Source organism: Zea mays, chromosome 5, assembly GCF_902167145.1.
Source record: "Zea mays cultivar B73 chromosome 5, Zm-B73-REFERENCE-NAM-5.0, whole genome shotgun sequence".
In the NCBI taxonomy this organism is placed as follows: Eukaryota; Viridiplantae; Streptophyta; class Magnoliopsida; order Poales; family Poaceae; genus Zea; species Zea mays.
In genome coordinates, this window is record NC_050100.1 from 127121515 (window position 1) to 127193603 (window position 72089).

The 72089-nt window shown below is 46.2% G+C and overlaps 1 protein-coding gene and 1 pseudogene across 2 annotated transcripts in view; both read right to left on the bottom strand.

The window, feature by feature from the left end:
* LOC118472054 (OVARIAN TUMOR DOMAIN-containing deubiquitinating enzyme 12-like) overlaps positions 1-1326 on the bottom strand; it is a 21328-nt gene extending 20002 nt beyond the window's left edge. Inside the window, exon 1 of one of the 2 annotated variants that reach the window (XR_004849553.1) lies at positions 984-1326. The gene's annotated coding sequence lies outside the window, so the exon portion shown is untranslated. The remainder of the gene's footprint in view (positions 1-983) is intronic. The other variant, XR_004849554.1, reaches the window with a different exon arrangement.
* Positions 1327-33266: 31940 nt separating this feature from the next.
* LOC109939761 (uncharacterized) lies at positions 33267-43232 on the bottom strand (annotated as a pseudogene).
* Positions 43233-72089: the final 28857 nt, after the last annotated feature.

Below are 72089 nucleotides of genomic sequence, written 5' to 3' on the forward strand. Positions count from 1 at the left end.
TTTCTTATTCGAATTTTGGGCTTTACAAGGTTCGAGAACCACTAAATTCGGAGTTACGGTTAAAGAGTTATGATTTGTGAAGTCTTAAGTGCTGAATAATAAATAAAATGAGTGCATAAATTTCAACTTAGGTTTCATAACAAAATAAGGTTCCTAGATGGTAGACAATATCACTATGAATTTAATGCAACTGGAATGAATTAATTTGGAGCTAACACAAAGAAGATATGGAATTTACAAGTTTAGTAGATTTATTCTCATTTTCTGTATTTATTTTGAATATTTCCAATCGCACTGGACTGAGGGCACAAATACCAGAAATTCTGGGGACCCAGGTGCAATTAATATGGGCTCAGTTTTAATGTGTTCCGACTGGAGAAGGATGGTGGGTTCATTTTTCTATTTCATCAAGGACTCTTTTGCAAACTAACCACAGCGAAAGGGTATGGATGCGTCTTGTTCGTCGTATTGGCCCATGACGGTCGTAGATCGGGTCTGAATTGGTACGCAGCCCTGGACACCGGATTACCGTTCAACGGCCCGGATTTTAAATCGCTCGGCCGATCCAAGACCTCCCAATCCTAGATCAACGCACCGGATTGATCTCACTGAATCTGTACGAAGACTCTAATCCTAGCCGCAGATCACAAGATGGAGTATGGACACCTCACATCCGTCTTCAACCTCTGGCCGAGCTAGGCGGTGGTCCTCCCGCCACGACCCGGCAGTCCCGCGGCCAATCCATGCCCCGACGCGCTACACACCAATCGATATACTATTCGTGATGCAAGGAACAACACGATCATGGTGGTGGCCAAAGTACCCCTGGGGGTGGCACAACCAGCACATCCCTCGGCAAAACATAGAGCTGCGGCGACATTCAACAACGACGAGAAATTCTCGACCCTATATGACCTAATCCTTCCTACCCGTCGATTCAATACTTAGCTTGCATGAAAACGAGGTACTAGAAGGGCTCTCACCGGTGGAGGGGGATGCAAGGATCTGGTTGGCGTAAGGGGCAGCTTGGCGCTGAGACAACTCCGTCGAGGAATTCCACCCGACCCGGTCCCGCTTTCCACCACAATCGGTGACGTCCACGCTCAGGGCACTCCGGGGATTACCCAATGCACACACCGCGCAGAGAGGGTGGTCCTTCTCACTTGTAGACGACAGTGTCTCGCTGTTCCTCTCGCGGCGCTCGTCGTATGGCCCTCTGCGGTCGCCCGGTATCTCGGTGGTTGCAGCGAGGCGGTGGCACGAGGTATGGCGAAGATAGTGGTGCGTGGAGACTCATATAGGCCTGCTGGGCAACAACTTGCCCGAGATCCCGTCGTATTGAGCTGGCAGCGATCAGGTCCCGCCCGAGCGCTCGAATTGGAAGGGGACGGACCCGACACGGCGGTCCCACACGACAGCGAACACGACAAGGCGATGCGTGGGTCCCAGTGTCTAGCCGCACAGAGTGATAGTTGCGTCGGGCGCGCGCGAGATGCAGAGCACGGCTAGCTGACTGATGAGATGGTCCCACCTGGCGGCGCCTGACTTCGGTTAACTGGGCCGCGCGGTAGAGAGGTCAAATGGGCCGTTTGCGCAGTCCTAGGCCCAACTAGACGTTCTTTCTTTTTTCTTTTTATTTTTATATTCTATTCTCCTTTATCTTAATTCCAGATTTCAAACCAAATCTAAGTCATCGTTTTAAACCTCAGATTTCCAAGCATCAAACATAATCATATTGTGAATATTAATCCTGCTAGTGGCAATAATATTATTTATCTTTCTTCCTATTATTATTGAAAGGGATATTTAACTTACTTTGAATTTTGTTTCTAATTTTTTTATTTTAATTTTCCCATTTCCTCCTCTTTTGAATTTTGAATTTAAGTAGGGTTTTAATCCTTAGCTTCTTATTAAGATGCACCTCATACAAAACACCAGCATGTTATGCAAGATTTATTTCCATTTATTTTACATGTGATCATCAATGCAAGCATATTCATATTGGAATATTCTCTCCACCTCTTTATAAAAGTTGGGTATTACATGGAGCCACACCGGCTTCGCACAGACATCAAATACAGACATGCCACGCGTCTTCGTTTCACACTTGAATAAGACAAATGCACGAACAATATAGCAGAATACGAAGCCATCATCCTCAGATTCCACAAGCTACGAGACCTAGGGGTGACAACATGCATAGTCAAAACTGATTCCAAGATAGTCGCCGGCCAAATCGAAAAGGACTGCTCTGCCAAAGAACCAGTGCTGTTGCAATATCTCTCGGTCGTGCGAAGCCTTGAAAAACAATTCAAACGATTAACATTGCAGCACATAGATCGGAACAAGAATGAAGAGGTCGACATGTTGGCAAAAGCAGTAGCGAAAGGCGACCCACGACCATCTGACGTGTTCTTCCACACAATCGGCACACCAGCTGTAAGAAACCCTGAAGGCCTGCAGATAACACCAGACCCCGACGACCGCAGAATCATACATATGATAATGACCGAAGACCAAAGCGAAGCCAAAAGGTTTAAACACAGAAGTCGTGGCTTCGCTGTGATAGATGGACAACTATACAAGAAGGGAATAAGCCAACCCATGCTCAAATGTATCACAATAGTCGAAGGCATAGAACTCCTTCGCAAAATCCATAGAGGAACATGAGGATCACACTCGGGACCAAGGTCCCTCACCGCTAGTGTCAGGCGACAAGGTTTCTACTGGCCAGCCATTGTGTGTGCAGCCAACAGAGTGGTCCGCTCGTGTGAGGCGTGCCAAAAATTCTCACCTCGAATGAGTGCCCCCTTGCAATTTACGAAACCCATCACCCACACCTGGCCACTGCAGTATTGGGGCCTCGATATCGTCAGACCATTGCCCACCACGTTGTGGCAGAACATCCCAAGTTATTGGACCTACATGCACCTGTCCTCGTCTCAAAGACCTCAGACGGCTATGCATGTGCACCAAACAACTTAACAGGATTTGTTCGAGTGTCCCAGGGACCCCGGATAAACCACTTACAACCAGGATCGCAAGATTAAGTAAACACAAATCACACACCATAATTTGCAGCAGAATTTTTATTACAAAATTTTACTAGTTTACAACAAAGTTTACATTGTACATGATCGGAGTGGTTACAAAAGTGAATTAGAAGGATTACATTTGGAATGATGTAAACTTTTCATAAGTTTGAAATACATGCTAGCTTAAGTGACAATCCTCATACAGAAGATAAAGACGGGATATACTTATATAGAAGGCCGAGCCCACCAGCACTTAGCACCATCCATAAAAGAACAAATCTATAACCTGAAAAACAATAGGGAATAAAACCCTGATTATGCAATTACTCAGCAAGACTTACCCGACTAAAGAAAAGACTCTCAAGGATATGCTGGCTTAAAGGGATTCAAGGTAAAGCTCATCAAGTTTCAAAGACTCTTTTTGCAGAAAAGCTTACTAGAAGTGGGTCCTTAAGCCAAGTTTTATTTCACAAGTTAGTTTATTACCTGAATCTTCTAGCTTGAATCTAGCATTTGTCTAGTCTAGATCATTCACTTGACCTACACTAGGTTTCTTTTAATCAAAACTTTGTTATACTTGTTAACTACACTGCAGGTCGAAGATCTAGTCTTCATAACCGAGAAGTAACGGCAATGCGAATCGATTAATACCCAGCTGAGGATCTCCAACCACACGACATATGCTTCCCTTAACTTTTTTGCACATGTCTACCATTCCCACGGATCCTCCATCACATGAATAGGTCTGCGCCACCCGAGAGCACACCACACCTTTTAGGCGGTCCTTTTGCCAGGAGGGTATGTGCCACTCTCGCCATCTCTCCACTCCCAGTGTGCGATTGTCTTTTCACGTATGGAATAACCGGGTTCAGGCTTACCAATGACGAGGTATGTGGCTAGATAAAAGGTCCTAGATCAGCAGACCAACAATCGGTACGGTCTTAATCGACACAGACGGGCAACTTTTCCTGCTCAGCGTCTGGTCCCATTTTAAACTATTTCAAAATTTTTGCGCCTCGCAGAGGGGCCATGCCTGGATAATAAATTTATCAACGTCTTGATGCCTTCATTATCCCAAGCCCATTTTTTGTTTGTAAAAAAATGAGTCATAGATCCAAAAACATTTTTCTTAGTCTATCAACATGACTAAGCATCTATAGCTTTTATAAAACAGGTGACAATGTATGGTAATCAATCTTTCAAGGATGGTAATGCATCAAGTGTTTAATCAATCAACTCCTATCACCTAATGCAACATATAAGTGATAAAATTTTGTAAACACAAGGGAGGTGGCAAATGCACCGGGGCTTGCCTGGGATAAACACTATGTTAGTGTTGTTAAATGACGACCACTTGGTGAGCATCTTCCATCCTGGTACTTGATCTGATCATTCCTCTAGGGAATGGTCTATCGATATCATCTTGTGGTCCAGTCTGACCCATGCCCTTCATATCACATAATCATCTAGCGTACCTATTTGATATGCAAGATGCACATGAATGATTATAAAGATGAATAATATAAGGCTAAACAAGGACGCACAGTAATAAATTAAACTCCTAATGTAATGACATTAAAACATTCACAACTAAACACTAGATATCGATATATCAATAACACAACAACCACACTTCAACTTATTCGGGCTAACTCAAACATTATAAAACAATAAGCTTATACACACGTTCTATCATCTTCCTAACCAAAGCATAACATCAAATACTAGAACTCACCATTACCAAACATAAGTTATTACCAATAATCATAGAATTCTACCATACCATGATTTAAAATCCAAGTACCCAAACTTAGAACAATGAATAGAAGCATTTCAACATGCTTCAACATTTGCACGGCAGGTTATTATGCATAGCATGCCATCAAATGGAACATCACACTATTCTTAATCATAAGACATTTACATTACCTTTATAAACACAATATTACTGAATCAAAATTTTAATGCTAGGTAAACATGTCTACTAAAACTCCTTCGTATTACTAAGGTCACCATACTCACAGAAAAGAAACTCCAAGCAATCATCTTAATCCTTGCTGATTTTGGACAGCAGTACAACAGTCAGTTGTTTTATTCACAACTCACACGATATTCATCCAAAAATAGTAAACTAAGACTTTTTGGAAAGCTTATAAAGTCCTCTACAACTTTGGTATCATCATCACAATGAGATTCGACATTTAGAAATGTCAAACAGTACTAAACATAAATTCTGTCCAGATTTGGACATAATTCGACTACTTACTTCAAAAATCCATAACTAGAGTTTCATATATCCAAATCAGGTGATCCTAGACTTTTTAGAAAGATAATAAAATTTTCTACAATTTATTTATAAATATCTCAGGTTAATTCAGTATATATCAAAGTCAGTTAATATAAACAGACATCTCTATCCAGATTTGGACAGATTCAGACTCTATAGTTCAAACAGCTGTAACTTGGTCTCTAGACCACCAAAAAGGGTGCTCCAAAATTTGTTGAAAAGCTTAAGAAAAGCACTACAATTCTCCTATAATTACTAAGGGTTTATTCTCAGTTTAGCTTAGCCAAACAATCCAATTTTCGAAACCTGTACAGAATTTGGACAGATTCTAAAACTGGACTTGGAAAAATCATAACTCCTAAACTATCAGACTAATGGCTGTGAAATTTTTACAGAAACAAGATAAAGAAGTTGGCTACAACTTTTATATATAACATTTCTATAGAACATATGATTTACTCCACTCAGTTAATTGCACAATCAAAACAGTACGTGCAGATTCGAACAGCAATACCGTCATCACTTATTTTAACCACAAGCATGAATACAATTATGTCACTATCCACAGAGAGATATTACCACTAACTCATGATGCATATATATTCACCAAACATATCTATTCCATTCATCTAATAATTCAATCAATAGTAATAATAAACTAGTTTATCGACACTAAATAGACTTGGATTTCGCAAGAGCAACAAGAATCTTCGATTCATCCATTCCATCAAACACCTAGCATGCGCCACACGACTTTCCTATCTACTAAAAAACCTGGGGTTCCTCTTCCTCACACAAACACACACATATACACATAACATCGCATTAACATAGCACCAACAAAATTCTGCTCGCATTAGAAATTCAATGAAACAAAAATAGGGAAGTTGAGAATCACCGTGACTAAACTCGGTGATGCTGGGGCTGCGAACAGTTGGTGTAACACCCTAAATTTGGGGGTATAATTTTTGTTTTCTATAATCCACCAAATTCAGGTGTTACCCTCTCTTTTCCTTGCTTTTCTTTTCTTTATTCTGAATGATGGAGAGTTAATTTATTATATAATAGGTATATATATATATGTATATATATATATATATAAGTTTTTAGCGTAGTAAAATAAAATTCTGGAGAAACTTTGATTGTTGTATTCATGCCGTTGCATAGTGTTTATAAGTGCAAAGGTTTTCAAACTTTATCGGATTATCTTATTTATGTTTCCGGAAAATTTTTGGGAACCTTCGAAATGTTTCTTCGAGTATTAAATATGAATTTTAGTTTTTCTAAATATTAATTAACTACCTAAAATGTGGTAGTTGTGAAAACTATAAAATTTTTGGAAACTCGATAATATATATATTTTTCTTCCTCTCGTCGAACATGTTCTAGATCTCGTGCCCGTTTTCGCGAGATCATCGAGCCGTGTATTCTCGCGAACGACATGTTGCTCGCGTCGGTGATCCTTGTCTATCCACGTCTACCCCTTCAGACGTCTACTTCGTCATCATGGGCCGGCGGGCCAGCTCTACTATCTTCGTCTAATTTTATCTAACCCTGTCTACTACCCACCTAACTCTGTTTCTGTCTTATACTGTCTCGCGCAATTCGTCGCACAACAATCTCTCTCGCTCGGCTAGAACACGATTCACGTCGAATTTAGCAACCACCCCTCGCGTTTTTTTCTATATATCCACCCCGCCGTCGCATAATGTAACACCCTGAATTTGGGGGTATAAAATTTCTTTTCTAATATCCACCAAATTCAGGTGTTACTCTCTCAGTTCTTCGCATTCCTTTCTCTTTTTCCTAAAAATGGAGAATTATTTTTGTCGGTGTTTTGGACCCACGAGGACCCTCAACCAACTAGTGAATTTGTTGCTGCATGCCCCTGCCCAGATGAGTTGATGCAAGATGGAACACAAGAGAGGGAATGAGGCTTATATTATCTTGCACCGGGGTGCTCGTAGTAGGGGTTACAAGCGTCGCGAGAGAGAGAGGGAGAGAGGGAGAGAGAGAGTTCGGTCTTGTGGTGAGGTGCCTGAGCTGGCCTCCGCCGCGTCTCTCCTACTCTGCCTGCCTCCGCTCGTCCCCTTCTCCCTACGTGCCTCCTTCCGTCCCCCCCAGGAAGGCCCCAGACATCCCCTTTTATAGATACAAGGAGGTGGCCCAGCTGTACAATAGGGGTGTAGCTATGTGCTAACGTGGCTGGCGGAGAAGTGCCTTGAGCCCTGTACATGTGCTAACGTGGCCATCGGAGAAGTATCTTGAGCCCTGTAGAAGCATAGCTGGGCATAGATCCTGCTGACGTTTCCTTGCTTCCGTAGGGGGTTGAGAGCAACCGACGTCATGGGCGCACGCGGGGAACCATCATTACTTGTTATCGGAGTAATTTAGATGGGACACCGATCTTGTTCCTTCATAGCCTGAGGCAGCTAGCTAAGGGTAGGGTAATGATGTATCCCCTATAGCGTAGTCGGTCCGAGGCCGAGGTCGGGCGAGGCGGAGACTTCCCCTGAGGCCGAGGCTGAGGTCGGGCGAGATTGCGACTCCTCCTGAGACCGAGGCTGAGGCCGAGGCCCAGGGTCGGGCGAGGCGGAGACCTTCTTCCGAGGCCAAGGCGGAGGCCAAAGCCTGGGGTCGGGCGAGGCGGAGCTCCCTGTTGCGCTCGAGGCTGAACTCGGGGGAGGTCGTGACTCAGCTTTTCCCTGGTGGTTGGCACAGTAGTCGGAACGAGGTGAGTAGTGTTGTTTTCCTGTCAGAACGGTCAGTAAAGGGGCAAAGTGTCTGCGGTCACTTCGACCTTGCCGACTGAGGCGCGCGTGTCAGGATAAGGTGTCAGGCAATCCCCGCATTAAATGCGCATGTGATACAGTCGGTTGGTGAGGCGATTTGGCCGAGGTCGCTGCACGACAAAGTTTGCCCAAGCTGGGCTTCGGGCGAGCCGAGGGTGTGCCCACTGCCTGAGGAGGCCCTCGGGCGAGGTGTGAATTCGTCCGGGACTACTGTTCCCGCCCGAGGCCGGGCTCGGGCGAGGCGAGGTTGCGTCCCGTGGTAGACGAGGCCTTGACTTGAACCGCGCTCTATCAGTCGTGTATGGTTTGTTCTGAAGATGTTTTCCAGCTGGATTAAGGAGCATTGGGGGTAGCCCTAATTACAGTCCCCGACAGTAGCCCCCGAGCCTCGAAGGGAGTGTTGGTACTCGCTTGGAGGTTTTGCCTGATTTTTTGCAAGGGGACCAGCCCTTCTCGGTTATATTTTGTTCCGATGGGTGCATGCGAGCGCACCCGTCGGGTGTAGCCCCTGAGGCCTCGGAGGAGTGGTTTGACTCCTCTGAGGTCTTAATTCTTTTTGTGATGCCTTGGTCAGCCTTGTTGTTCCCTCGTGCGGCCTGGTCGCAGCCTGGGTGCACGGTCAGGCTCCGAGTTTTTAAGCTGGTTTGTTGACGTGGTCAACAGTTTGGCCGTAGCCTAGTGCGAGAGCAGCCCATGAGCCTCTGCACGGAGCGAGAGGACGGTCAAGGACTATCTTGACTTTTATTGTACGCCTCTTCGTCGCCTTTCCGCGAGGAGGAAGGGGGGGGAAGCGCCATGTTACCCTCGGGGGGCACCGAACATGGTGTTTCTAGTGAGTTGCTATCGGGTGATCCGAGTGGACGCCCGAGCCCCGTTCGATAAGGGTCGGCTAGTGACCCAGAGGCGCGCTCCAAAAGTACCTGAGGGTGATTTGCTGGACCCGGATGAAAGGGAAATGTGCCTTTGGGCCATTTCTAAGTATTTTGGTGATTGAGTGCAAACACAAGTGCTTAAATGTGAAAATATGCCCAAGGATGATCAAAGTGCAAATCACAAGTTAAGGTATGTTTCTAAGCCTTAGTACATTGGTTTTGTGTACTAATATATTTGTCTAAGTGTTAGAAACAGATAGAAGAAGAGAAGAGAAGACTTGGCTGTGTACAGCTAAGGGGCTGCTTCGGTCTGGGGCACCGGACTGTCCGGTGGTGCACCGGACAGTGTCCGGTGGTGCACCGGACAGTGTCCGGTGCGCCAGGCTGCCTCGGCCGAAGAGGCTGCTCTCGGGTTTTTCTCCGGCGACTTCGGCTAAAATTCACCGGACTGTCCGGTGTGCACCGGACTGTCCGGTGAGCCAACGGTCGGCCGGGCCAACGGTCGGCCGCGCGATCGGCGCGCGACACGTGGCCGAGCCAACGGTCGGAAGGAAGCACCGGACTGTCCGGTGTGCACCGGACTGTCCGGTGCGCCAGATCTGCAACGGTCGGCAACGGTTGGCTTCGCTTTTTATGGAAACAAATCGGGCACCGGACAGTGTCCGGTGTGCACCGGACTGTCCGGTGCGCCACGAGACAGAAGGCAAAGATGGCCTTCCAGATTTGTTCCCAACGGCTCCTAGCTGCCTTGGGGCTATAAAAGGGACCCCTTGGCGCATGGAGGAGTACACCAAGCATTCCTTGAGCACTCTTGATCACTCACACATCAATCTCGCGCACTTGTTCGACATTCTAGTGATTTGAGCTCCGTTCTAGTGTGCTAGTCTTTTGAGCTCAAGTCTGGGTCTTGTGTGTGCGTATTCGCTGTGATCTTTGTGTCGTGTGTGAGTTGCTAATCCCTCCCTTGCTCTGTGATTCTCTGTGAACATCTTTTGTAAGGGCGAGAGGCTCCAAGTTGTGGAGATTCCTCGCAAACGGGATTGAGAAAAGAAAAGCAAGAACACCGTGGTATTCAAGTTGATCATTGGATCACTTGAGAGGAGTTGAGTGCAACTCTCGTCCGTTGGGACGCCACAACGTGGAGTAGGCAAGTTTTGTACTTGGCCGAACCACGGGATAACCACTGTGTCATCTCTGTGATTGGATTCTTGTGGTTATTGTGTTTTGACTCCTCTCTAGCCACTTGGCATAAACTGTGCTAACACCTAATCAAGTTTTGTGGCTATAAGTTTAAGTTTTTACAGGATCACCTATTCACCCCCCCCTCTAGGTGCTCTCAATTGGTATCGGAGCCGTTCTCTTCAAGAAAGGGACTAACCGCCCGAAGAGATGGATCCTAAGGGGAAGGGAATTGTGATCAACGACAAGGAGAAGGAGTCCTTCGTCAACGAGCCAAGGGATGACAAGTCCAATGACTCGGGCTCGGACCACAAGCGAAGAGATGGGAAGAAGAAGAAGACAAGACGCATCAAGGAGATCGTCTACTACGACAGCAATGAGTCCTCTTCTTCCCAAAAGGACGACGACTACGACAAACAAAGGAAACCGGTTAATTCTAACTTTTCTTTTGACTACTCTCGTATTCCGCATAGTTCAAATTCACATTTGCTTTCCATTCCACTCGGCAAGCCCCCACACTTTGATGGGGAGGACTACGGATTTTGGAGCCACAAAATGCGTAGTCACCTATTCTCTCTCCATCCTAGCATATGGGAGATTGTAGATAGTGGAATGCACTTTAATAGTTCGGATAGTCCTATATTCATTAATGAGCAAATCCATAAGAATGCACAAGCTACTACTGTTCTTCTAGCCTCATTGTGCAGGGATGAATATAATAAAGTGAGTGGCTTGGATAACGCCAAGCAAATCTGGGATACCCTCAAGATCTCTCATGAGGGAAATGACGCTACCTTGCTCACCAAAATGGAGTTGGTGGAGGGCGAGCTTGGACGGTTCGCGATGATAAGGGGCGAGGAGCCAACTCAAACATACAACCGGCTCAAGACCCTTGTCAACAAAATAAGGAGCTACGGAAGCACGCGATGGACGGACCACGACGTCGTCCGACTAATGCTCAGGTCCTTTACCGTTCTTGATCCTCATATGGTGAATAATATTCGTGAGAATCCCAGGTACACCAAAATGTCGCCCGAAGAAGTACTAGGAAAATTCGTCAGCGGGCGAATGATGATCAAGGAGGCAAGGTATGTGGACGACGCCTTGAATGGACCGATCAACGAGCCGCAACCTTTTGCTCTCAAAGCCACAGGGAACAAGGAGGCGCTACCCAGCAAGGTGGCGCAAATTGAGGCGGTCGGTCTTAATGAAGAAGAAATGGCCCTCATTATCAAGAGATTCAAGACGGTGCTAAAGGGTCGCAATGGACAGCCGAGCAAGACTAAGACCAAGGGGAAGCGATCATGCTTCAAATGCGGTAAGCTTGGTCATTTTATTGCTGACTGTCCTGATAATGATAGTGACCAGGAAAAGGGGAACAAGAGGGAAAAGAAGAAGCATTACAAGAAGGCAAAGGGCGAGGCGCATCTAGGCAAGGAGTGGGACTCGGATTGCTCCTCGTCCGACTCCGACAATGAAGGACTCGCCGCCACCGCCTTCAACAAATCAACCCTCTTCCCCAACGAGCGTCACACATGCCTTATGGCAAGAGAGAAGAAGGTATGTACTCGCAACTCTACCTATGCTTCTTCAAGTGAGGACGAATCTAGTGATGAGGATGAAGTAGATTATTCATGTTTGTTCAAGGGCTTAGATAGATCTAAGATAGACAAAATTAATGAATTAATTGATGCCTTGAATGAAAAGAATATACTTTTAGAAAAGCAAGAGGATTTGTTGTATGAAGAGCATGATAAATTTGTTGAGGCACAAAAATCCTATGCTTTAGAAGTTAAGAGAAATGAAATGCTTTCTTTTGAACTATCTACTTGTCATGAAACCATTTCTACTTTGAAAGGTGTCAACAATGATTTAAATGCTAAATTAGAAGTAGCAAACAAATCCCATTCTTGTGTAGAACATGTTGAAATTTGTACTAGGTGTAAAGACTTTGACATTAATGCTTGTAGTGAACACCTAGTTTCAATTTCCAAGCTTAATGATGAACTGGCTAGTCTTAATGCTCAACTTAAGACTAGCAAGAATGATTTCGATAAGCTAAAATTTGCAAGGGATGCCTACACAATTGGTAGACACCCCTCAATTAAGGATGGACTTGGCTTCAAGAGAGAAGCTAAGAACTTAACAAGCCATAAGGCTCCCATTCCCGCCAAGGAGAAAGGGAAGGCCCCTATGGCTACTAGTGCTAAAAGGAACCATGCATTTTTGTATCATGATAGAAGACAAACTAGAAATGTAAGTCATGATGCTTATGATTCATATGTTTATGATTCTCATGCCATGTTTGCTCCTAGTTCCTCTTATGTGTATGATAGAAATGTTACTAGGAGAAATGTTGTTCCTAAAAGAAATGCTATTCATCATGTGCCTAGAAGGAATGTTATTCATGCTCCTAGGAAAATAGCAAATGAACCTTCCACAATTTATTATGCTTTAAATGCTTCCTTTGCTATTTGTAGAAAGGATAAGAAAATTGTTGCTAGGAAGTTAGGGGCAAAATGCAAGGGAGACAAAACTTGCATTTGGGTCCCTAAGGATATTTGCACTAACCTTGTAGGACCCAACATGAGTTGGGTACCTAAGACCCAAGCCTAAATTTGCCTTGCAGGTTTATGCATCCGGGGGTTCAAGCTGGATTATTGATAGCGGATGCACAAACCATATGACGGGGGAGAAGAAGATGTTCACCTCCTACGTCAAGAATAAGGATTCCCAAGATTCAATCATATTCGGTGATGGGAATCAAGGCAAGGTAAAAGGGTTAGGTAAAATTGCAATTTCTAATGAGCACTCTATCTCTAATGTGTTTTTAGTAGAGTCACTAGGATATAATTTACTATCTGTTAGTCAATTGTGCAATATGGGATATAACTGTCTGTTCACAAATATAGATGTGTCTGTCTTTAGAAGAAGTGATGGTTCACTAGCTTTTAAGGGTGTATTAGACGGCAAACTTTATTTAGTTGATTTTGCAAAAGAAGAGGCCGGTCTAGATGCATGCTTAATAGCTAAGACTAGCATGGGCTGGCTGTGGCATCGCCGCTTAGCACATGTGGGGATGAAGAACCTTCACAAGCTTCTAAAGGGAGAACACGTGATAGGTTTGACTAACGTTCAATTCGAAAAAGATAGACCTTGTGCAGCTTGTCAAGCAGGGAAACAGGTGGGAGGAGCACATCACAGCAAGAATGTGATGACCACTTCAAGACCCCTGGAGCTGCTGCATATGGACCTCTTCGGACCCGTCGCCTATCTAAGCATAGGGGGAAGTAAGTATGGTTTAGTTATTGTTGATGATTTTTCCCGCTTCACTTGGGTGTTCTTTTTGCAGGATAAGTCTGAAACCCAAGGGACCCTCAAGCGCTTCCTCAGGAGAGCTCAAAATGAGTTTGAGCTCAAAGTGAAAAAGATAAGGAGCGACAACGGGTCCGAGTTCAAGAACCTTCAAGTGGAGGAGTTCCTTGAAGAGGAAGGGATCAAGCACGAGTTCTCCGCTCCCTACACACCACAGCAAAATGGTGTGGTAGAGAGGAAGAACAGGACGCTCATTGACATGGCGAGGACGATGCTAGGAGAGTTCAAGACCCCCGAGTGCTTTTGGACGGAAGCCGTGAACACTGCTTGCCACACCATCAACAGGGTCTACCTTCATCGCCTCCTCAAGAAGACGTCGTATGAGCTTCTAACCGGTAACAAACCCAATGTATCTTACTTTCGTGTATTTGGGAGCAAGTGCTACATTCTAGTGAAGAAAGGTAGAAATTCTAAGTTTGCTCCCAAAGCTGTAGAAGGGTTTTTGTTAGGTTATCACTCAAATACAAAGGCGTATAGAGTCTTCAACAAATCATCGGGTTTGGTTGAAGTCTCTAGCGACGTTGTATTTGATGAGACTAATGGCTCTCCAAGAGAGCAAGTTGTTGATTGTGATGATGTAGATGAAGAAGATGTTCCGACGGCCGCTATACGGACTATGGCGATTGGAGAAGTACGGCCACAGGAACAAGATGAACGAAATCAACCTTCTTCCTCAACTATGGTGCATCCCCCAACCGAAGATGACGAACAGGTACCTCAAGTGGAGGCGCTCGATCAAGGGGGAGCACAAGATAATCATGTGATGGAGGAAGAAGTGCAACCGGCACCTCCAACCCAAGTTCGAGCGATGATTCAAAGGGATCATCCCGTCGACCAAATTCTGGGTGACATTAGCAAGGGAGTAACTACTCGATCTCGATTAGTTAATTTTTGTGAGCATTACTCTTTTGTCTCTTCTATTGAGCCTTTCAGGGTAGAGGAGGCCTTGCTAGATCCGGACTGGGTGTTGGCCATGCAAGAGGAGCTAAACAACTTCAAGCGCAATGAAGTTTGGACACTGGTGCCTCGTCCGAAGCAAAATGTTGTGGGAACCAAGTGGGTGTTCCGCAACAAACAGGACGAGCACGGGGTGGTGACGAGGAACAAGGCTCGACTTGTGGCAAAAGGTTATGCCCAAGTCGCAGGTTTGGACTTTGAGGAGACCTTTGCTCCTGTGGCTAGGCTAGAGTCCATTCGTATTTTGCTAGCATATGCCGCTCACCATTCTTTCAGGTTGTACCAAATGGATGTGAAGAGCGCTTTCCTCAACGGGCCAATCAAGGAGGAGGTGTACGTGGAGCAACCCCCTGGCTTCGAGGATGAACGGTACCCCGACCACGTGTGTAAGCTCTCTAAGGCGCTCTATGGACTTAAGCAAGCCCCAAGAGCATGGTATGAATGCCTTAGAGACTTTTTACTTGCTAATGCTTTCAAGGTTGGGAAGGCCGATCCAACTCTTTTTACAAAGACATGTGATGGTGATTTGTTTGTGTGCCAAATTTATGTCGATGACATAATATTTGGTTCTACTAACCAAAAGTCTTGTGAAGAGTTTAGCAGGGTGATGACGCAGAAATTCGAGATGTCGATGATGGGCGAGTTGAACTACTTCCTTGGGTTCCAAGTGAAGCAACTCAAGGAAGGCACCTTCATCTCCCAAACGAAGTACACGCAAGATCTGCTAAAGCGGTTTGGGATGAAGGACGCCAAGCCCGCAAAGACGCCAATGGGGACCGACGGACACACCGACCTCAACAAAGGAGGTAAGTCCGTTGATCAAAAAGCATACCGGTCAATGATAGGTTCTTTGCTTTACTTATGTGCTAGTAGACCGGATATTATGCTTAGCGTGTGCATGTGTGCTAGATTTCAATCCGATCCTAAGGAGTGTCACTTAGTGGCGGTGAAGCGAATTCTTAGATATTTGGTTGCTACGCCTTGCTTCGGGCTCTGGTATCCAAAAGGGTCTACCTTTGACTTAGTTGGATACTCAGACTCCGACTATGCTGGATGTAAGGTCGATAGGAAGAGTACATCGGGGACGTGCCAATTCTTAGGAAGGTCCCTGGTGTCATGGAACTCTAAGAAACAAACATCCGTTGCCCTATCCACCGCTGAGGCCGAGTATGTTGCCGCAGGACAGTGTTGCGCGCAACTACTTTGGATGAGGCAAACCCTCCGGGACTTTGGCTACAATCTGAGCAAAGTCCCACTCCTATGTGACAATGAGAGTGCTATCCGCATGGCGGAGAATCCTGTTGAGCACAGCCGCACAAAGCACATAGACATCCGGCATCACTTTTTGAGAGACCACCAGCAAAAGGGAGATATCGAAGTGTTTCATGTTAGCACCGAGAACCAGCTAGCCGATATCTTCACTAAGCCTCTAGATGAGAAGACCTTTTGCAGGTTGCGTAGTGAGCTAAATGTCATAGATTCGCGGAACCTGGATTGAATTGTAGCATACATGTAGTTATGCTTTTGATCATGTTCCTTTTTTGCATTATGTTGCTTATTATGGTGCTCAAGTTGTACAAACACTCCCTGGACCTCACAAGTCCGTTGCAAAGTGATGCACATGTTTAGGGGGAGATGTGTTACAACTTGACCCTTTGAGACTAACCTTGTGCTTGAGTTTGATAATTTAGTCTCGAAGGAGGATTGAAAGGGAAAAGGTGGACTTGGACCATGAAAGACTTCCACTGCACTCCGATGAGAGGGTAACTAATTCCAAGTTCATCTCATGAAATCTTATTTGAAGACTTTGGTGAGGCAATGAGATTAAAGGGGCCAAGATTGATCCCGTTTTGGTGCTTGATGCCAAAGGGGGAGAAAATAAAGGCCAAAGTAATAAATGGATCAGCTACCACTTGAGAGATTTTGAAAATAGTAGAATAGAGTTTTTGTTTTGTCAAAAGCTTTTATTGTCTCTTATTGTCTCTATTGTCAAAAGTTGGCCTTGTGGGGAGAAGTGTTGATTATGGGAAATAGGGGGAGTTTTTGAACTCTTTGATCAATCTCTTTTGGAATGACTCTCCTTATGTCTCAACATGTGTGTTTGACTTAGAAATAGAGATTTGAGTTTGATTTGCAAAAACAAACCAAGTGGTAGCAAAGGATGATCCATATATGCCAAAATTGAATAAAACCAATTTGAGTTTTTATTTAAAGTGATTTTGCACTTGTTCTAGTTGCTTTATATTGTGTTGGCATAAATCACCAAAAAGGGGGAGATTGAAAGGGAAATGTGCCTTTGGGCCATTTCTAAGTATTTTGGTGATTGAGTGCAAACACAAGTGCTTAAATGTGAAAATATGCCCAAGGATGATCAAAGTGCAAATCACAAGTTAAGGTATGTTTCTAAGCCTTAGTACATTGGTTTTGTGTACTAATATATTTGTCTAAGTGTTAGAAACAGATAGAAGAAGAGAAGAGAAGACTTGGCTGTGTACAGCCAAGGGGCTGCTTCGGTCTGGGGCACCGGACTGTCCGGTGGTGCACCGGACAGTGTCCGGTGGTGCACCGGACAGTGTCCGGTGCGCCAGGCTGCCTCGGCCGAAGAGGCTGCTCTCGGGTTTTTCTCCGGCGACTTCGGCTAAAATTCACCGGACTGTCCGGTGTGCACCGGACTGTCCGGTGAGCCAACGGTCGGCCGGGCCAACGGTCGGCCGCGCGATCGGCGCGCGACACGTGGCCGAGCCAACGGTCGGAAGGAAGCACCGGACTGTCCGGTGTGCACCGGACTGTCCGGTGCGCCAGATCTGCAACGGTCGGCAACGGTTGGCTTCGCTTTTTATGGAAACAAATCGGGCACCGGACAGTGTCCGGTGTGCACCGGACTGTCCGGTGCGCCACGAGACAGAAGGCAAAGATGGCCTTCCAGATTTGTTCCCAACGGCTCCTAGCTGCCTTGGGGCTATAAAAGGGACCCCTTGGCGCATGGAGGAGTACACCAAGCATTCCTTGAGCACTCTTGATCACTCACACATCAATCTCGCGCACTTGTTCGACATTCTAGTGATTTGAGCTCCGTTCTAGTGTGCTAGTCTTTTGAGCTCAAGTCTGGGTCTTGTGTGTGCGTATTCGCTGTGATCTTTGTGTCGTGTGTGAGTTGCTAATCCCTCCCTTGCTCTGTGATTCTCTGTGAACATCTTTTGTAAGGGCGAGAGGCTCCAAGTTGTGGAGATTCCTCGCAAACGGGATTGAGAAAAGAAAAGCAAGAACACCGTGGTATTCAAGTTGATCATTGGATCACTTGAGAGGAGTTGAGTGCAACTCTCGTCCGTTGGGACGCCACAACGTGGAGTAGGCAAGTTTTGTACTTGGCCGAACCACGGGATAACCACTGTGTCATCTCTGTGATTGGATTCTTGTGGTTATTGTGTTTTGACTCCTCTCTAGCCACTTGGCATAAACTGTGCTAACACCTAATCAAGTTTTGTGGCTATAAGTTTAAGTTTTTACAGGATCACCTATTCACCCCCCCCTCTAGGTGCTCTCACCGGACCCATTCGATAAGGTCCGAGGGCTCGGTGCCTCCCTCCGGTGGGATTCCATTACAAGTCGTTCCCGCTGGTCTTGGAAATGTCCTAGGGTACCTCGGGAGCGTAGCCCAAGCCTCGGCCACGTAACGGACGTACACAGGGTTATCCCTGACTCTGCATGCTCTGGGGCGGCTGTCAAACCCTTCCGAGGGGCCAGCCTTCGAACCCCTGATCAGTAATGGGCTCGGAGCCCGAGTGCTCTAGGTCGGTTGCTGAACCCCGGAGGGCGCAACCTTCGAACCCTTAATCACTAGGAGGGCTCGGGGCCCGTTTCCTTCGCTGAGAAGGATCCTTTTCGAAATATCCCCTTTCCCGGTCCCTGTTGCAAGAGAGAGAGAGAGAGAGAGAGAGAGAGAGAGAGAGAGAGAGAGAGAGGAAAAGGAAAAGGATATGGATTTTAAATAATGTGGCGCACCTTTTTTGACGCGGTCAATCATGACGAAGGTGAAACGGCGCCCGCTTTGCCTGCCGGAGGTGTCGCTTGCCCTGCCAAGGAGTTAATGCGACGGGACGGGCGATTCGTGGGGCGTCTGTTGAGCGTGCGCGAGTCGTTCGAGGAACGGAACATGGGTGCGTCGTCTTTTATGCTGTGGGAGAAGGCTCCCCTGCCGTTTCAGGAGAGGATGCGAGCCTGTAGGTGATTGGACCGCTGCTTCCGCACGTCTGTTGCTGCAATTACTGCTGGCCCGCCTCTGGTCATATCAACCGTCGTGCCTATCCCCGCGGCTGACTGACCCGTGATCGTCACACTAAGTTGGCACTGTTGGGTCACGGGCGGGGCTGCCTCGAATCGCTGCACTGGTTCTGCAGTCGAGAAGACGCGACATTGGCGCAAGCGGCGGTGCGGTTTCCTTGCACGTAGTAACCGGCACGCCGGTTACATGACATGTGGGCCTGGGCCTCCATGCTGGACCGCCAGATGCGATGAAGCCGAAAGGGTGCACAACCGTGGTGCGGTTGCATGCTTCTTGCATGGCGGTCCGCCCTTTCGACCGCTGGTTTTGGCGAGGATGAGGGAATGCTTATAACCGCGGTGCGGTTACATGCTTCGCGTGCGGCGGCTTGCCTTCTTCGTGTTTCGGGTCAGCTCGTATGACATGTGGGACCCAGCCCCCGTGTCGTAAGGTGAGAACCCTGGAGCACGTCGGTGGAGACTTTGCCCGTGACGCTTGGGGGTGCAAGTGAGGAGATCTGCCTTTAAAAAGGGATCGATCCCTCGGGCGGTAGCCATGCCTTCGCACTCCTCTCATTCATCGCGCCCTTCCACCTTCCGAGCCCCCAGATGGGTGCACCTGTGTTGCCTTCTTCTTGCTGCTGTTGGAGGAGCGCGACCTCGTGGGGGTTGGCGCTCTTCAATCATTGCTCGGCTTCAAGGATTTTCATCATGCAGCCCGACTGCAGTCCCCCGCCGGCGGTCACCCAGGATGATGACCGTAGGCTTCGTGGTGGGGAAGAGCGAGCCGGGCCGTGGCCTCCCCCTACCCTCAGCTTCAAGGATGTTCATCATCCGTGCTAGGGAGGAGGGTGCACCGAGTTGGGTCCCGCCTTCGTGTGGGCAGCGACCCGCTCCTTCCCTCAGTGATCGGGGGAGAAGGGCGTTCACCGTCCGTGGCGCTGGCAGCTGTCGTGTGTCCGGCTCCCCGGCCTGAGCGGCCCTGGTTCTTCTTCCGGTGCCGCCTCCTACAGCTGGGGCGGAGCGTGGCTGCCCATCCGCCGCACGGGTGTCGGTCGCGCCGTGCGCGGGCCGGCCACGTCCAGGTCCTCCCTGCGCCGTTGGCTGCACCGGGGGGTCGCACAACACGTCGTACGCCGCGAGGGCGGTGCTCGTGTTCTGGGACAACCTCGGCGAGGACGGGAGTGAGGACCTACCGGTGCGCATTGTGGCGGCCGCCGTTCACCGGTGTGGCGTTGGCGCGTAGGTGGCTGCTGTCGTCGGTGCTGACGCCATAGGTGAGGCTTCCTCTGCCGAAGCGGTTGCCTCCGCCGACGAGACCGTCAGTGCCACCTGCGCTCCGGACCTTCGGCTCTTTGGCTTTAATAGCTGGTTCTCGTCCCTCGTGAGGGGACGTGAGCGAGGGCCTTTTCATAGTAGCGTTTGCCCTGAGGCAATCGCTGCTGCTGTCTAGCCGCCCGAGGCGGAGGTCGTTGTCGCGCTGCTGGTGCAGTGGTCGCCGGCGAGCCACCTAGAGTTTGTTATCCCGCAGGCCTTCTGGTGTGGAGGTTGTTCATTCCTGCGGGAATGGAGTCGGAGTCCCGTTTGTAATGGTACCTTCTTGAGAGCAAGATGCAACTGCTTCAAGTACTAGACATCTGCCGCATGTCGGTAAAACCGCCGACGGCGCTGTCGACGTCTAAGTCTAGATACCATAGTTATCCCAAGTATGTGTGTTTGTTCTTTGTGGCTGCTGAGGCCTGAACATTTGGGTATAAAGCCGTGCTTCTTTCCTCTTGTTTCGAGCATTAGGACTTGTTCGTCAGTAGCAGAATCACTTATCCGAGCGTGAGCTACCTTTCGCGGAAGGTGATGAGTGAGGTATTCGTATCCCGGAGGCGTATGAGTCCCTCGGCTCGGTTGGCCGTGCCGTTCAAGGTCTCGCTCGCTCGTCATTAGGATTCCGTTATCGACGCAGTCGAAAGGCACGAAAGTCGTTTTGGCGGAAAACTTTTCCGAGGAAAATTTTGACGCAGAGGGGGTTCCCCCCTTTCTAGACCCGAGGCGACCGCTCGGGCCAGGACCCTTGCGAAGGGCTTGGCCGTGGCCGTCGGGTCTGGCCGGTCCGCCCAAGCCATGGCCTCACAGCAGCGTGCCCGGGCCGAAGGTATGTTTTGCCCGCTCTGTGACTTTGTTTTTGTCTCCATTCTTCACCTTGTGTCTGAAGAACTTTGTTCGGCTGTCTGCAAGGTTCGAGACGGCTCTTAACGAGTCCGTCAAGAACTGCAAGGCGCTTGCCCAGGTGGCTGAGCGAAAGGAGGCCAACCATGTGGCCATGTCCGAGGCCATCTCAGCCTTCTGCCGGGCCTTTGGTCTCGACGACGTCCCCTCGGGTAGCTCCCCCAGAGTCACCTGTGGGCCTTGAGCGGCCATGTGCGCAGTAGACTCCGTGGGGCGCTGCACCACGGCGTTAGGCGGACCTTCGCCGTTCTCGCTTCCCACTACGACGTGGATTTGGAGCGGGTCAGCGAGGGGTACTGCTTACCCGACGAAGAGGAGGCTGCCTTAGCCGAGGTCCAGAGGCTTGACGCGACTGTCGAGGGCCCAAGCGCGGCACTGGATTCCTCCTTTGAGGTGGAGATCCTTCCACCCGTGTCGCCGTATGAGGCCAGGCCGGATTCTGCCGAGGGTGGAAACGACGCCGAGGGTGCCGCTCCTCCCCCTGCCGATGTCTGAGCCTGCAAGAATAGTTTGTTCTAAGTATGCACATGTTTTTTGCGGCCGCTGAGGCCTAAACATTTTAATTGTCGGATTATAAAGTTGTGTTTTCTTTCCTCTTGTTTCGTGCGTTAGGACTTGTTCGGTAGCAGAATCACTTATGCGAGCATGAGTTACTTTTCGCGGAAGGTGATGAATGAGGTATCCGTATCCAGGAGGCGTAGGAGTCCCTCGGCTCGGTCGGCCTTGCCGCTTACGTGTTCTCTCGTCGTTTTTAGGATTTCGTTATCGATATAGTCGAAAAGCACGAAAGTCATTTTGGTAGAAAAGTTTTCGAGCGTTAGGACTTGTTCGGTAGTAGAATCGCTTATCCGAGCGTGAGCTACCTTTCGCGGAAGGTGATGAGTGAGGTATCCGTATCCTGTAGGCGTAGGAGTCCCTTGGCTCGGTCGGCCTTGCCGTTCAAGGTCTCTCTCGCTCATCATTAGGATTCCGTTATCGACGCAGTCGAAAAGCATGAAAGTCGTTTTGGTAGAAAACTTTTCCGAGGAAAATTTTGACGCAGAGGGGGTTCCCCCCTTCTAGCCCCCGAGGGAGGGTCGGGCTTTGCCGAAGCAAGGCCGATCCTTCCTTGATGGTTATACTTTATTTATGCATGTAAAGGAAACGAGATACATGAACGACTTGAAACATTTTAAGGATAAAAGCGACGTAGCTGTTCGATGTTCCAAGCGTTGTTGTAGACCTCGCCTTGATCGTTGGCCAGCTTGTATGTCCCAGGCTTCAAAATCTTGGCGATGATGAACGGCCCTTCCCAGGGAGGAGTAAGCTTGTGGCGCCCTCAGGTGTCTTGTCGTAGCCGAAGTACCAAGTCTCCCACTTGGAAGCCTCGGGGCCGAACCCTTCGGGCGTGGTAGCGTCGTAGAGACTGCTGATACCACGCCAAGTGTAGTAAGGCCATGTCCCGAAACTCTTCCAGCTAGTCCAATGAATCCTCTCGGCTAGTCTGGTTGCTTTGGTCGTCGTAAGCCTTTGTCCTTGGGGAACCGTATTCCAAGTCCATGGGTAAGATGGCCTCGGCCCCATAGACTAGGAAAAACGGCGAGAAGCCCGTGGCCCGGCTCGGCGTCGTCCTCAGATTCCAAACCACCGAGGGTAGTTCTTTTATCCAACGCTTGCCAAACTTGTTGAGGTCGTTGTAGATCCTCGATTTTAGTCCCTGCAAAATCATACCGTTGGCGCACTCCACCTGCCCATTTGTCATTGGGTGAGCTACGACGGCCTAGTCCACACGGATGTGGTGGTCTTCGCAGAAGTCCAGGAACTTCTTCCCAGTGAACTGCGTGCCATTGTCGGTGATGATGGAGTTTGGGACCCCATAGCGATGGATGATATTTGTGAAGAACGCCACCGCCTGCTCGGACCTGATGCTGGTTAAGGGTCGGACCTCGATCCACTTGGAGAATTTGTCGATGGCGACCAACAGGTGCGTGAAGACCCCAGGTGCCTTCTGCAAGGGACCAACGAGGTCCAGACCCCATACGGCGAACGACCAAGTGATAGGTATTGTCTGCAGGGCTTGAGCGAGCAGGTGCGTGTGTCTCGCGTAGAATTGACACCCTCGGCAGGAGCGTACAATCCTAGTGGCGTCGGCCACCGCAGTCGGCCAGTAGAAACCTTGTCGGAAAGCGTTTCCCACGAGGGCCCGAGGTGCTGCATGGTGACCGCAAGCCCCCGAGTGTATTTCCTATAACATCCCTTGTCCTTGGGCGACGGATATGCATCGTTGGAGGATGCCCGAGGGGCTGTGGTGGTATAACTCTTTTTCGTCACCCAGTAAAACGAATGACTTGGCGCGCCGAGCCAGTCGCCGAGCTTCGGCCTTGTCGAGGGGCAGCTCTCCTCAGAGGAGATATTCTAGGTACGGGTTCTGCTAGTTCAGGTTTGGCGCAACCCCATTCTGCTCTCCCTCGACGCGCAGGGCCTCTCCCTCAGCGCCCGAGGGTACCTCGGGCTGGGCCGAGGTCCCCTCGGGTTCGGGCGTGTCGTTGATTTTGACGGATGGTTGATATATGTCCCTGGAGAAGACGTTCGGGGGAACCGTCGTTCGCCCCAGGCTATTTTAGCCAGCTCATCCGCGGTCTCGTTGTACCATCGAGCAACATGGTTGAGTTCTAGCCCGTAGAACTTATCTTCCAAGCGCCGAACTTCGTCGCAATAGGCCTCCATTTTTTGATCGCGGCAGTGGGAGTTCTTCATGACTTGGTCAATGAAAAGCTGCGAGTCGCCCCGAGCGTCGAGGCGCCGAACCCCTAGCTCGACGGTGATGCGAAACCCATTAACCAAAGCCTCGTACTCGACCACGTTGTTTGACGCCGGAAAATGGAGGCGCAGCACGTAGCGCACATGTTTCCCGAGGGGTGAGATGAAGAGCAAGCTAGCACCTGCTCCTGTTTTCATCAGTGACCCATCGAAGTACATGGTCCAAAGTTCGGCCTGGATTGGAGCTGTCGGCAATTGAGTGTCGACCCATTTAGCCAGGAAGTCCGCCAAGACTTGGGATTTTATGGCCTTCCGAGGGGCAAATGAAATTGTTTCTCCCATGAGTTCCACTGCCCATTTTGCTATCCTACCCGAGGCCTCTCGGCACTAGATGATCTCTCCCAGGGGGAAGGATGACACCACAGTCACCGGATGAGACTCGAAGTAGTGTCGCAATTTTCACCGTGTCAGAATTACTGCGTACTGTAGCTTCTGGATTTGTGGGTAGCGGATCTTGGTCTCGGATAGCACCTCGCTGATGAAGTGGACCAGCCTCTGGATGAGCAGTGCATGCCCTTCTTCCCGTCTCTCGATTACGATCGCAGCGCTGACCACCTGAGTGGTTGCGGCTATGTAAATAAAGAGGGCTTCTCCCGCAGCGGGGGGCACCAAGATGGGCGCATTAGTAAGGAGTGCCTTTAAGTTTCCGAGGGCTTCCTCGGCCTCGGGGGTCCAAGTGAAGCGCTCGGCCTTCCTCAAGAGGCGGTACAAGGGCAATCCTTTCTCGCCAAGGCGCGAGATGAAGCGGCTTAGAGCCGCAAGGCATCCCATGACCCTTTATACTCCTTTTAAATCTTTGATGGGTCCCATGTTGGTGATGGCTGCAATTTTCTCCGGGTTGGCCTCGATGCCTCGTTCGGAGACGATGAACCCCAGGAGCATGCCTCGGGGGACTCCGAAGACACACTTCTCGGGATTGAGTTTTACGCCCTTTGCACGCAGGCACCCGAAAGTTACTTCGAGGTCGAAGAGGAGGTCGGAGGCTTTCCTTGTTTTGACGACGATGTCATCGACGTAAGCCTCGACCGTTCTGCCGATATGTTCTCCGAACATGTGGTTCATGCACCTTTGGTAGTTTGCACCTTCATTCCTCAAGCCAAATGGCATGGTAGTATAACAATACATGCTAAAAGGTGTGATAAAAGAAGTCGCGAGCTGGTCGGATTCTTTCATCTTGATTTGGTGATAGCCTGAATAGGCATCGAGGAAAGACAGGGTTTCGCACCCAGCAGTGGAGTCCACAATTTGATCGATACGAGGCAGAGGGTAGGGAACCTTTGGACATGCTTTATTTAACCCAGTGTAGTCTACGCACATCCTCCATTTCCCACCTTTTTTCTTTACAAGCACAGGGTTAGCTAGCCATTCTAGATGGAATACCTCTTTGATGAACCCTGCAGCCATCAGCTTGTGGACCTCCTCGCCTATGGCCCTGCGCTTTTCTTCATCAAAATGGCGCAGGTGCTGCTTCACGGGTCGTGCATCGGCTCGGATGTCCAGCGAGTGCTCGGCGACATCCCTCGGTATGCCTGGCATGTTCGAGGGTCTCCACGCAAAAATTTCGGCGTTTGCGTGGAGAAAGTCGACGAGCACTGCTTCCTATTTAGGGTCGAGCTCGAAGCCGATCCTGACTTTCTTGCCAGCGTCGTTGCTGGGGTCGAGAGAGACGGATTTAACCACCTCGACTGGTTCGAAGTTGCCAGTGTGGCGCTTTGCATCAGGCGCCTCTTTGGAGAGGCAATCCAGGTCGACGATGAGGGCCTCGGACTCGGCGATGGCCTCAGCGTACTCCACGCATTCCACGTCGCACTCGTAAGCGTGGCGATACGTGGATCCGACGGTGATGGTTCCGTTGGGGCCTGGCATCTTGAGCTTGAGGTACGTGTAGTTGGGGACGGCCATGAACTTGGCGTAGCACGGTCTTCCCAACACCGCGTGATAGGTCCCTCAGAACCCGACCACCTCGAACATGAGGGTTTCCTTTCGAAAGTTGGAGGGAGTTCCGAAGCAGACAGGCAAATCAAGTTGCCCAAGGGGTAGGACGCGCTTACCGGGGACGATCCCATGGAAAGGTGCTGCACCGGCCCGGATCGTGGACAGATCAATCCCCAAGAGCCCTAGGGTCTCGGCGTAGATGATGTTGAGGCTGCTGCCTCCGTCCATGAGGACCTTGGTGAGCCTAGCGTTGCCGATGACAGGGTTGACGACGAGAGGGTACCTTCCTGGGCTCGGTACGCAGTCGGGGTGGTCGCCTTGGTCGAAGGTGATGGTCTTGTTAGACCAGTCTAGGTAGACCGGCGCCACTACCTTCACCGAGCAGACCTCCCGGCGCTCCTGCTTGCGGTGTCGAGCCGAAGCATTCGCCACTTGCCCACCGTAGATCATGAAGCAGTTGTGGACCTCCGGGAACTCCTCTTCCTTGTCGCCCCCCTTCTTGTTGTTGCCTTGGTCCTTGCCACCTTCTGCCGAGGGTCCGACCTTGTTGAAGTAACACCGAAGCATGTCGCATTCTTCAAGGGTGTGCTTGACGGGACCCCTATGGTAGGGGCACGACTCCTTGAGCATCTTGTCGAACATGTTGGCCCCTCTAGGAGGCTTCCGAGGGTTCCTGTGCTCGGCAGCAGCGACGAGATCCGCGTCAAGGGCGTCGTGTTTCGCTTGCGTCTTCTTATTGGCCTTCTTCTTCGTGCCACGCTGGACGGACGCCTCGGGGGTGTCTTCCTTCTGTCTTCCCTTAGGCTGCTTGTCCTTCCGGAAGACGGCTTCAACCGCCTCCTGACCAGAGGCGAACTTGGTGGTTATGTCCATCAATTCACTTGCCTTGGTGGGAGTCTTGCACCCCAATTTGCTCACCAGGTCCTGGCAAGTGGTGCCGGCGAGGAATGCCACGATGACGTCCGAGTTGGTGATGTTGGGCAACTCGGTGCGCTGCTTTGAAAACCGCCAGATGTACTCTCACAGGGATTCCCCTGGCTGCTGGCGGCAACTTCAGAGATCCCATGAGTTCCCAGGGCGCACGTACGTACCTTGGAAATTTCCCGCGAAGGCCTTGACTAGGTCGTCCCAGTCAGAGATCTACGCAGGAGGCAGATGCTCCAGCCAGGCCCGGGCAGCGTCGGAGAGGAAAAGGGGGAGGTTGCGGATGATGAGGTTGTCGTCATTCGTCCCTCCCAACTGGCATGCCAGCCGGTAATCCGCAAGCCACAACTCCGGCTTTGTCTCCCCTGAGTACTTGGTGATGGTGGTCGAGGCTCGGAACCGGGCCGGGAATGGCGCCTGTTGTATGGCCCGATTGAATACTCGCGGACCTGGCAGTTCGGGTGAGGGGCTCCGATCCTCACTGTCGTAGCGTCCTCCGCGCCTGGGGTGGTAGCCTCGGCGCACCCTTTCCTCGAGGCGGGCTCGACGGTCGCGGCTGTGCTGCTCACTGCCGAGGCGGTCCGGGGCTGCAGGCGTCCCGTCCCGTGTGCGCTCGGTGTGGGTCGAGGCCTCCCGCATGCGTCGGGAGGACGTTGCGCGATGCTCCGAGGGGCACCCTCGCCTTCGGGAGGCAGAGCTCTCGGCTCGTCGGACTGCGACATCTTCCAGGAGGTCCTTGAGTTCGACCTAGATACGCCGCCCCTCGGTGGTGGATGGCTCCGACATTGTTCGAAGTAGCATCGCCGCTGCAGCTAGGTTCTGGCCGACCCCGCTGAAGGCCGGGGACAGCCCCGCCCTGGCATCGTCAACGATACGACGCTGGACGTCCCGGGCCCGATGACACGCTCCTCCGGTGAGTGCCCGGCCTGCCCATTCCTGCTTGATGTTTTGCCGGAGCTGCACATGCCGCCCTGCTTCTTCGTCGAGCTTGTCCTGCATCTCGCGGAGTTGCTCAAGCTGTGTGTCCTAACCCCCCGTAGGGACTGGGACCACAACTAGCTCCCGCGGGATCTCAACGCGAGACGCAGGCACAGGGGCATCATCATCTTCTGGCATGCCGAGGTGGTTGTCTTCGCCATGATCCCACTGATCGATGTGAAAACACTCGCGACTTGGGCCATAACCCTCATCGTCGAGGCTATGGTCATCGTCGGAGCAGCCGGAGAGGCAGTAGTCACATGCGGACATGAAGTCTCGCATGGCACTGGGATCACGGAGTCCGGAGAAATCCCAACCAAAGTCAGGGTCGTCGTCTTCCTTGAAACTCGTGGGTCGGGAGGTTGAGATGGCCGTCAATTGGTCCCATGATGACCACATATGATACTCTGGAAGGCCAGGATACGCCCTTGCGAAAGCGCTCACCGAAGCGGGGTCGCTTGGTGGATCGAAGCTGAATCTAAAAGGGACATGGTGGAAAACGGACGGTACCTCTTGGTCGATGGATGGTGGTGAAGTCGCGTCTGGGACGGAATGCACCGTTATCTCAGGTACGAGGCTAACGCCCAGCAAGTCCTTCGCGAGGGTGCTGGCGTCATCAGTCCGCTTGGGGTTGGCACGTTGCGGGGAAGCGACACCCGTTGCTGTCTCAGGTGCGAGGACAACACCCGACATGTCCCCCGCATGGGTGCCAGCGTCGTCAACTCACTCTGGTCCGACAGCCGACGAGGTGCCGCCTCCTGCCTGGCTACAGTTGCCCCGTCTCCTCCTCCTCCAGCGAGGAGGGTGGCGGGGCAAACCCGGGTGTTCCTCTTCTGCCACCGGGGGAAGTCGTCGTCGAGTTCGCCGCCGCCGGGCAAGCCGACGACCGTCGCTGCTATCGTGTTGCGAGGGGAGGAGTACCATGTCGTAGCTGCCGTCGTGGGACATGAACTCGAGACTCCCGAAGCGAAGCACTGTCCCCGGCTGAAGAGGCTGCTGAAGGCTACCCATCTGGAACTCAACGGGAAAGTGTTCGTTGACACGCAGCAAGCCCCTACCTGGCGCACCAACTGTCGGTGTTTTGGACCCGCGAGGACCCTCAACCAACTAGTGAATTTGTTGCTGCGTGCCCCTGCCCAGATGGGTTGATGCAAGATGGAACACAAGAGAGGGAACGAGGCTTATATTATCTTGCACCGGGGTGCTCGTAGTAGGGGTTACAAGCGTCACGAGAGAGAGAGAGAGTTCGGTCTTGTGGTGAGGTGCCTGAGCTGGCCTCCGCCGCGTCTCTTCTACTCTGCCTGCCTCTGCTCGTCCCCTTCTCCCTGCGTGCCTCCTTCCGTCCCCTTCTCCCTGCGTGCCTCCTTCCGTCCCCCCCAGGAAGGCCCTGGACATCCCCTTTTATAGATACAAGGGGGTGGCCCAGCTGTACAATGGGGGTGTAGCTATGTGCTAACGTGGCTGGCAAAGAAGTGTCTTGAGCCCTGTACATGTGCTAACGTGGCCATCGGAGAAGTGCCTTGAGCCTTGTAGAAGCATAGCTGGCGGTGCGGCATGGATCCTGCTGACGTTTCCTTGCTTTCGTAGGGGGTTGAGAGCAACCGACGTCATGGGCGCACGCGGGGAACCATCATTACCTGTTACCGAAGTAATTTAGATGGGACACCAGTCTTGTTCCTTCATAGCCTGAGGCAGTTAGCTAGGGGTAGGGTAATGATGTATCCCCTGTAGCGTAGTCGGTCCGAGGCCGAGGTCGGGCGAGGCGGAGACTTCCCCTGAGGCCGGGGCTGAGGTCGGGCGAGATTGCGACTCCTCCCGAGGCCGAGGCTGAGGCCGAGGCCTGGGGTCGGGCGAGGCGGAGCTCCCTGTTGCGCTCGAGGCTGAACTCGGGGGAGGTCGTGACTCAGCTTTTCCCTGGTGGTTGGCACAGTAGTCGGAACGGGGTGAGTAGTGCTGTTTTCCTGTCAGAACGGTCAGTAAAGGGGCGAAGTGACTGCGGTCAATTCGACCTTGCCGACTGAGGCGCGCGTGTCAGGATAAGGTGTCAGGCAATCCCCGCATTAAATGCGCATGCGATACGGTTGGTTAGTGAGGCGATTTGGCCGAGGTCGCTGCACGACAAAGTTTGCCCAAGCTGGGCTTCGGGCGAGCCGAGGGTGTGCCCATTGCCTAAGGAGGCCCTCGGGCGAGGCGTGAATTCGTCCGGGACTACTGTTCCCGCTCGAGGCCGGGCTCAGGCGAGGCGAGGTTGCGTCCCGTGGTAGACGAGGCCTTGACTTGAACCGCTCTCTATCAGTCGTGTATGGTTTGTTCTGAAGATGTTTTCCAGCCGAATTAAGGAGCATTGGGGGTACCCCTAATTATGGTCCCCGACAATTTTGTTTTATAATAGCGTAAACCTAGTGGAATGAGCCCTAGAGGCACTTTGGTTGTTGCATTCATGTCGTTGCATGGTGTTTTTAAGTGCAAAATGTGTTTGAAACATGTTATCATATCTTATAGAAGCGCTCGGTAAATTTTCATATTTTTCGGAATATTTTTCTATTTTCCGAAAACCAAAATCTATTTATTTGAGAAACTTAAAAATGTTTTTAGAAATTCTAATTATGTTTTTTGAGTTAATTAGGTGCCAAACATTTATAGGAATTTTTCTTGAATTTTTGAAAGCATATATAATATTTTGAGCACAAAATATGGATTTCTATGTTTTTCCGAATTTTAAAAATGGCAAAATCCGAATTTTAACCGAATTTTCATCTCGTTCGAACCCTAGATATATATACATGCCCGACTTCATCTCGTCGAGCCCGTTCCAGAACACAAAACGGTTTCTTCAAATCCAATCGCTAGCTCCCGGTATTACTCACCGAAGTTCGGGGCGGTTCCAACTCTAGCGAGCAATTAATCCCAATCCGTGCATCGTCTGCCGAATCCGAGGGTACCGCTGCGTTCGTCTCGTCGAGGGCTTCGTCGCAGCGCGTTTGGTCCGTTGATTGGATCATCGAATCTCTGGCAATCGACGGATTTCCTTTCGGCTCCGACGAGGGTCTTCTTCCCGGTGAGAACCTCCATTGTTGTACCTAGGGTTTCTTCGTGTTCTTCGTTTTCCCATCCGTGCAAGGCCTCCCTCACTCTCCCCACACCTTCCCTGGTGGCGGCGCCTCTCCCCCCTCCGTTTCCCCTCCCCAGCGGCGCCCCTTTCTCCCTTCCCGGCGGCGGCGGCGGCCGTGCCCCGTGTGCCATGTGCAGCTGCGCCCGCGCCTGACTCGACCTTTCCATGCGCAGCCCCTCCCCTTCCCCTCCCCTCTCTCTTCCATGGATGAGAGAGAAGATGAAGAGAGGAAGAAGAAAATAGCAGTTCTGTAAATTTAGTACGCGTGAATTACAGTATGGTTTAAAACATTCATAACTTTTGTGTTTTAAACCCAATTCAATCCATTAAAGTTGCGTTAGATTCGTATTAAAATTATCTTAATTTAGAAATATTTATCCCCACTGTTGCACACTTTATTTAATTTATTTAAACGTTTGTTTAACTAATGGCTACTAGAGCGACATTTTGATTTTAAAATCTAATTTCGGAATTCGATTTGCGCATTTATAATTAGTCACCAACATGATTAACCTTAACTAAAATGTTTCTTATTAATAATTGTTTAGTTTAATCACGTTCTTTATTTATTAGTTTCGCATGTCGGTCCGCGTGTACCTTACGCATGCCGCGGTGCTGTTTCGCGCGTGTCGTCGCGAGTCGTTCGCGCGTGTTTTTCGCACGCGTTGCCGCGCGCCGTTCACGTGTGTCGCGCGCGTTGCCGCGCGCGAGATTAAACCGTTCGCTTATAATTACTCATGTGAATTAATTAGTTATTTATTTAATCATCAACTATTAAAATAGTAAGTTAGTCAAAACTAAATAGTAGTATTAATTTACATTTGATTAATATCAATTAATATAGAAATGTTGGAATAAATATTCTAATTAATATTTGCTTAGTGTAAACGTGCTAACTTCTCGACCGTAGCTCCGACTATCGCGTTTCTTTTCCTTGCGTGACCATAGTAGCGAGCTCTATTTCGTTTTGTATATTTTATTATGTTTTTATTTGAATGGTGTAATGTTCTTAGCATATACATATGTTTGTTTGTTTGTGCCTGTTGGTATTCGTTCTGCGACGCGAATAGAATGCGATCCGTTTCCGAGCTTCGAGGAATCGATGGTCAAGCTTTGGCGACCAAGTGATCGAACTCTTCGAGTTCTACGAGATCGAAGACCCTAAGCATCTGTTTGGTGAAGGCAAGTGTCATCTGACCCATTATGTCCTATTTACTTTATAACTGTCCCGCATACTATGAACAACCTAAGGATTGACTAGCTTTCTATTTACCTTGTCCTTGATTACCTTTTGGGTTACTATGGTTAGCTTCATGCTAGAGCTTTACTTTAATCAATGAACATGATGAGATATAATGATGATACTATGGTTTTATTCTGGATATGATGATATACTTGTGGCATTTAAGGGGACTCGAGCTGTTTCTCGAGTGCCTCTCCGTAAGGACTGGTTCGTTGGATGACCGTCTGGGAAATTAGTGCAACCATGAGGGTGAAATGGGACGCCCATAGCTGAATAATTAGAGGAACTGGGGTGTAGTTCGCTTCGCCGTCGTGTCGTTAATGGGGCTCGGTGTATGCGGCTCGCTCTGCCAAGGTTGGTTCGCCCCTTGGGGAGGAGTGCGGTGCATTTAGTAAACCTAACGGGCGGCTACAGCCTCAGGGAATCTTTGTAAAGGCTTCGTAGTGAATCCCTGTCCATTCACCTTGGGAGTGAATAAGGGTCTTGCAAGCCCGGGCTAGATAGGGAATCACGACTTGTGGGTAAAGTGCGCAACCTCTGCAGAGTGTTATCAAACTGATATATCAGCCGTGCTCGCGGTTATGAGCGGCCAAGGGAGCTCCATTGATTAGAGACACATTGGCCAGAGATGTTTTGTTTACATATGATGATGAGGATAATGTTGGTTTCTATTATGATTATGATTTCAGGTATTCTTTCCGTTTGGAAGGAGTACTTTTGGGTTAACAACTTGGGTTAATGTTAAAACCTGACTCTCCACTAGTAATAATTATCTGACCAACTAAAAGCAACTGCTTGACCCTAACCCCACATAAAGCTAGTCCACTTTAGCCAAACGGGACATTTGCTGAGTACGTTGATGTGTACTCACCCTTGCTTTCACAAAAACACTAGGTTGCCTTTGGTGCAATCTATGCTCAGGTAAAGAAGAAGGTGTCGAGGCGGATCTCCAGGAGTTTCAGGACTTCGAAGAGTTCGAGGATTAGGCTAGCAACCTCCCCCAGTCAGCTGCCTGTGGTGGGTTGTTTATGTTGGCTACGTTTCGATTCTATGTACTTTGATTTATATTATGTAAATGACTCTAGTCTGTAATATTATTACTTACTCTTTATTGTAATTCGAAGCATTGTGCTATGATGAGTCATTTATGTAATCGCTGTGTACGTAAATTACTGATCCTGGCACGTACATAGTTCGCATTCGGTTTACCTTCCAAAACCGGGTGTGACACATAACCTCTCATCTCCCTCCCCAGATCCAAATCGCGCAGAATCATACGTCCATGCACATGGCGTTTTTCAGGTGAGTCCTCTCCCTCTCCTCCCTTTTTCCCCATGCGTTCTTCCCCGGCGAGTAGCCCTCTCTGCCCCCTGCCGAGCAGTTTGTCTCCTCCCGGCGAGCCCCTGCGCGGCTCCCCTTTCCTCCGATGTGTGGCCCTTTGCATGGCCATGGCCGAGTCCCTGCAGTCGTGCCTCCCTGCACGTCCTATGTGCGCGCGTGCCACTGGCTGGTGGGTCGCCGGCGAGCTGCGCTGCCCCAGGCCCCTACCCCTGCTAGCCCATGCCCCTCGGCCCTCGCCTAGAAAGCCTCCATGGCTATGGCCCTGGCAGCGGCTCCCTAGCATGCAGCGACTGTTGGGACTATGCTTCGTCGCCGAAGGTCTTGTAGGAAGAAGCGGCTTTCGGCTGAAGCTGTTTGTATGAGATGGCCGAAGGTTCCTCTTCATGAAGCTTCGGTATTACAAACCGACTTAAAGATAGAATGACCTTTTAGTCCATAAAGGTCTGAGTCAATGTTGTAAACTTTTATGAGGGGCATAATTGTAATTCCTCACAGGCTGTGTCCTGTGCCTATAAATAGTGAACAATATTCCTTTACTGTTCACGGATTCTTGTAATTGCAATCGCATCATTCGGGAACCAATCTTTGCCAAGGCAGAGGTATAACTGTATTCAATGATTCAATATATTAAGTAAATATAATATGATTCGTTTATGATTCATTTACCTTTGATACCCTTTATTTTATGTTATCTTATACAATCTATTAAAATTCAATTACGAAGACTTAACCTTCGTAATCGTATTCTCATCAACCTTCGTCCAAGGTTCATTATCCTCAAGGGAATAATGCTTCGTGGACGAAGGACGTTAACATTTAACATTTTATGTTGCCTTGTTCTTAATTCATAGCATTTGAGAACAAGTCCCCAACATTGGCGCCCACCTCCGGTGAACTCACTTCCACTTTTTTGAGCTGATGGCTTCGTTCAACGATCAAGCTGGAGCTGCTTCGGACTCGAAGCTGGTGCTCCCGATAACAGGTGGTTCGTGCTCAGAACCAGCCAACAAAAAGCAGAAGAAAGAGGCGCAGAGAAGGGTACAACATGTTGGAGTGCAGGGACCCTTTATCAAGTCAAGGTGGTCCCACATTCCAATCACCTTCTCCCAGGAGGATCTTCAGCTCAAGGATTTTCCTCATAATGATGCTATGGTTATTTCCTGCGTTATCAAAGGGTTTCTGGTCCACAATGTCTTGGTTGATACAGGCAGTGTAGCTGATATCATATTTGCTAAGGCCTTCAGACAAATGCAAGAGCCAGAAGATAAGATTCATGATGCTACACACCCTCTCTGTGGCTTCGGAGGAAGACAGATTGTAGCACTGGGCAAGATCACCATGCCAGTGACCTTCGGATTCATCAACAACACTAGAACTGAGCAAGTTGTGTTTGACATTGTTGACATGGAATACCCTTATAATGCAATTATTGGTCGTGGCACCCTCAATGCTTTCGAAGCAATTCTTCATCCTGCTTACCTTTGCATGAAGATACCTTCGGATCAAGGACCCATCGCTATTCATGGAAGTCAGGAAGCTGCCAGAAGGGCCGAAGGAAACTGGACTGACTCCAAAGCAATCCATAACATAGATGGAGCTGAAGCTTGTGAACAGTACAAATTCAGAAGGGAGAAGACAGCTTCAGCAGATCAGCCGAAGCCTATGCTCTTATGTGAGGACATAGCAGAGCAGAGGGTGCTGTTGGGCTCTCAATTATCCGAAGAACAGGAGAAAACCTTGATAAGGTTTTTGTTCAACAACAAAGATGTTTTTGCTTGGTCAGCCAATGATCTTTGCGGAGTTAACAGAGATGTTATTGAACACTTGCTCAATGTTGACCCATCCTTCAGACCCAGAAAGCAGAGGCTTCGGAAAATGTCTGATGATAAGGCCGAAGGTGCTCGTAATGAAGTCAAAAGACTCCTCAGTGCAGGAGTTATCAGAGAAGTAAAGTACCCAGAATGGCTAGCTAACACTGTTATGGTAAAAAAGGCCAATGGCAAATGGCGAATGTGTATCGATTTTACAGATCTCAACAAGGCTTGTCCGAAGGACGAATTCCCATTGCCAAGGATAGACTCTTTAGTTGATGCAGCAGCTTCTTCAGAGCTCATGAGTCTACTAGACTGTTACTCAGGCTACCACCAAATCTGGATGAAGAAGGAAGATGAGCCGAAGACTAGCTTCATAACCCCAAGTGGCACATATTGCTATCTTCGGATGCCTGAGGGGCTCAAAAACGCTGGAGGAAGTTTCAGCAGAATGACTGCGAAGGTTCTCCAGTCTCAGATAGGCAGAAATGTGCTAACTTATGTTGATGACATCATTGTAAAAAGCACGAAACAGGAAAATCACATTGCTGATTTGCAGGAGACCTTTGCCAGTTTCAGACAAGCTGGCTTAAAATTGAATCCAGAAAAATGTGTCTTCGGAGTAAAGAAGGGGAAATTTCTTGGATGCTTGGTTTCAACAAAGGGAATTGAAGCTAATCCAAGTAAAATTGAAGCTATACTTCGAATGGAGCCACCAACTACAAAAAGGGGGCCCAAAGATTAACAGGGAGGTTGGCATCTCTTAATAGATTTATATCCAGATCAGCATAAAGAAATTTACCATTCTTCGAAGTGCTGAAATCAGCCGAAGTCTTTCAATGGGGACCAAGCCAACAAAAAGCCTTCGAGGAACTGAAGCAATATATGATAGATTTAACAACATTAACTCCACCAACGCCAGAGGCTCCTTTGTTATTATATGTGGCAGCTTCGCACTCAGCGGTAAGTGCAGCACTTGTCCAGGAGAAGCTTGATGGTCAAGTCAAGAAGCAGGTCCCAGTGTATTTTGTATCTGAAGTTCTTAGTATATAAAAGAAAAACTATACAGAATTAGAGAAGGTGTTATATGCTGTTTTGATGGCATCCAGGAAGCTTCGGCATTACTTTCAAGCATACAATATTGTTGTTCCTTCTTTGCAGCCGTTGAAGGATATTATGAGAAATAGAGAAGCTACTGGACGGATTGGAAAATGGGCTGCAGAGCTCAATGAATTTTGCATTGATTATGTGCATAGATCTTCGATCCAGTCCCAGGCGTTAGCAGACTTCATTGCTGACTGGACGCCAGGGGCTCAGGATGAAGAAACAAATAAAGATGCCGAAGTATGGACAGTGTTTTGCGATGGGTCTTGGGGAACCTTCGGGGCAGGAGCAGCTGCTGTGTTGGTCTCACCATCCAAAGTTAAAACTTGTTACACGGCAAGACTCGATTTCAGTTGTACAAACAATATTACTGAGTACGAAGCCCTGCTTTTGGGTCTTCGGAAGCTAAAAGCAATGGGAATCAGAAGGGCCATTCTTAAAACTGATTCCCAGGTTGTTTCGGGTCATATCGACAAGAGTTGCAAGGCTAAAGATCCGAAGCTTGAAAAATATCTAGACATGGTCCGAAGAGTCGAAGCTTCCTTCGAAGGATTTTTTGTCAAAAATATCCCTCGAGGACAAAATGAGCATGCTGATTTGCTAGCTAAGTCAGCAGCACAGGGGCTGCCCTTACCTTCGGATGTGTTCTTCGAAACAATAAAAGCACCTTCAGTGGAACTTCTCGAAAGAGCAGTCCTCAATATATCTCCTGTTTATAGCGAAGATTGGAGAACTGAGATTATCTCTTACCTTCAGGGTAAATTCCTTTCAGATGACGAAACTTATAACAGGAGGATAGAGGCAAGAGCTCGTCCGTATGTCATGATAGAAGGGGAATTGTACAAGCATGGAGTTTGTGCTCCACTACTCAAGTGTTTATCTAGAACCGAAGGCATAGAATTGATGAAAGAAATACATGCAGGCCTGTGCGGATCTCACATTGGATCTAGGCCGTTACTTGGAAAAGTTTTCCGTCAAGGGTTTTATTGGCCGAAGGCAGCTTCGGATGCAGCGGAATTAGTTCAAAAGTGCGAAGGTTGTCAGAAATGTGCAAGAGATCAAAAACAACCTTCGTCTTTAACCCAGCTCATACAACCCATTTGGCCATTGCAAAGGTGGGGCCTTGACTTGTTAGGTCCGTTACCACCGGCCCAAGGAAACTTAAGATATATTGTAGTGGCTGTGGAATATTTTTCTAAATGGATTGAGGCAAAGCCTTTAGCCACAATAACTTCGGCCACCATCCAAAAGTTTTTCTGGCAGAATATTGTTTGTCGTTTCGAGGTACCAAAGGCTATCACTGTGGATAATGGAACACAGTTCGACTCCGAAGCTTTCAGAGATTTCTGTGATCAAATTGGTACGAAGATCCATTTTGCATCAGTCAGGCATCCGGAGTCAAACGGACTCGTTGAAAGAGCCAATGGCATTATAATGACAGGAATAATGAAGTTAATCTTCAATCAACCCAGGGGAAAGTGGCCAGATCAATTAATCAAAGTGGTGTGGAGCCACAACACAACAACATCAAGGTCAACAGGCTTTACTCCATTCAAGTTATTGTTCGGTGATGAAGCAATAACTCTGGAGGAAGCTAAAACCGGATCAATAAGAGTAGTAGCTTCGGCAGAATCAGGTTCCGAAGCTGCTTATTCTGTGGAAAAAGATGCTTTAGAAGGGATCAGGCTTCAAGCTGTGGAGAACATCAATAAATATCAAGCCGAAACAATCAAATGGCGTGATAGAAAGGTCCGGCTAAAGAATATTGAGCCAGGACATTTGGTGCTTCGAAGAGTGGCCAACCCAGATACAGTAGGCAAGTTGCAGTTGAAATGGGAAGGACCTTTTTTGGTAGTATCTTCGTCAAGACCCGGTTCGTACAGATTGAAGGATATGGACGGTAACGACATTCCTAGATCTTGGAATGCGGATGAGCTTCGGCAATATTATGTATAACTTGATGTAATTTTTTATATTTCTTCACTTTTTCTTTCATGGCACCCTTTTCCTTTCTGAAGGGGGAGAAAGGTTTTTAATGGGGCCATCATATGTAATTTCCTTTTTTAGTTCTATAAGAGCAAAATCCCCCAAGGAATGTAAATGTAAAAGTTGAGAACGCACCATCGAGTGTCGAAAAGTAAAAAGCGAAGAAGCTCCAAAGTCGTTCCTAATGGAATGCAGAGCTTACAGCGAAAAGTCAGCGCTGATTCCGCCGAAAGTAAAAGGCGAAGAAGCTCCAAAGTCGTTCCTAAGGGAATGCAGAGCTTACAGCGAAAAGTCAACGCTGATTTCGCCGAAAGTAAAAGGCGAAGAAGCTCCAAAGTCGTTCCTAAGGGAATGCAGAGCTGATGTGTGATTGTTTCTAAGGAAATAATGGCTGTGATTATGGCTTCGGATATGTGTTTGGACATTCATTTGCACATCACATTACATCATAGCATTTGCATTCATAAACATTCATCCAGGCATATGTAGGATAATCATCATCATGGCATAAGTGGTTACTTCGGCAAAAAGAAAAAAAAAGAAGAGCTTTTTCGTGTACAAAAAGAAGAGCTTCTTTGTGTACAAAAAGGAGAGCTTCGGAAGAAAGGGAAATGTTGTTTTCTATGCTTCGCTGTGTACGAAAAGAAGGGAAGGTGTTTTTTCGCCTTCGGCTCAAAAAGATAATTTCGTCCACATCAAAGCACCTCTCATACATTAATGGAAGGATAAGAGCACATTACAAGGGACTTCAGCTTCGGCGTCATTCTTTTTAATCATCGGCTTCGGCTTCGTCATCCTGCATGAATTAAGTTGTTGTAAGTCAAAATCGAGCTTGAAGGAAAAGGTAAGCACAAGGTATGATTTCTTACTGGTTCAAGATGACTCCGAGCTTCGTCTCCAGCCTTTTCTCGCCCGCCTTTTGTCCATATCATCTTTACAAATCTATTGGAAATGCTTCAGGCGAGATCAGGAATGTCATCTAGAATTGATGGTGATAAAGTGAAATTGGGCCTATTGACAATCTTTCCATGATCGCAGCCAGCTTTTAGGAAAGCTGCAGCAGTGCCCCGAGAAGCTACCCAGGCGCAGAAGTCACCGTGACCAGCTATAACTTCGTCAAGCTCATCAATTTCACCCTCAATATGTTCGAAGGTCTTTGGTAAATCTTCAGCTGACGGGGTGAATTTCTCACTGCTGGCTCCAACTGAGTGGAAAATTTTTCTTAGTCATTGAATACATTTGTTGCTAAATTCCAAACATTTTTCTTGAAGGCCCGCCAATAGTTTTTTCAAATCTGAATTTTGTTGAACTTCGGCTTCAAGTTTTGCATTAAGCTCTTGCTTTTCTTGTTCAAACTGCCCAGATTGGCAGAGAAGCTTCGTGTTCAGTTCTATTATTTTAGCTTCGGCTTCCGCCAATAAACCTTCAGTTGCTTGAAGCTCGAAGTTCTTCTTCTCAATAGCAGCTGATTGCTCCTTTATTTTGCTTTCTAAATTTTCAATTATGACTTCGTGTTTCTTGTCTTCCAAATCCTGCTGCATTTTTAAAGCTTTGCTCAACAGCATACTCTGCACGAAAACAACCTTCGTTAAACATGTTTTCATTATTAAAAACAATAAAAGTTAAGGGAAAAGTAGTTCACCTTGAAATTGGAATAAAATAAGCTACCAACGATATGTTGTCGTCGGTATCGGCTAATGTCTGTTTCTAGCTTCGGAAAACCGATACTCTTTGACAGAGTACCGATAACTTTGGCTCCAGTTTGATCTCGAATACAATCTAATTTTTCATCATCAATACCTCCGAAGAGGAGTGCTCCTGGTTTATACCCGCAAGATTTGGCATACTCTTTAAGCTCTTCTATTTCGGGTTTTGACAATTTTTCTCCAACTAAATTTTGAAACATGAATGCCTCGTCCTCTGAAGCTTCGTCAACAATTTCCTTTTCTTTCCCCGGCACTGCGGCCATAGCCTCTTCGGCGGCAGTGGTAGCTTCTTCTGTGGCCATGTCTAGCAGCATTTTGTCGATGTGTTCGATTGTGCTTTCCAGGTTCAAATCTTCAATTGAGGCAACTTCGGCAGCCGCGACCTCCGAAGGTGTGATTTCAATATTTGTTCTTTCCTCAGCCGCTGGTATCTTCTGAGCTGAAGCTCTTGGTGGTGTCTTGTCAATAACCTCTGTCACAGTGATGATTCTTTGTCTCTTTGCTTTAGTCGTTTTCTTCGTTTTTTCGGGCTCCTTTTCCTTCTGAAAAAACTTTGTCAGTTGAGGCCCCAATGGACTTAGCTTCGCAGGCAGGGATTCAGTCATTACCTTCAAAATTTCCTCCACGTCAGTGGCAGAGGGTGATGCGGGGGTTTCTTCTTCGGCGGATATTTTTTGCTTCGGAGAAGACGCTTTCCTCTTCTTCGGAATTTTCTTCTTTGATGGTTCTTTCTCATCTTCATTTAAGGCTTCAGTTATCCTTTTCCTTTTCTGGCCCCCAACACCTTTATTCAGATTTTCATAGTCAGGGTATTCAAAACCCAAGGCGTCCAGCACTCGATTCAGTCTTCGCTTCGGACGGGTGCCGAAGGCCGCAGTCATCAACTGATCTTCTTTTTTGGAGTAATTGCCAAGTATTTCATTGCACATTACTTCAACTGTTTCCAACCACTCTTGGCAAGGTGTTTTAAAGTATTTCTTAAACTTGTAATAGTAAGGTAACCGCACAAGTTCACCTTCTTTCTTCTCCCCCTTTAGCTTCGGCATTTCCCATTCTTTTAAACTAGGAAAAACCTTGAAAGCCAAAAACTCCTGAACCAGGTCTCTTGTACTGATATGCTCTGCAATAATTCTGAATTCATCCAACGCTTGTTGGGTTGGACCTTCTGGTGTCATGTTGCAACGAGGTCGGGTTTCTCCGAAGATTAATTCAAGTGGACTTTGCACAAGCTTCTCCTTGTCATCATCAACCTTGACATAGAACCACTCCGACTTCCAGCCTGCTGCCCATTTGCTTCGGTAGCTGATTACAGGAAACTTTGTGGTTTTCCGATAAGCAAAATTATAGCAACCAAAATTGTCATGCAATCCATCTTTTCTAGCCTTCGTCTGATAGTGCAGCTCGTGAACTCGGCAAAAGCTGTCCGCAAACGGCTCCACCGCTTGGCTTCGGAGTGCCCAGATATAAACACTAAGCCTAACGATAGCGTTAGGAGTCAACTGATGAAAGTAGATACCAAATCTCTTCAGTACCTCTGCAATAATCCCATGTAGGGGGAATCTTAATCCAGCCTTTAGAAAGCTCTTGAAAATGACTATTTCATCCTTCTCCGGTTTTGGGGTAGTTTCTTCTCCCCCGAAGCGTAATAGTTTCTTCTGATTTTCACTGAAAAAACCCGACTTCACCATCTTGGAGAGATCAGCCTTCGAAACAGTAGACTTTCCGAAGTCCAAGTGGCTAGGCTTGCTTGGCATGGCAATACGATAATCATCTTCAGGATCAGTTTCCTCAATGTTTCCTTCTTCTGCTTCGGCAGTTGTTTGTTCTGCTTGTTCTACATCAGCACTGGGGATCTTTTCCGAAGTTACCAGCCCGGATCGTTGCATCGCTTCGGAGATGGGAACAGTCTCTGAACCTTCAGTTTCGCCCCCTCACGCTCAACCCTAGCGGTAGAACGCACTCTGGCCATTTAATTCTGAATTTGTGGAAATTAAATACTTTTTTCTTCCGAAGTTTTTTCTTCTGACAAAGCAGGCTTCAAGCTGGAGCTTCGTTCGATTCCGAGAGTCAAGCTTCGGCGATGGTTAAAAATTTTGGCAGCAAAACAGTGCAAATAGCAATGAATGCTGTGGTAACTTCACACCTACTCGTCTGTTTATATAGTACTGCAGGTAAGAAGGCGAAGCGCCAGGATTTTTACACCAGGCGGACACCCGCTTGCACTCGCTGCATGGTGGACCGCAGAGACCAAACAGTAACTCTGCAAGGTGGGACCGCTACGCGCTGGGAAACTGAATCGTTTCTCGACAACGAGCTCAGGGAAGGTGTTTTTTGGACCTTCGGCTCCCCGAAGCTTAAGAGACTTTTTTCACGGATCAAGCTCGTTACGAAAAACGATCTAGCACCGCGAAAGGGGCTACTGTTGGGACTATGCTTCGTCGCCGAAGGTCTTGTAGGAAGAAGCGGCTTTCGGCTGAAGCTGTTTGTATGAGATCGCCGAAGGTTCCTCTTCATGAAGCTTCGGTATTACAAACCGACTTAAAGATAGAATGACCTTTTAGTCCATAAAGGTCTGAGTCAATGTTGTAAACTTTTATGAGGGGCATAATTGTAATTCCTCACAGGCAGTGTCCTGTGCCTATAAATAGTGAACAGTATTCCTTTACTGTTCACGGATTCTTGTAATTGCAATCGCATCATTCGGGAACCAATCTTTGCCAAGGCAGAGGTATAACTGTATTCAATGATTTAATATATTAAGTAAATATAATATGATTCGTTTATGATTCATTTACCTTTGATACCCTTTATTTTATGTTATCTTATACAATCTATTAAAATTCAATTACGAAGACTTAACCTTCGTAATCGTATTCTCATCAACCTTCGTCCAAGGTTCATTATCCTCAAGGGAATAATGCTTCGTGGACGAAGGACGTTAACATTTAACATTTTATGTTGCCTTGTTCTTAATTTATAGCATTTGAGAACAAGTCCCCAACAGCGACTATCGAGGAGCGCCCCTGGTGGATGACCCCTTGACCCTGGTGCGATTCTGCTCCTGCGCAGCTGCCCAGGGCCGTCCGAGCCTTCCCCAGCGTCCTTGTAGTTGAAGAATGGAGTGGAGGAGATGGAAGATTGGAGAAGAAGCTGCCCACTTCGTGCGTGCATAGGAAAAAGAATCGCGTGTGCGGTTACAGCAGAGAGGAATAAGTCCATGTGGCCACATTTGATCCCATTCACTTTGACCGGTTGTGGATGAGATCCATGTGACCCTTGGTGTAGCACGGTTCTGACCGATAGGATCGTGCCACATCGTCGTTAGTGCGCTATTTATTAAAATATGTATTAACTTTGGCGTTAGATATTCGATTAATCCATTCCAGTTACATTAACCGTGTAATGATCTCGTGCACACGTTCTAAATTTGTTTCGACTCGTTCTAGTTGCGTTAGTTTGATAATAACGTTGTCTACGTGTTAGAAACATTGTTTGGTCGCGACAAATGTTTTATTTAATTAATAAAGTAATTTTTTATCTCTTGGTCATTAAAATAACTAATTTATAGTTTTAGTTTACGATTTATAAATACATGTTAGTGTGATTAATGACTACACAAATATTTTAATTTAATACTTGTTTAGTATAGACGCAACATCTATTTAGTAGTTCTCGTGTCGTCGCACTATCGTCGCGCTGTTCGCGTGTGATGTGCTCGTCGTCGTGCTGTGCGCGCACCGTGTGTGTGTCGTAGTGTTGTTTCGCACGCATTTGTCGTGGGCTGTTCGCGCGCATTGTCACGTGTCATTTGCTCATGATCACACGTGGTTGTGCGCGCTTTCCGTGTGCTCCTTCACGCGTAACGCACGAGCTGTTCCCACGTGTGGCGCTCGTTGTCGTCGGGTCGCATGTTTTAGTTGAATAATTAATTATTGGTTTATTCGAGGGTTAATAAAATAACAATTTATTTAGAACAAGTCTATAGTTTTAACTCGTGCTTTTATAAATATAAATGTTAATTAACTTGATTAATACCAGCTTAAATACTCTTAATTAATTAATTGTTTGTTGTTGTTCGCGCGCGGCATCGTTTGCGTATCGTCGTGCTGTTCATGCGCGTAGTGGCGTTGACTCGCGCGTGTCGCGCACTGTCGTGCGCGTTGTTTCTCGTGCCATCCACACGCTGTTTCGTACAGTGTCGCGTGCCGCCACACGTCGTTTGTGTGCGTCGCGTGTGCCATTTGCACGTGTCGCTTTTCTTGCTGCGCGTTAATAGCGCGTATCTCGCGTGTCGATCACGTGTGTCGCGCGACGTCTGCGCGTGATAATAAATTAATTTCGTTTATAAACACTCATGTTAGTAACGTTAATTTGTCAGGTCATATATGTTAGATAATTAACTTATGGGTGGCTCGACTAGTATTTATTAGATTAATATTCTAATTAGATTAAACGTGTAATGTTCAACTTGGGCTTTTATAATAAACGTTATCATGGCTAATATTAACTAACTACTTTCAATTTATTTAACATTTGTCTAGTATAAGCGCGTTCTCTATTTAGTATTTTCTCGCCTGTCGCGCGTGCTGTTCTGCACATGGCTGCGTGCTGATTCGCACGATATTCACGCTGGTCGCACGCACTGTTTCAGGCGTCGTCCGCGCGCTAAATCGCGTGTGGTCGTGCGTGTCCGCGCGTCGTTCTGCACGCTGTCGTGTTGTTTCATGTGTCGTAAATTCGCATCGCTTATAATCTCTCGCTTTAATTAAATTACTAGTTTAACTAACAACTGCTAGTGTAACAGGTTAAGCGAAACTAAATATTAGGTATAATTTATATTTGATAACGTCGAATCAAATGTTCTAACTAATATTTTTAGAGTAAACGTGCTAACTTCGCGACCGTAGCTCCGACTACCGCGTTTCTTTTCCTCGCGTGACTATAGTAGCGCGCTCTATTTCATTTTGCATGTTTTATTTGTATGGTGTAATGTTCTTATGCATATATATATGTTTGTTTGCTTTTGCTTGTTCGTCTTCGCTTCGCGTTGCGATTAGATTGCGATATGTTCATGAGCTTCGAGGAATCAAAGATCAAGCGTTGGTGACAAAGAGATCAAGCTCTTCGAGTTCTACGAGATTGAAGATCCTGAGCATCTGTTTGGTGAAGGCAAGTGTTCTCTGACCCATTATGTTCTATGTACTTATAATTCACTGTCCCGCCTTACTAAATTGAAACCTAAGGATTGACTAGCTTTCTATTTACTCATCCTTGTTTACCTTTTGGGTTATTATGGTTAGCTTCATGCTATTTCTTTACTTTAATCAATGAACATGATGTGATTATTTATGATACGATGATGTTATCCCGATGATGATATTGTGATACTCTAGGGGTCTCGGGCCATTTTTCCTGAGTACCTCTCCGTAAGGACCTGTTCGTGGAGTGACCACCCGGGATAACAGTGCAGCTATGAGGGTGGAATGGGACACCCTTAGCTGATTAATTAGATGAACCTGGGGGTATAGTTGGCTTTGCCGGAGGGCCGTCAATGGGGACCGGGGCGTAGTGCTCGCTCTGCATAGGTTGGGGTGCAGAGGTTCATTCGATTTGGTTTTGTTAGTCACCCACCTTGGAGAGGTGTACTACGTTTGTACGACTGGCGAAACCTAACGAGCAGCTATGCACCAGGAGAGTCTTTGTAAAGGCTACGTAGTGATACCCTGCCAGGCCATCTAGGTAGTGGTCAATGGGGATTAGCTCTCCCCGGGCAGAAAGGGAATCATGACTCATGGGTAAAGTGTGCGACCTCTGCAGAGGGTTAGAAACTGATATATCAGTCGTGCTCACAGTTATGAGCGGCCTTGGGATCCTCTTTGATTAGAGATACAGATGGTTTGAGATACAGATGATCTGAGATAAAATGGTTTTATTTATGGTTTTGGCTCGATGATGATAATGTTTTTCCTCGAAGAGGAAATGGTTCACGGGTTGGCTATTACTAAAACATGACTTCCACTAATAATAAATACCTGACCAACTAAAAGCAACTACTTTGACCTTAACCCCACATAAAGCTAGTCCACCTCAGCCAAATGGGACATTTGCTGAGTACGTTGATGTGTACTCACCCTTGCTTTCACAAAACACCAGGTTGCCTTTGGTGCAATCTATGCTCAGGTAAAGAAGAAGGCTTCGAGGCGGATCTCTAGGAGTTCCAGGACTTCGACGAGTTCAAGGATTAGGCTAGCGACCTCCCCCCAGTTAGCTGCCTATGGTGGGTTTATTTACGTAGGCTACGTTTCGAATCTGTGTACTTTAATTTATATTATATAAATGACTCTTGTCTTTAATATTAATACTTACTCTTTATTGTTATTCGAAGCATTGTGCTATGACGAGTCATTTATGTAATCACTGTGTATGTGAATTTCTGATCCTGGCACGTACATGGTTCGCATTCGGTTTACCTTCCAAAACCGGGTGTGACAGTTGGGAGGAGCTCGACCATGGGAACAACGGAGGGCTGAGGCGTTCACATGCTGCAGGAAAAATGGAGAAAAGGAGATGGTTTGATGGAGGAGGGGCTGCAGCACACCAACAGAGGGGGAGCTATGGCAAACCTACAGCAGGAAGGGCCGACCATGGAAGAAAACTCTATGCGCAGATCAGAGGGGGAACGCAGGGGCGAGGTCGGCCACCAGGGAGATGGCTGGTGTCCAGGGCGCCATGGTTTGGGCATCGACTTGGAGGGGAAAATAGTGGCAGAGGAGATAAGGAGCTCCTGCGCCATGGACAACTAGGGCTGGGCACCTGGCTAGGGAGGGAGGAGATAGAAGAGAGGCGGTCATGGGAGGGACACCGAGGTGAGTGACAGGGAGGAGAGGGCGCTGACCAGCCATGGTTGAGGGGGAAGAAACTTGGACGTGGGGGGGAGGGAGGGAGCAGCAGTCGATAAGGCCAAGCGGTGGATTCGTGAAGACTGATATGGACGAGGAGGAAAAGCGGTGGGGATAAAATCAAAGAGATATTTTTATTCTATTCCATTTTTACTTTTCCTTTAGCAATACAAATTTCAGAAATTCTGAATTCTGGGATTAAAATTTAAGCGAGGTTAAAATGGACCGAAGGAGGTGGTAGGGAGATAAGATGCGTTTGCGTAACTTCACAGAAACGATGTTACGTGTCACAATCATAGACAAGAAGTGATACACAACCGTCCACAGATTTGCACACGCCACACGCCACGAAGTCAGGCCATAGAAGGAACACGTGCAACGCAAGCGTGAAATAATTTCAAACGAAGTTTAAGGAACCAGACTCGATTTCAAGGATTAGAGTTTGGGCAAGATGTCGATGGCTTAACCCAAACGATATTGGATTCGATGTTCCGAAAATTACCAAAGTCTGAATTAAAAAAATAAATTTGGACAATTTAGACAGATGGAGACAGACACGATATCAAAATCGTGATAGACGAAGATGATTAAAATTTAGTGTCCATTTTATTTGCTGATATCCCGCGCTTAACTCCATAGTCGCTGTTGAACGGGAGATAAACACTGGGGGTGTTACACGCGTAAGGCAACCTCAAATTTGCTTTTGTCGTAGTCGAATACTTCACTAAGTGGATAGAAGTAACAGCTATGTCAATAATAACAGCGAAGACAACACAGAAGTTCTTTTGGTAGAACATTGTTTGTCGCTTCAGAGTTCCTCCGAGTTGACAGTAGACAACGACAAACAATTCGACGATCAGGACTTCAGGGAATTCTGCGATTCCATCAGCACGAAGGTAGTGTTCACGTTTGTCTACCACCCATAATATAATAGGGTAGTAGAGTGCGTCAACAGAAAAAATTTCAGCGCCATAAAGAAGAGACTTCTAGATGACAAAAAGGGCAAGTGGGTCGAGCAACTACACGAAGTCATCTGGGCACTCAACACAATAGAATCTCGAGCCACTGGATTCACCCCTTTCAGATTAATGTACTGATCCAAAGCCATGACTTCGCAAGAGCTCAAGCACGGATCACCACGAACAAGCACCACAGGCACACCAGATATCAACGAGTCAACAACAAAAGACCTCCTCGATGGGGATCGTGTCATCGCCCTTGAAGCATTGAACAAATCTCAAGCACAAATGAAGGCCTGACAGGACAACACTAGTACTCCTAAAGAGTTCGACGAGGTGGACCTCGTCCTCATCAGAACCAACAGAACAGAATTCCGAGGTAAACTCGAGCCAAATGGGAAGGCCCTTTCATCGTCTAGAGAAAAACGTCCCCAATCGCCTACAGACTCGCAACACAATCCGGTGAAGACCTCGAGCACTCATGGAATGTAGACAATCTAAAGAAATTTTATGTTTAAGCCAACCAATTCTAGGGCCCTCGCGCCCTTGTAACATCTACAGACACATTACTCGGGTCTGCACTCTTTTCCTTGCAGGGGTGAGGTTTTTAACGAGGCGGTGCCATGTAATAAAGCGCTAAAGAAATCCCCTACACAAAAAAGAGAGACAACCATGACTCCCAAATGTTGAGAAAGACCACGAAGTCACTCTTCGGCATTCGACACCAGGACAGTCACCACAACGACAAGTCTAAACAACAGTTGCGCGCGACAAACAAGTCCTATCCAAGCAAAAGTCGCCTAAGGGTGCAACTGGATCAGCACAACAAGCGCACACCAACACCTAAGGGTGTGAAGTCTTCTGATCGACGCTCAATTCTATCCAAGCAAATGTTGCCTCAGGGTGCAGCCGGATCACACAACAAGTGCACACCAACATCTAAGGGTGCGAGTGTGACACCCCAGTGTCACTTAGGATTACTTCTCAGTACTAACTCAAGGACCATTATTTCATGTGAACCAAATTAGGCAAGAGACACCAATCAACTTGAGAATAGAAGATCCACTAAGTATATATCTAAAGAATCTTGCCTAAACCATATGAGGTTTTCAAAAAGGGGAAGATGTTGAAACCCTAGATCAACCCTAATTGAGCCACTTAAGTAGAAAGGAAGAAAAGGGGTAAAAAGACCATGAAAACATGGAATCATGGCTTAGGCCAATTATTAAAATTGGAATACACTAACTAAGCTACAATAAAGATTATAAAAGTTTGGCCAAAATAGTTTGTTAAAAACCTCAAGCAAGCCATTCAAGTGGAGGTTTCATAGGGAAATCTGAAATTCAGATTTCTGAATTTTCAGCCTCTAAGCCAAAACCGAGCGCGTTCACCTTAATCTCCATCTCAAAACCCTAAGCTCCTGACAAAAATGTGCTTAACTAACCCCTCTACCTCATACCTGAAGATGGCATTGGGATGCGTGCCCTAGACATGTCAAACTCGTGACCTTCTCTCGGTGTTCGGCAGTGAGACAAACCTAACTTCACCCCTCCATATCTCTTGATCCAGTCAGCGAAATCCATAAGCCTCCACACACAAACGACAAAGGAATGTCAGGAGAAGAGATCTCTCAACGGGATCATGGCCATAATCTCAGAGATTTGGAGCCCATCCGTGCTTGAACATGACCTCTCTTTGCGCTGCCTCGTGCTCGACGCCGTGCCCAGACGCCAGAGCGCACACTGGCGCTCGCCCTCGCATACCCCGAGCGCATGTTAGAGCCACCCCTCGGTCGTGCTCGCCCACGCCTTTAAGACCACCCTCAGACGCGCCTCACCTCACTCCGTGCTCACCCTCGCTGGCCAGAAACACCCCTTTAGCTCCAGCGAGCTCTGCGCCACCCGCCCGAGCCACCCGAGCGTCGGCCACCGTGGCTAGCCATTTCCAGAGACCTTCAGCCTCAACCGAGCCCTTGGATAGCTTCCCCGAGACCCTGTGAAGCTTCTCCAAGCTTGAGCCGAGGCATTGCCTCACCGGAGAAACAGAATCGCCCTCGTTGGACTTCACTCGCCCGCCACCGCGCGTGAACCGAGCCATCTGGTAAGCCATTTTCCAATTCCTCGCACCCACGTCTTCCCTAACATCTAGTGAAGCTCTCTGACCCGTTCAATTGGACTATCGCACCGTGAGCAGGCCAGAATCCTTGCCGCCGACGAGCTCGCCCGCCTGCACACGTGGACCGACCTACTATGACCATCGCGGGAGACGATCCACACATCGGCGTGGCCGTCAAGACTTCCCCTACACACTCGACCACTTCACCGGAGCAATCTCGCCGCCGGTAAGCCCCTCCGCCCTTTTCCTTCGTCGCGATTACTGTTCCATTAGGGTAAGACTCATGAGAATAGTAAACCGAGGACCTGTATGTAATGAACTCAGAACATTTCGCCAAGGACCCAGATACAAAACCATTTTCCTTTAACCCATTTCGGTTTATTCTTTTTAAATTAGGCAGAGAACTTAGGAAATTTATATCTTGAGAAATATTCAACCAAATTTAGTCAAACCAATTTTACTGGATTCATAATATTATGAACTATCAAATAAAAATACTGAACCCTATGTTTTCTATTTTAAATTTTAAAGTTTAGAATTAAATAAGGAAACTGCCCAAACCTTATTAAAATGAAGAAAAATAGTTAGGCTTCTGTACTAAACTTAGGAAAATTTGTAGAAGTCCAAACCCCACATAGGCACTGTGTAAAAACAGTAAGCACCCTAGTATAAAAGATTAAAACAGGGTTACCTATTAAAGGCCATATCTACCCAAAATTTAGGAAAATGAGAAAGGCACTAGAAAATAATGAACAGTGGATGAACATATTTTTCTTAATCCACTTAAGTAATGAAGAACATAGGAAAAATAAAAAGAACCCTAGTCCAGAACAAATTCAAGGTGAAATGTTTTATTAGGCACTAATAACACTAGAAAAGCCATTATTAAAAATATAAGGACCATTTCAAAATTGGTAAGAATAATTCAGTAGACTCCTAACTACTAGAACATTCCTACAAAAATGATAAACACCCCAGTTCATCATCTTAAGTGGGGTGAACAAATAAAACTTGGTATTTAGCCATATTCCAATTAAATCATAAGTAAGCCAAAAAGTGTGCAACAATGGGCAAATAAATTTTTACAAGATTATTAATGAAGTAGACCACCAGAGAAAAATGCAAAACCTATTCAAAAGTACAAAATAACACCATTACCCCTACTTCATGAAAAAGGCCATTTAATTCAAGGAGTTCCTACCACCCTTTCCCTTAAGAAAAAAGTTACCAAATTCTAGAATGATTGCTCTTGCGCAAAAAAGAAGATAGGAAAAATTAGAAATCTGTTGTTTGATATTTTTCAAGTATAGTGGTAGTAGAAAGCACCCCTGTGGCTAGAAACTTTAGAAAATCATAGTAAAATAACTACTAAGTATTAGTGGCTGAAAATTTGTACAAAACCATGTTATTACATCTAGATGCCAGCAAAAATAAGTCTTAGCGAATAACCCACTGTTAAAAGGAGGTTGTAGTTCAAAACACCCCCTTTGCCCTAACACTTGATAATTTTGTACAGAGAGAACCCCTCACTTTTTAAACCCAAATTTTAAGACAGAGAGTTATACACCTGTGAGAAGCCACTGTAATTGTTGCAGAATTTTTGGAAATTTATTAAGCTATCTTGTAGTTCAAACCCACCTTAAAGAGGAAAATTAGTAGAACACTAAAAATGGTTTAACCATTCAGTAATCAAACTTGACCCAAACTTCCTAAAATACACCCCAAAAGTCTCTAATAACCAGACTTAGCCCTATTTCTTTTTAATTAATCTTTTACCATGCAATCTCAGTACTAAATTGCATATCATGCCATACATACATCTTACTCATTGCATTCCTTAGACTGCAACCTCGCTGACGGAGAGTACGTGCTCATCCCTGAGCAAGGAGCTGTCCACGAGGAAGATCAGGAGCCAGCTCCCGAGCCTGCCATCGAGGATCTCCCCGCAGCCCCAGCAATTGAAGGCAAGCCCCGGTTTTATGCATAACCAAGTTATATATATATATATGCTACTTTACTACACTTAATGTTTGTAAGCTTGTAATGTGCACTTAAGTGTAGGAGTTGCTTGAAACCCTTAGTTGCATGAATTCAGGATTCCTTTTTGAGATGAATACTAGTATCCTAGGTCGAGTAGTTGCCTTGCTAAATCAGGATCTCGGTAGAAGTCGAGTGATTTTCTAGCACTTGCGTGAGGTTAGGAATTGATTGTGTTCATCTTGATAACGAGATCTATGATGGTCCATGGACTTGGATCCAGGGAGGATGCCTTGTCCATGAGACGGGAAAATGAATTAAGGATTAATGTGTGGATACCTGAGTCAAGCGTTTGAACGTACTAAACACATGTCGGGAAATATGGTAACCGGTAAACCTAGTACCTGAGTGAAGTTGGGCACGAACTTTACCCCTCACGCGTCCTGAGACTGGGTCTCCCATGCCAGCTATGGTGGGTACAAGTGCGATCACTGCCCGACGGCAGCCGGGGTCAGTGGAGCATTATATGCCAAGGCGGTGAGGCCTGGCCGCGAACGGGGAATCGATGGGGACGGTTGAATTGTGTGCGGATGGAGTGCCCTGACATGTCGTGTGTTTAGGTTTACCTTGCAAGGTTAAAACATGATTCAAATCGTCTTCTTCTCACAGCTAATGAGACTGCTTGACCCCTTGTACTACATTGAGTAAGAAGTGAAATGTGGATTACATGAGGTAACATGTTGATTGTATTAAATGATTGTTACCATGTATGCTTAGAAGAGAAAACTTAGCTAAATCAATAATACCAGAATCGGAAAAGCTAAAAATTGATTTTAGACTCAGCTAGTGCTTTTGGCAAACCAAACCCCTCAGCCAAACAACTACATGGTCTAGAGGTAGAGGAGTAGATTCCTCACACCGAGTAAGTCTAGCTGAGTATCAGTATACTCAGCCTTGCATGTGGCATAATTTTTGCAGGTACGCTTCAGGATATAGTTGATGGTGTAACTTGGCCTACCACCCTGCCACCGGGTTGGACGGTCGAGTGGGATGCTGCTCCGGCAGGAGAGGAGCAGGAGGAGTAGTGGGCTTGGCCTGGCCATATTCCTTGCTTTTGACGATATCGATTATCCGTTGCAGTTTATTTTATGAACTTATATCAGCTACTTGAAAAACTCCGATTTATGTAATAATTCCAGTACTTTAATTTGAGGTTTTCCTGTTTTATTGTATTTCTTCTGTGACTCACCATCGAGTGAGTTAGTGGTATTTGATCCTGGATGAGTGGCTTTATCAGACTAGATCTGAGGGACTGACGGGTTATTCCGATTTAAGTGTGTTGCGGCCTCTAAGGCGTAACTGAGGCACTTAAGATGGAATAATTCGGGAGGTTCTGCCATAGCTGGTATTGGAGCAAATACCACCATAGAGAAGAGCAATAAACCATGAATACCAACTTTCAAAAATCTAAAACTTGCTTAGAAACTAGTGTGAATCGTCAGGACTAGAACGCTAGACCTAAGACGAAAGGCCTTAGTAATAGTGGGAGAAATAGGTGGCAAATTAAGTAGGCACTGTGGGCCAGTCTTTAGATTTTTAAAGGATGCCCTAAGAGCACCCTTTTATTCGGAGAGGACACGTTATTTTCAGCATGCATGCATTATAAAACTAAAAGGATTAGAAACTAAAGAAGTAAAAATTTGAGCTAACCTGCTTCCTTTTAAACCACCCAGGCTCTTTTATTTTCTTTGTTCCACCATAATCGTTACATCTGATACCCTTCTGTAGATGACTTCACCTACCCCCCGCCAATGGAGGAGACACTCGTTTCAGTTCCGATTTCCTTTCTCACGAGGGTTTTCCTTCCATCTTGTGGGAAGTGCTCAACTCCGCCGGTTACCCTACGCCCCCTTTGTACACAGTGCAGCTGTACGAGGAGCATCGGGTGCCACATTGCCAAGTCTGGCTGACTCTAGAGGCTCATCCCCTTCAGCCGGGTTGGCCTTCCCTTGACTCCGAGACGATTGGATTCAGGACGGATGACACCACCGAAGCGGCAGCTATGAAGACCCTGACGACTTTCTATGGCTACCATCCCCTGGAGATGGTGATGCACCCACTGGGACTCTTCCCTGCTGAGAAGAAGGACGACCCCATGTGGTGCAATCGTGTGAGCCATGTGAAGGACGTATGGGCGATGTATCCTGACTTGGTTGGGAGGATCACCGTTCAGTGCATGAGTGCGCTGTACCGCCTTCAGGCCCTGCAAAGCGATGCTATGGCACATCTCGCCAACCTAGCTCAAACCACCAAGCTTACCCTTGATAGCCGAGAGGACTTCGTGGTCGACTTGTCCTCAGAGCTGGTAGAGAAGGACCTACAGGTGGAAAGGTTGAGCCAGCGCATCACCACCCTAGAGCAGCAGGTGGAAATCCGAGATAACACCATTGATGTCTTGGAAAACTAGCTCCACGATGTGCAGCAGGAACTTGAAGAAGCCAATGACCACCTGGACATGCACCATCTGGAGATGGAGGCCAATGAAGCCGGAAGCGAGGGAGAAGAGGATCCCGAGGAGTTAGGACCAGTCCACGGTACCAATGCGACTGCCTCCGAGTTGCCCCCTTCACCCGTTTCCAGTGTCGCTTCCACTACTCAGGGTTGATTAGTCGTTTTGACGTTTTAGGAGGAGAGAAACCTACGCGAGCTTAGTTAATGTCATATTTTTGGACTAGGCTTACGGGTACTTTCCCCGAATTGATATAACCCATGAGAACTTTTGAGATCAGTGGAATGTTTGTAACCATGTTATCCTCGTTCAAACTTAATGATATGACTATGAAAATTTCCTTCCATATGAGATAATAGCATGTTGTTCGAAATTGTGATGTGGGATAACAATGGCAGCAATCTCTTTTTTCAGATGGTAGCCAGGCAGCGCCGCGGGCATAACGAGCAAGTTCCCCCGCCACCTCCCCCAGCTCCCACGGTGCAGGAGCTGATGGCTCAACAGAACGAAATTCTGCGACAGCTCTTGCAGCGTTTGTAACACCCCGGGATCCTCAAACACCCTGAATGCTACTAAACTACACATCTAACATTCATATATAAAATTTCGACAGCATCCCCTTTGAAAATTAAATAAATGGGGAAGCAACATAATATAAATAGATATCATGATATGAGAACATAATAGACATTAATAATCTGCTAGCAATGGAAAGACAACCATAACGGCATGAACTAAATCAACCAGTGCGCACAACTAGTTAGAAACAACATCCTTTGACAAGAAGTTTCTAATTAAATCATGACTGCGCCTAAGAAGCGTTATTATGAGAGTGAAGGTGGATGTGCTGCTACTTCCCACTTCCCTTGATGAGCAACAAGCACCTGCATCGAGTAATGCAAGAGTGAGATGAAACATCTCACCAAGCGAATTGTTTTGACAAGATATTTAAACCACAAATTGAATTAATCAACATTTTAAAAGAATCACAATTAAGATCAGACATTCCTGTAGATATAGAACTCAGTAGTCTCAATATAAACAATACCATCTCATTTCCTTAAACAACCACAATAGTTTGTATAACACTTCCCTGCGTCAACAATACCTGCAAATAGCACTTCAATGTATGCATAGGAACACAAAGTGTAGGTACTCTGTCTTTATACCTCTGAGGGTATAAAACCACATCATATGCAAATATCACTTCAATGAATGCATATGAATGCAATGCATATGTCCTCTGCCTTCATACCTCTAAGGGTATGAAGCCGCATCGTACCCCTCCTCGGGCAACGTACGATGCTAAGTTGTACCGGTACGGTCGGACCATAGGTCACGACCCAACTTCAGATGCAAGTGAATCATGCAATGTATATGGCATGCTGCATTTATCAATATACTTCACATCCTTCACATACAATACAACCTCAAATAATACTTCATTTACCTTCAGATACAATACCAACCTCAAATAATACTTCATTTACCTTCAGGGGTGTGAATTAATCTCATGAGTCATACTCGAATCATAATCATCATCAATATATGATTGAGCATCAGTATAATGCAAGCAAGTAAAGCATCACCATAGAGTCTAATTATGAAAGAATCCAATACTTCTGAATATTAGAGTGTAGGCAATAGAAATAACAGGTCAGAACGGAAGCAACCACCGCTACATTCACTTGCCTTCATCGAAGAAGAAAAATGTACTAGGCATGATCTGGAGTGTAGCCACCTGCTAGCGGGCATAAAACTTAGTACAAATATTTCACAAACATTTGCCAACAATCAATAAATCGATCCTACACCTGAAACCAAGACCTGGTGGAAAACCTCCCACTCTGAACCACATGCCATACAACAGCAATGTTGTTTGTTAATTTTGTATCTTTAAAATTATAACAGTGGTGATATCAAACAAATACTCCATGAGTATCTACACAAAATATTCTACAACTTCGGTATTCGATGGATAATTAAATTCTGCCATCTATAAGTTCTAAAACATCTAACAAGATAACTGACTGAATCTGTTTTAGACAGCAGCATAGTTAACTTTCAAAATTTGATATCTCACAAACTACTCAACCAAAAATCATGAAATTCTGCTGAAAGTAAGAACTTTTATCCCTCTACAAAAGTCTCCATAGCTGGGAGAGCCAATTCGGCCATTTACTTGATGAAACCTACCAGTGAACAGACCCGCTCATTTCTGTCAGGCTAACAGAAACAGCCACAGTAAAACAAAAATAACTGGAGTTTCATAATTCATATGAATGTACTCTTTAACAATCTGGAAATCTTATGAAATTATCTACATCTTTTCTTACAAACCCAAGGTTTAATTCTGTTGATAAAATTGCCTAAATCTTAAGAGAACAGATTCTGCACAGAATTAAGAGACTGAAAAACTGCTATAATCAAACTGCAATAACTCTCTGATCTGATGTCCGATTGAGGTGTTCTTCACGGCCACGGAAAGATTTACAAATTATCTACGACTTATATATAGACTTTTTATTTTTTGAGGCTTCTAAGACCACAGAAAACTGGGATTAACAAAAACTGTCGAATCTGCCATTCTGCAGAAAACTAAATTCGAGATCAAAACATAACCCCACATCTAATCCAACCTCTAATCCTTTAATTCCCATCATCCACAACCTCCAAAAGCACATAATTACAGGTAGGAACAAGGATCTCATCCATACCTAGGGTTTCCCCAAGAAATTCTGCAAGAAGAGATGGGGAAGAACATCTCCTTGATCCTCTCTTCCCCTTCAACTCAATGTGCTCCTCCTCTTCTCGATCCTTGCTGCGCGGGGGGAGATCTAGAGGGAGGAGGAAGCCGTGGAGAGGGGCTGCCATGGGAGGAGAGGACAGCCGGCCCAAGGGAAAAGAAGAGAGGGGCGGCCAAGTGTGGGAGGGGGGGAAAGGGGTGGCGGCCAAGTAGGGGCAAAAGGGGGAAAAGACCACCACTAGGGTTTTCTTTGCGGGAGAAAAGAAGCGACGCCACATATGACTTCGACTTAGCATCCAACGGCCCACGACCCTTTTCCTACATCCACGCACCGAAGATCAACCTTTGGCAACATTTTTTTGGGATATTACACTCTACCCCCCTTAAAAAGAATTCGTCCTCGAATTCGTCCACTCCAAACAAAACATCCATGGTACCCCATATAACACCACCATTCCAAAACATGGGTCCATTATTGGTCTTAATTAACACAAGAACTTCGACCTCAGACTAAATGTCTAAGGAAACTACACCACCTGACATCAAGCATGAACCAACATGTAATGAAGCTCAAACCAAGACATAGATGCAATCAACACTACGATTTCACAACATCGAATTTGGATGCAGCCATACATCCGCATCAATGTCTTAAAACGACACTCTTTGATGAAGGGGTAATATGCACTAAGCACAACCTTTACCAACTTCAACAATTCATTTTAATTTAATGGTGAAACATCCACACCAGATGAATATATAAGAAGATCAAACACCTCACCTCACAGCACCACGAAACAATTAGTTCTATTGAAACAAAACTCCTAATCTTCCTAAACCTTGTTCTTGCCATAATGAAAAGATAATCATGTAATCTAACATTCTTTGCACCCCACCGAAAGGGAGAAAATCTACAGAACTAATGGAGCAATAAAACCGACAAGAAGCCAATAACATTATGCACGACACAGTTCATCGAAGAAATGCCAAAAACTCCACATAGAGCACTGACAGCCCAATGACAACACAATACTTGCTTAACCCATGTCACTATACTTCATCCAACAACTCAACTAAGAAAAATATCCAAACTAGTAAGGTTAACCTACACATAATATAAGTCTTCATCTACTGTAGTTCAGAAACTTACATTTCATTCTATCATATGATGCACTCCGAGTACCAGACATAAAAGGTCAATACTAGCCCCGTAATCCTTCACACATTTGGAAAACATCCCAAGCTGATGTTAAAACCACATCATCTAGGAATAGGTGACTAACCACACATAACCAACTCTAGGCTAGGCAATGACTTCATTCAAACCAATAGATAAGTGGTCCGACAATGGCTCCACAAACATGCATCAGGAAGAGAACCATCAAATCCTCAACGTATTAATACATAATCAATGGATCAAGAAAAATCAAAGATTTATTCTACAATTAGCATGACTAACATGCAACCACTTTAAACCACATCTAGGCTTTGTGGCTACTAAAACACACGATAGAAGAGAGAGACATGTAAGCCATTCTGGCTATGTAAAGACTTCCCCCAAAACTCCATATAAAAGTACCAATATTCATTTCTTTGAGAACTGGTTTCTCAACATAAACAATCATTCTTTGCAAAGATAGTTGGAGCTATCCACCAACCGCTCAACAACTTAAATTCAAATTGATGATTACCTTGTACCCCAAAACACGCAATTCACACTCCTCTTAGAAACATCCTCAATAAGGCATATATAACAATATTATTGTAATAAAACTCAACCATGAAAAACATGGTGAAAACAAGATAGGCATACTTGTATATCACAAGCATAATAACAACTTCATTCTCACAAATGACCAGCGATATCTACAGCATGAAACAAACAATATTAAAATTTCAGAAATAAATTATATCAAGCATTAAGCCATAAACATCTTACCACATCACCGTAAAGGAATAGGGAGGGGTGAGGTTATTGTCATCTGCACTTCAAAGACACTAACATATATCAAAGATATTTAAACCCATACCCTTCCTATATGTGCGAGTGTGTCAAATTTATCTTCAAATTGCCAAGAATCTAAAGCCTATGCTTTGATACCAACTGTAACACATCGGGATCCTCAAACACCCAGAATGCTACTAAACTACACATCTAACATTCATATATAAAATTTCGACAGCATCCCCTTTGAAAATTACATAAATGGGGAAGCAACAAAATATAAATAGATATCATGATATGAGAACATAATAGACATTAATAATCTGCTAGCAATGGAAAGACAACCATAACGGCATGAACTAAATCAACCAGTGCGCACAACTAGTTAGAAACAACATCCTTTGACAAGAAGTTTCTAATTAAATCATGACTGCGCCTAAGCAGCGTTATTATGAGAGTGAAGGTGGATGTGCTGCTACTTCCCACTTCCCTTGATGAGCAACAAGCACCTGCATTGAATAATGCAAGAGTGAGATGAAACATCTCAGCAAGCGAATTGTTTTGACAAGATATTTAAACCACAAATTGAATTAATCAACATTTTAAAAGAATCACAATTAAGATCAGAAATTCCTGTAGATATAGAACTCAGTAGTCTCAATATAAACAATACCATCTCATTTCCTTAAACAACCACAATAGTTTGTATAACACTTCCCTGCGTCAACAATACCTGCAAATATCACTTCAATGTATGCATAGGAACACAAAGTGTAGGTACTCTGTCTTTATACCTCTGAGGGTATAAAACCACATCATATGCAAATATCACTTCAATGAATGCATATGAATGCAATGCATATGTCCTCTGCCTTCATACCTCTAAGGGTATGAAGCCACATCGTACCCCTCCTCGGGTAACGTACGATGCTAAGTTGTACCGGTACGGTCGGACCATAGGTCACGACCCAACTTCAGATGCAAGTGAATCATGCAATGTATATGACATGCTGCATTTATCAATATACTTCACTTCCTTCACATACAATACAACCTCAAATAATACTTCATTTACCTTCAGATACAATACCAACCTCAAATAATACTTCATTTACCTTCAGGGGTGTGAATTAATCTCATGAGTCATACTCGAATCATAATCATCATCAATATATGATTGAGCATCAGTATAATGCAAGCAAGTAAAGCATCACCATAGAGTCTAATTATGAAAGAATCCAATACTTCTGAATATTAGAGTGTAGGCAATAGAAATAACAGGTCAGAACAGAAGCAACCACCGCTACATTCACTTGCCTTCATCGAAGAAGAAAAATGTACTAGGCATGATCTGGAGTGTAGCCACCTGCTAGCGGGCATAAAACTTAGTACAAATATTTCACAAACATTTGCCAACAATCAACAAATCGATCCTACACCTGAAACCAAGACCTGGTGGAAAACCTCCCACTCTGAACCACATGCCATACAACAGCAATGTTGTTTGTTAATTTTGTATCTTTAAAATTATAACAGTGGTGATATCAAACAAATACTCCATGAGTATCTACACAAAATATTCTACAACTTCGGTATTCGATGGATAATTAAATTCTGCCATCTATAAGTTCTAAAACATCTAACAAGATAACTGACTGAATCTGTTTTAGACAGCAGCATAGTTAACTTTCAAAATTCGATATCTCACAAACTACTCAACCAAAAATCATGAAATTCTGCAGAAAGTAAGAACTTTTATCCCTCTACAAAAGTCTCCATAGCTGGGAGAGCCAATTCGGCCATTTACTTGATGAAACCTACCAGTGAACAGACCCGCTCATTTCTGTCAGGCTAACAGAAACAGCCACAGTAAAACAAAAATAACTGGAGTTTCATAATTCATATGAATGCACTCTTTAACAATCTGGAAAGCTTATGAAATTATCTACATCTTTTCTTACAATCCCAAGGTTTAATTCTGTTGATAAAATTGCCTAAATCTTAAGAGAACAGATTCTGCACAGAATTAAAAGACTGAAAAACTGCTATAATCAAACTGCAATAACTCTCTGATCTGATGTCCGATTGAGGTGTTCTTCGCGGCCACGGAAAGATCTACAAATTATCTACGACTTATATATAGACGTTTTTGTTTTTTGAGGCCTCTAAGACCACAGAAAACTGGGATTAACAAAAACTGTCGAATCTGCCATTCTGCAGAAAACTAAATTCGAGATCAAAACATAACCCCACATCTAATCCAACCTCTAATCCTTTAATTCCCATGATCCACAACCTCCAAAAGCACATAATTACAGGTAGGAACAAGGATCTCATCCATACCTAGGGTTTCCCCAAGAAATTTTGCAAGAAGAGATGGGGAAGAACATCTCCTTGATCCTCTCTTCCCCTTCAACTCAATGTGCTCCTCCTCTTCTCGATCCTTGCTGCGCGGGGGGAGATCTAGAGGGAGGAGGAAGCCGTGAAGAGGGGCTGCCATGGGAGGAGAGGACAGCCAGCCCAAGGGAAAAGAAGAGAGGGGCGGCCAAGTGTGGGAGGGGGGGAAGGGGTGGCGGCCAAGTAGGGGCAAAAGGGGGAAAAGACCACCACTAGGGTTTTCTTTGCGGGAGAAAAGAAGCGACGCCACATATGACTCCGACTTAGCATCCAACGGCCCACGACCCTTTTCCTACATCCACGCACCGAAGATCAACCTTTTGGCAACATTTTTTTGGGATATTACAGCGTTAGCCCCACCCCCAGCAGCATGGTGGAGGCCAGCCGCATCGACCTCGAGCCGCGGCGACCTACCAGGAGTTCCTGAGTACGCAGCCGCCCTTGTTCACCAAGGCAGAGGATCCATTGGACGCTGACGTGTGCTTCGTGTCGTGGAGTCCAAGTTTCCCCTCCTCACGGGAGACTGCCCTGATGACACTGATGAGGACATCACTTCTATGCATACAATAAATGGACCGATAACACGATCTCGTGCACGACAGCTAAATCTCCAGGTACGTTCTACACTAGTCAATTGTGTTTCAGAGCTTACGCTTGGGGCCATGGATGTTTTGATGAATAGGTACCTTCGAGAGGACCAGCAAGGACTTGGGAAAGGCCAAGGTGTAGAGGAGGAGCAGCAAAGGCGGCCACAACAGGAAGGAGATCAAGTCTGACTCGGCTGCGACTCCATCTCAGGTTATAGGACCAGTCTGCACTAAAATGGGACGCCCAGGATGCATAGAGACTCCGATTGCGACGGACTTGATATGGTTGGAAAGATAAGGAGATTATCCAACCAACCCAACTGGTTCCACACTAAAATTCATCTGGAGTCAACGGGAATCGTCGAAACAAGTTAGCGTTCAGATTCTGTTTTGGTGCTGCGACACCGTCTGTTGGGCCGTTGGGCCGTGTATCGCGTCGGAGCCCATTAGGGCGAGTCTAGGGGTCACGCACGCCCTAATACTCTATTTATTCAGCAGCCGCCGCCACATTTAGGTTTGTGTTTTGCTTAGATCAATTCTATCATCGAATAGTGTCACCGTCATCGGTTTGTGAGACCCCATCCCATAATCAATACAATTTTGGTTGCGTTTCTTTCCTGTTCTTGCTTGTGTTCTTGATTGCGCTTGCAGGGATAAGCCTTCGTGGTGAGGTCATTCGTGTGTCACAGGTGATAACCAACAGAGCCGTGGTGTAGTGATTGCAAGGAACCGTTCGCTCGGAGCCTTGGATCATCAACGTCGAGATCTCCACTCAATCAAGTTATCGTATCTCACGGAAGATCGGACCGCGTCTACTATCAATTGGTATCAGATTTCCAGGTTGCCCGTGAGGTATAATCCTACCTTTAGATTAGTTTTGTTTCGTCCAATAGTCCACAAAAAGCCAAAAAATAATAATTACGATCAGTTTATTGCAACCTAAAACCATCGCCTTAGCCTTTGTACAATTCAGTTTTAGAGTCCGCAGTTCTGAGTTTGTGTTCTAGGTTGAGTTTGGTTGCTGGTTTAGATTTGTTTTGGTTTAGTTTGATTGTGTCCATCCGCTTCCATCCTACAAAACCAACCATATCTACAAAACAGATCCTATCTCTAAAACCGACCCTATCCACAAGACAGATCCTATCTCTAAAGCCGACCCTATCCATAAAACAGATCCTGTATCTAAACCGACCATATCCACAAAACAAATCTTATCTCTAAAACCGACCCTATCCACAAAATAGATCCTATCTCTACAACCAACCCTATCCACAAAATAGATCATATCTCTAAAACCGACCCTATCCACAAAACAGATCCTATCTCTAAAACCGACCCTATCCACAAAACAGATTCTATCTCTAAAACTGACCATATTCACAAAACAAATCCTATCTCTAAAACCGAGCCTATCCACAAAATAAATCCTATCTCTACAACTGACCCTATCCACAAAATAGATCCTATCTCTAAAACCGACCCTATCCACAAAACTGAACTCCCACCCTTCCAACACCTTGCCAGAAACCCTGATTCGAAGTCCAAACTTAAAACAGCAGTAACTTTCGCCTCGGAACTCGAATCGCTATGCCGGATTCGCTGTTTTTAAAATTCCTAAATTTGGCTTGGAAATAGGACTTCTCATTTTCCAAACATTTATTCCGATTTTAGGGCAAACTTGTAGAAATTCCAGAGGACGCGTCATTGCACAAAAAAATCTGAAACTTGGTGTGTTTTCTTCTTATGTGTTGCTGCAAAAGAGAAAAATATAAAAAAAATACTTGAAAAAAATCGCAAAAAAAAGAAAAAAAAGAAAAGAGTAGCACATAAACAGAAACGCTAGTGTTCTGTGCACCTCTGTGATTATTTTGCCCCAAACCTGTTTTCTTGCTGCACCTAGATACTTGTACCTCATTTCTTATGCCTTGGTCCAACTGTTCTATTACATTTTCTAGGCCAGCAACTAGGACGAGTACTTGGAACACTTATTCAGCATTGCTATCTGTTACTGACTTGTGTGCCACATATATATATATATTTAGTCAGCCTTCCCAGAGCCCCAGCTTTCTCTCGAGCAGAACAAGTACTCCTTTGCAATCACACCCACGCTCGTTGGACAGTCACACCGGTCACCGTTTGCCATCTGCAGTGCTGGTAAGAACCTTGTAAGAGCGTGGTAAGACGCTTCATAATTTGTATTCCACCACCACCCTGAGAGATAGTTGTAGGGTTCACATTGTTTGTTGCCTTTTTGTCTCTGTTTTGTGCTAACAATGACAGGACCAAAGAATCAAATGGACAAGGACAAGGGGCCTAAGCTTAACGACGATGAGTGTGTCTCTCAGATAGAATTGAAGGAGATGATGCACGCGATGACTGAAGCTTTTAAAAAATATCAGGACTCTGCGGCGACATCCTATGAGCAGCTTGATCGACGAGTTGCTGAACTTGTTACATGCATGGACATACTGGAGGCTCATCCCCCCCCACCAACTCCAGCCCCAGCTCACTCTCTTGTGGACGACGACGACAACGATGACGATGATGTTTATGCACCGCTGCGACAACGCCTCGCACGTAATCGACAAGGTATGGGAGGTAATGGTAGACGTCGTCATCATAATCCTAAACGAGACCATGATCCATTTGCTAAGATTAAGTTCTCTATTCCACCGTTCATGGGTTCTTATGATGCTGAAGCTTACTTAGACTGGAGATGACGGTAGAACAAAAATCTAATTCCCATCTTGTTCCTAAGCAGCATAGGGTTAGACAAGCCACTAGTGAATTTAGAGATTTTGCTATCATTTGGTGGAATGAACTTGTTAACACACGTGCTGCACCACAAACATGGAATGCGTTAAAAGAGGAGATGCGAGCTCGCTTTGTTCCCCCTTCTTATAGACGTGATTTTTGAAAAAAATTGAAATGCTTAGATCAGGGAGACATGTCGGTACAGGAATACTACTAAGAGCTTCAGAAAGGTATGCTACGATGTGGGGTAGTTGAGGATCCGGAGGATCAAATGGTTAGGTTTTATGGGGGATTGAGGCGGGAGATTCAGGATATTGTTGATTATAAAGAATATCATTCTATACAACGCTTGTTCCATCTTCCTATGTTGGCAGAAAAAGAATTACAGGGTCGTCAACAGGAGAGGAGCAGCACTTTCGCGCCACGCCAGCCACCGGCGCCAGCCAAGGTGTCATCATCTTCGGGCGTACGGACGTCCACATCTTCCGCTGTGCCTTCGAGTGTTGCAGCAAAACCTGCTACGACCAACTCTTCCACAGGCCGCTCCTCCGACATCAAGTGCCACCGCTGCTAGAGACTTGGCCATATTCAGCGAGATTGCCCCAGCAAACGGGCATACATTGCTACTGGTGATGGTGGGTATGTTAGTGCTTCTGATGTTGAAGATGAAGATACCGTTGGAGCTAACATTGCAGAGACTTATGATGGTGATGAAGAGGTTCTTGGTACAACAACGACGGAGACCTATAAGGCCTTGATTGTGCAACGAGCTTTGAGTGCCACGGCTAGTGACGACGACAACAGACAACGCCACAACCTCTTCAACATGTTCCTCATCGTCAAGGTCTACCGTGTACATACCATCATTGACGGTGGTAGCTGCAACAACTTGGTGAACGTTGAGGTGGTCAAGAAGCTTGGCTTGACCACACGAGAGCATCCCCACCCTTATCACATTCAATGGTTTAACAACAACGGTAAGTTCAAGGTAACAAAAACAGCAAGGGTGCATTTTTCTATTGGCTCTTACCATGACTTTGCTGATTTCAATGTAGTGACTATGGATGCTTGCTCTCTTTTACTGGGACGTCCTTGGGAGTTTGATACTGATGCTATTCACCATGGTAGATCTAATAAATATACTTTCATGCATAAGGGAAAGAAAATTGTGTTGCTTCCTATGACTCCCACTGAAATTGTCTACTTTGAACATGAGAAAAAGACTAATGCTAAGCAAAAAGGTGTTTTGAACTCTGAAAATCAGCAACCTATTAAGTTAAAAACTCCTACTTTGCTAGCCACTAAATCTGATCTTGATGAGTTACATGCCTCTGTTGGACTTTGCTATGCCTTAATGTGCAAAAATGCTTTCTATTCCATTGATGATACGTCTATTGCTTTGCCACCGGCTATTGCTAACCTTTTGCAAGAGTATATGGATGTGTTTCCCTCTGAGATACCCCCTGGATTATCACCTGAGTTGTCTCTAGATTTTCGGGTTAGTTCCACCTTTAACATTTTAGATTTGAAGCCATATATGGGTGACGAAGATGAGATCGAGTCAAGGACGACTCCAATTCAAGAGGAGGAGGATGATGAGGACATCACTTCTATACATACAATGAATGGACCGATAACACGATCTCGTGCACGACAGCTAAATCTCCAGGTACGTTCTACCCTAGTCAATAGTGTTTCAGAGCTTACGCTTGGGGCCATGGATGTTTTGATGATTAGGTACCTTGGAGAGGACCAGCAAGGACTTGGGAAAGGCCAAGGTGTTGAGGAGGAGCAGCAAGGGCGGCCACAATAGGAAGGAGATCAAGTCCGACTCGGATGTGACTCCATCTCGGGTTCTAGGACCAGTTTGCACTAAAATGGACGCCCAGGATGCATCCGGACTCCGATTGCGATGTACTTGATATGGTTGGAAAGATAAGGAGATTATCTAACCAACCCAACTGATTCCACCCTAAAATTCATCCAGAGTCAACGGGAATCGTCTAAACAAGTCAGCGTTCAGATTATGTTTTGGTGCTGCGACACCATCTGTTGGGCCGTTGGGCCGTGTATCGCGTCAGAGCCTATTAGGGGCGAGTCCAGGGGTCACGCATGCCCTAATACTCTATTTATTCAGCAGCCGCCACCACATTTAGGTTTGGGTTTTGCTTAGATAAATTCTGTCATCGAACAGTGTCGTCGTCATCGGTTTGTGAGACCCCATCCCGTAATCAATACAATTTTGGTTGCGTTTCTTTCTTGTTCTTGCTTGTGTTCTTGATTGCGCTTGCAGGGATAAGCCTTCGTGGCGAGGTCATTCGTGTGTCACGGTGATAACCAACAGAACCATGGTGTAGTTATTGCGAGGAACCGTTCGCTCAGAGCCTTGGATCATCAACGTCGAGATCTCCACTCAATCAAGTTATAGTATCTCACGGAAGATCGAGCCGCATCTACTATCAGACACCAAGGCTCGCTTCGCTGCGCAGCAGCTTCTCGGACCTGCTCGGACTTGGTGGGACCATTTCCGCGCCATGCTACCTGCTGGTCATGAAGTTTCTTGGGAGGAATTCAAGACTGCCTTCAGAGGACACCACATCCCAGCTGGAATTCTTGACCGCAAGCTGAATGAATTCCTGGCACTCAATCAAGGAACCCGCACGGTATTGCAGTATGCTTAGGCCTTCAACGACCTATGCCAGTATGCAGGTTATCATGCTGATTCCGATGAGAAGAGAGACCGCTTCCGCAGGGGTCTCAACACCAAGTTGCGTGAGCGTCTCAACACTGTTCGGGCTGATAGCTTCAATGAGTTGGTCAACGTGGCCATCTCCCAGGAGGATTGTATTGTAGCTCACTGGATAGAGAAGAAGAGGAAGGCACCAATGTCAGCACCCTCCGCTCAACCCTAGAAGTTCAGGATTGTTTCCCACAATCAGAGTAGAGGCTTTCAGCAGCAGGCAGGCAGATGGGTGATCAGGCCACCTCAGCAGCAGCAACAAGCACCCACTCGTTTTCCAGCTCCCGCTCCAAGGAACAATCAACCTCCGCAGTAGTAGTAGTTTCGCTAGGGAAATGGGAACAAGTGCTTCACTTGTGGCAATGTGGGCCACTATGCCAAGAATTGCCCAAGAAATCAGCAGAGGCAAATGCCAGCACCAAATCAAGACAAGGGAAGAAAGCAGAAGGTGCAAGTCAGGCAAGGGAAGCTCAACTTCACTACTCTGGAGGAGTTACATGAAGGAGCCCCCCATCATGACTTGTATCTTTTTAGTTTATAATCAACCTACATTAATTCTGTTTGATGCTGGTGCATCTCATAGTTTCATTAGCCAGAAGTTCAGTGCTAAGTGTCAATTGCCTCTCTATCTTACGTGAGGATCTTTTATGATCGCAACACCAGGAGGCAAGGTTTCATCAAACCACTTAAACCAAAGTGTGCCTATTCGACTGGGAAGCCATATTGTCAAAACCACCCTCCTTGTTCTAGGATTGGAGAATGTGGATATTATTCTGGGAGCCAATTGGATGACCCGACACCAAGTAGTGCTAGATGTAGCCAGCCGCATCGTCGAAATCAAATCCCCAATCTGTGGGAGTTTCACCTTACTTCTGCCCAGCCAAGATTCTACTTGATCATGTGCTTTTGCTATGATGGAGTTACCCCTGAAGAAGATTCCAGTAGTCTGTGAGTATGCGGATGTTTTTCCAGATGAATTACCAGGAATGCCACCAGACCGGGATATTGAATTTCCCATCGAGTTGCAACCAGGAACGACACCTATTTCCAAGAGACCTTACCGGATGCCACCCGCTGAGTTGGCAGAGCTGAATAAGCAATTGCAAGAATTGTTGGACAAAGGTTTCATCCGCCCAAGTACTTCGCCTTGGGGATGTCCAGCCTTGTTTGTGAAGAAGAAGGATGAAAGCTTGAGGCTGTGCATAGATTACCGCCCACTTAATGCAGTGATTATCAAGAACAAGTATCCTTTGACTCGTATTGATGTTCTTTTCGATTAGTTGGTCGGAGCCAAAGTGTTTTCCAAGATAGACCTTTGTTCCGGCTATCATCAGATCAAGATACGAGCAAGTGATATTCTGAAGACTGCCTTCTCAACTAGATATGGGCTGTATGAATATCTGGTGATGTCATTTGGACTGACTAACGCACCAGCATATTTCATGTATCTGATGAATTCTGTCTTCATGCCTGAATTGGACAAGTTCGTAGTGGTTTTCATCGATGATATCTTGGTGTACTCAAAGAGCGAAGAAGAACATGCCGGTCATTTGCATGTAGTGCTTCAACGTGTGTGAGAGCACCGTCTTTATGCCAAATTGTCAAAATGTGATTTTTGGCTAAAGGAAATCAAATTCTTGGGTCACGCAATCTCTTAGGCAGGTATAGCTATTGATCCCGATAAGGTGCAAGAGGTGATGAACTGGAAGCCGCCAACAAATGTCCGTCAAATTCGAAGTTTTCTAGGATTGGCTAGTTATTATCGAAGGTTCATTCCGGATTTCTCTCGAATTGCGAAGCCCATGACTGAATTGTTGAAGAAGGGAGCCAAGTTTGTTTGGGGTCAGAAGTGCGAAGATGCCTTCCATGCATTGAGGCAACATCTGACCACAGCACCGGTGTTAGCGTAACCTGATAGCAGCAAGCCATTTGATGTGTACTGTGATGCCTCTGGCACTGGACTGGGTTGTGTTTTGATGCAAGACAACCAAGTCATTGCTTACGTATCAAGAGCACTCAGGCCTCATGATCAAAATTATCCCACTCATGACTTGGAGTTAGCTGCCGTGGTCCATGCATTGAAAATGTGGAGACACTATTTGATGGGAACCCACTGGAACATCTTCACAGATCATAAGAGCCTCAAGTATATCTTTACTCAGGCTGATCTCAACATGAGGCAGAGAAGATGGCTAGAGATAATCAAGGACTATGACCTGGAGGTACATTATGACCCAGAGAAAGCCAATGTGGTAGCAGATGCCTTGAGTCGGAAATCGCAATGCAACTGTGTTATGATGGATTCTCGCATCAACACCCTATGTGATGAGTTGAGTAAAATGAAGATTGAAGTGATTCCGTTGAGCCAACTTTGCAAGACCAGATCATTATGGCCCAACTCAGTGACATGGGAGTGCAAATTATTAAGGAGAACCTCCATCATAAGACAGAGAAGTATAAATGTTTCTGCCAATATGGATAGGGTATATTGTGGTTTGAAAGCAGATTGGTAGTTCCTAAAAATAAGGATCTCAATAATAAAATCTTGGATGAGGCCCATCTCTCCAAATTCTCCATGCATCCAGGAAGCACCAAAATGTACCATGATCTGAAGCCCTTGTATTGGTGGACCAGAATGAAGAGGGAGATAGCCCAATATGTAGCAGAATGTGACACGTGTCAGAGGATAAAGGCAAGCCACTTGAAATCAGCTGGAGCCTTACAACCCCTATCTATACCTTCGTGGAAATGGGATGACATTAGCATGGATTTTATTGTGGGTCTGCCCAACACCTCTCGTCATCATGATTCAATTTGGGTCATTGTGGACCGGCTGACAAAAGTGGCACATTTCCTTCCAGTGCACACCACTGATAAGGCACAGAAGTATGCAAAGCTGTACATTGACCGAATCGTGTGTTTGCACGAATTACCCCAGACCATTGTTTCTGACCGAGGAGCCCAATTTGTTGCCAGATTTTGGGAACATCTGCAAGAGTCTTTGGGGACCAAGCTAATAAGAAGTTCAGCTTACCACCCGCAGACTGATGGTTAGACCGAGAGGGTAAATCAAATTCTTGAAGATATGCTGAGGGCTTGTGCGATCGATTGTGGCAAGAACTGAGATAAGTATCTCTCCTTGGCAGAGTTTGCTTATAACAACAGTTATCAATCCAGCATAAAGATGGCACCTTTCGAAGCCTTATATGGAAGAAGGTGTCGAACACCCCTCAATTGGTCTCAGCCTGTAGAAAGAGAAATTTTTGGACCTGACTTAGTGACTGAAGCCGAAAGGAAAGTCAAGCTAATCAGGAAGAATCTAGAAGCTTCTCAGGCCAGGCAGAAGAGTTACCATGATAAGAGAAGGAAACCTCTCTAATTCGAGGTGGGAGATTTCGTATATTTGAAGGTATCACCCACCAAAGGAGTGCAGAGGTTTGGGATCAAAGGCAAGTTAGCCCCTTGTTACATTGGACCTTATGAGATCATAGAAGCATGTGGACCCGTGGCATACAAATTGAAGTTACCTCCAAAAATGTCTGCCATCCACGATGTATTCCATGTATCCCAGCTGAAGAAATGTGTTCGATTGCGGACCGAGATCATCGCAGAACCAGAAACGAAGATAGAGCCAGATCAATTGTACCAAGAGTACCCTTCCAAGGTTCTGGATTGCAAGGAAAGATCAACTCGGGCTAAATCGATCAAGATGTATAAGATCCAATGGAGTAATCACTCAGAGGAAGAGGCTACTTGGGAGACTGAAGAATTTCTATGATCCAACTTCCCCGATTGTCTACCTAATGGAATTGGTACGTAACCATGCCCAACCCCTCCCCCTGCCCTTTGAATCAAAACATAAGAAAAATGATCTTAATATAAAAAGAGTTAATTATAAGGCTAAAGTTAAAATGACTTCCTTCTGAAGTTGCAAAGAAGATGACATTCGAAGAGCAGTTTGCCAAGAAGAACCTTAATGAATAAACCACCCACTGCAAGCAAGCCTTAACCTTCGCTTCACCCCGGGAAGACTCCGACCCGAATCTTGGGACGAGATTCCTTTAAGGGGGGAAGGTTGTGACACCCCAGTGTCACTTAGGGTTACTTCTCAGTACTAACTCAAGGACCATTATTTCATGTGAACCAAATTAGGCAAGAGACACCAATCAACTTGAGAATTGAAGATCCACTAAGTATTTATCTAAAGAATCATGCTTACACCATATGAGGTTTTCAAAAAGGGAAAATGTTGAAACCCTAGATCAACCCTAATTGAGCCACTTGAGTATAAAGGAAGAAAAGGGGTAAAAAAACCATGAAAAACATGGAATCATGGCTTAGGCCAATTATTAAAATTGGAATACACTAACGAAGCTACAATAAAGATTATAAAAGTTTGGCCAAAATATTTTGTTAAAAACCTCAAGCAAGCCATTCAAGTGGAGGTTTCATAGGGAAATCTGGAATTCATATTTTTGAATTTTCAGCCTCTAAGCCAAAACCGAGCGCGTTCACCTTAATCTCTATCCCAAAACCCTAAGCTCC